This window comes from Crinia signifera, chromosome 9 (genome assembly GCF_055691185.1).
Source record: "Crinia signifera chromosome 9, ASM5569118v1, whole genome shotgun sequence".
Taxonomy (NCBI): domain Eukaryota; kingdom Metazoa; phylum Chordata; class Amphibia; order Anura; family Myobatrachidae; genus Crinia; species Crinia signifera.
The window spans coordinates 115,813,566-115,885,654 of NC_139225.1; the positions used below are offsets into that span (position 1 = coordinate 115,813,566).

Consider the following 72,089-nt stretch of genomic DNA (forward strand, 5'->3'; position numbering starts at 1 on the left):
AATACGGGTTAAATATAATGTTTACAGCTCCTTTAAAGCTGCTGTAGTTTGTCCGTGGTGTGCGCTAACACTTTCCCTACCTCTAGGTCCCGGGGTCTGGTATCGCTGTCAATTGGAGCTCCGTGCGTGACTGTATGTGAGTTGCGCCGCACTTCTCCTCTTGTCAGGATGCTGGAATGCCGTGACAGGTCGGGGCCGGGTGAGGAGGGTATGGAGGTGGATGCGGTGTGCTTGATGGAATAGCCACACGCTTCTTCTCCGTTCCCGTCCGCCCGTGCTTCTCGTTCTCTGCGGTGGCTGATGTAAATGCTGTGCTGGGACCGATCCTCCGTCCTGAGGGAGGGGAGGGCACACTTGGGAATCCACGGAAAGCCTTATTCAACGCGTTTCATGCCCTTGGGCACTTTTTCAAGAATGGCTTGCTGCGATTTTCCTTGCGTTTTTTATTCATAAAAATTAAAAAACTTTATTTTTAAAAACGGAAATGAACACTGAAAATCGGTGGGAACCTCATGTTACTTTATATGCTTGGAGGTTTTGATATAAAATTCAATGAAACTTTGGACAATATGGTCTCGAAATGGGAAGAGGACTGGATATGGCCAGACACCAAACACAGGAAAAACATCATACTGTGGAAAAGATTTATCGATGACGTCATCTTTGTATGGGGAGGAAGTGAAGACGAACTAAAAGACTTCTGTCAGTACCTAAACTCAAATCCACTCAATCTCCAGTTTACCACCGTAACCAGCAAAGAAAAAATTGTGTTTCTAGACCTGGAAATTACAATCAAAAATGGCAAGATCAATACACAGACTTACACTAAACCAGTCGATGGGAACAATATTCTTCCAGTCCAAAGCAACCATCACAGGAACTGGATTAAGAACATACCCATGGGCCAATATAGAAGACTCCGTAGAAACTGTACAGAAGACACCACCTTTCTCGAACAGACCAATGAACTTACACAAAAATTCATACAAAAAGGGTACAAGGCAATCACACTACAAAATCAACTTGAAACTGTGAAAAATATAGATCGCAAAGAAACGATAAAATATCAACCAAAAAAACTCATCAATGACAGAAATCTAACTTTTGTCACCCAATTTAACAGTGAACATCAAATATTTGAAAACATACTGAAGAAAAATTGGCATATATTACAACTGGACGATGACCTCAAACCATTATTAACGGACAAACCAAAAATAATATACAAAAAAGCAAGAAACCTGCGTCAAGAATTGGTATCCAGTTTTATTAAACCAATTACACAGAAGAAAAAACAGACTAAAGGCTTTCATCATTGCCTAAAGTGTAAGGCGTGCAAAAATCTAAACAACACAACAACAAAACCCGTCACAAAGTTTTCGTCAAATATCACTAAAAAAGAATACGACATAAAAGAGCATATTTCATGTGAGACAGAGGGAGTTGTCTATCTTCTCTGCTGCCCATGTAAACTCCAGTACATTGGACAGACAAAAAGACAATTAAAAATAAGACTCTCCGAACATATTTATAACATCAAAAAAGGACTCACAACACATAGCGTATCAAATCATTTCTTGCAAATCCACAACAAAGACCCATCAGGTCTACAGTTCATGGCAATAAAAAAAGTTAATCAACACTGGAGAGGAGGAGATTATATCAAATCCTTAAAACAAACAGAGACAAAGTGGATCTATGAACTTAAAACTCTTTTACCGCAAGGTTTGAACATTGATTTCGAACTTAATGCTTTTCTCTGAATACCACATCATTCGTTATTTCATAAATATTTTTCTTTAAATTACAAATCTTGATTCTCCAAAATTTCTTTTTCTTTTTCCTTCTGATTTTCTAATTTTTAAACACCTGCTTTATATTTTTATTTTTAATATTTTTTTATCCATTTGAGACCATATTGTCCAAAGTTTCATTGAATTTTATATCAAAACCTCCAAGCATATAAAGTAACATGAGGTTCCCACCGATTTTCAGTGTTCATTTCCGTTTTTAAAAATAAAGTTTTTTAATTTTTTATGAATAAAAAACGCAAGGAAAATCGCAGCAAGCCATTCTTGAAAAAGTGCCCAAGGGCATGAAACGCGTTGAATAAGGCTTTCCGTGGATTCCCAAGTGTGCCCTCCCCTCCCTCAGGACGGAGGATCGGTCCCAGCACAGCATTTACATCAGCCACCGCAGAGAACGAGAAGCACGGGCGGACGGGAACAGAGAAGAAGCGTGTGGCTATTCCATCAAGCACACCGCATCCACCTCCATACCCTCCTCACCCGGCCCCGACCTGTCACGGCATTCCAGCATCCTGACAAGAGGAGAAGTGCGGCGCAACTCACATACAGTCACGCATGGAGCTCCAATTGACAGCGATACCAGACCCCGGGACCTAGAGGTAGGGAAAGTGTTAGCGCACACCACGGACAAACTACAGCAGCTTTAAAGGAGCTGTAAACATTATATTTAACCCGTATTTTATTTTTCAGGTGCTTTTCATTCTTTATATCTTTATCTATATCTTTTATCTATCTCTAATTAGCGCTCATTCTCCCCGCATATTTTGAGTGTCAATAAAACCTGAATTATTTTGCTTGCACAGCGATCTGCAGTAACTTTATGCCCCCCACAAGGTAATCGTAGTTACTGTGAGATATTACAGTATGCCACAGCAAAACCATGAGGGCACCGTAACAGCTGATCCAGCGATCTCTGACTAAGGGAAGCTACAGTACATCCTTCAGTAGGCAGAGTACTGTAAAAACTGCTCAGCATATCTACTGTAATGTTACGGAAGTAGACAGATGGGAACAGGGACCTTTGATCCCTTTCAGGGTATCTGATTTTCATGGATCCGATGGCAAAAATCAATACTTATAGTAGTGCTCTTTAAATAATAGTCTGTTTACCTTAATTGTATTAGTTTATGCTTAGAATATTTATTATAATATAGAGTTGTCTTTAGTTGTAGTCCATTGCCAGTCTGTTTGCAGTGCTGTATATGTGTCCACAGCGGAAACATACAGTATAGCGCAGTATAGCTCAGTGGGCAGCATTAACAAGTGACTGTTGAAAAATGCAATCCTATGTAAACATGATACCTCCCACCCCATATGTTGTTAAAGATATACTGTTTCCTAAATGTTATGTAATAACCATGGCAACCACAGTCACGTAGTATAAGAATGAAACTTCCGAAATAAGCTCTTCCCTCCCCAAGCCTTAAGTTTGAGCATATCTTTACCCCTTCCTAGATACGCAGATGTACACTGTCTAGGCAAAATTGTCACAGCTGGTAGCCAAACGCTTTGGAGTACCCCTTTAAAGGGGGGAGAGTGGGGGAGTGTGCAGCTTATACTGCACACTCCCCTACTCTCCTTCTTTCTGTCATGTACATGCCGTGATCTACTCAGAGAACATGTGATAATACATAAAGTATTAAATCTAGCTTCAAAGCAGGAATACAAATGTATTTCAGTGGAAGCCTTATTAACAAGGACATTCTGCAGAGAAGACCCCGTTTATACAGAATGGTATGACATTTCTGGCTTTTACCTGTGATTTGAATAATGAATCCAAGGTTCCAGTCTGACCCAGTACCGGTAATTTGCGTTTGAACAGGGGACTTTTTCTTGTGGAAAGGGTCAACCTGGATCGATATTCCCGGGAATAAAGCAGGGTTGAAACCCCGGGATTGTCAACCCGGGTTTACCCTTTCACACAAAAAATGTTCGCTTTGCAGTGAGAACGGGGTTATGAGTTATAGAAGAACATATATCATCGAGGGAAAATAAATATTAATTTATAATACCTGTGGCAGCACAGTCTATATATAAACAGTACTAACTAGAGACAGGATTATATGCATTTTCATATTTGGCCCATTATCAGCGGTTATTTCATATTTCACCTAAATCTAGTGATGGTGCATATTTTGACTGGTGGACGGAGAGAGGTCGGCGGCTGAGCGTGGCCAGTACAGTATCCTAGCGTTCTCGGTCCTGTCCATTTTTTGCCTTTTGAAAGCATTCCAAATCGCCCTTGTGCCACCCGACCGCTGCTGATAGGCTGACAGCCTCGCTCATCAGAGGTCAGGATTGAGCGGCCTGTCATTGTGGCGGGGGGGGGGGGGGGGATGTGGCTGGAAGAGCTGACATGCTGCTAAACAGTGCAGCGTGTAACAATAAGGTCTTCCAGCTACATCTCGCCCAGTTGTGCTGACAGGCTGACACGTGGCCAATCGAAGTGCGGGTGGTGGATGCCGGGGTCAGTGCTTCTGCCCTCAAGTAGCAACAGAAGAGGCCAGTGGTGAGCATTACTAGTGATACAAACTACAGTATCTGTGTAACTGCTGGGGGGGGGGGGGGGGCATTATCTGAATTTTACTGCTGGGGGCATTATCTGGATTTTACTGCTGGGGGGCATTATATGTATTTTACTCAGGGTTGCCTACCTGACCCTCTCCTTCAGGGTGTAAATGCTCTGCTCCTGGACTCCCTGGTAATGAATGATTGCCATCACCACAAATGCATCCTAAATAGAAAAGTAATCGCAGATCCACTCGCAAAAACTGAACCATCAAACAGTTTTTTCTCCATCTGCACCAGTCTAGTACTTCCACTAATCTGATCAGAAACCAGGCTGGAAGTGGTCATTAGAGACCCACGCGGCCGATGTTTCATGTTTCGGAAACATTGGCACTCATCTATCCAATGCTGCCAATAATGACAGCATTGAAAGGTGTCAGATCCGACCTTTTTTCACGGATTGTTGAATTCACGCCCACTTTCCGACAATCCGTGGCCGTTTCAAACAATTTACAGACGTTCTGACACTCGTTACTTGAAAACCGGCGGAATCAGCCAGGACTCCGACTGTTGGGATGTCCCATCAGTCGTAATCTGGGACTGAATACCCCCATAGCCTAAACAGAGAAACATGTGAGGGTTAAATAAATTCTACAATATAAACCATAAAGCTCCTTGGACCACATAAACATAACCAAAGGCTGAATGTTCTCCCGACCCCTGCACCCAACAGCAAGCTCTCCTCCCTCTATACAAGGTTAGCTTGGGAGTAAATATGGACAATTCTATTGATATTAATCCATAATTGTTCCATAATTGTTCTCAATCAAAACTTTTAAGTATTTCTTTATCAATGATAAATAGAAAATGGTCAACAACAATAAATACTGTATATAATAAATTAAAAATGGGGGGGGGGGAGGGGGGTCCCCCACACCTTTTTCATACATAACTCGTCGCCGGGCGGCCATCAGAATCCTCTTCAGCGGCATCAAGGGACACCGTGGACATCGGGGGACCAACGGGGCACCGCCCGGGGACAAGGTATGTATGAAAAAAAAATATTCCAAAAGCTGCAAAAATGCCTTATACAAAATGCTTGTGGTCCCAAGCATTTCGAATAAGGGATACTCAACCTGTATTAAAAAGTTGCAAAAACCACTTGTATGACCTAGTTTGCAACTAACGGGACATACACACCGAGCATTATGAAATACCGATATAGTCCATATTGGTAGAAGACATAGTACATATTGCACAGTGTGTATACAGCTTGCACGCCCCTGTGAAGTTGGTATCGCAAGAATAAATAGACTCTGCAGGCAGCACAATTTTTACTAGAAACTATACAATCTATAGTACTGGGGACATCTATAACACTAGGATATGATATATATATAACTGGCACAAAATATGTGCAAGAAAATGATTGCTTGGCATTCAAAATCAGTGCCTGAGATAGTACACAAACTTTGTTTCATGTTTTGAAACCTTGTTTTATGCACAAATAAAATATATTTGTGTGTATTTCATGTGTTTGGACAACATAAATGCAAGTTACATCAAGATACATCATTGAAATATAAAAATATTCTGAAATACAGAATAATCTGTTATCCAAAATTCTTCTGGTCCCGAGCATTTTGGTTAAGGGATACTCAACCTGTATAGTCAAAATTCTGTATAGTCAAAATTGCACAGTGTGTATAGTCAATATCAGTAGTTCTGGCCTCTGGGGAGTTCAAGGGAAATCGTACATTGTCAAAATAGGCCATAGCCAAAATAACACCTTTAATGAATCTGGCCCTGTGACAAGTGTTTATCCACTTTCTGTTAAGGGCTTCCTTCAATTGTACTTAAGAAGGATTCCGCAGAAAAAAATTATGATTTCTCATTGCAATTCAGCTCAATGGAACAACATAGTATATCTGTTTATATTGCAAGTTTTGCCTCACACCTACTAGAACACAAGAAAACTTGTGAAGTCAAGTTTACAGTACCTGTCTGATTTATGAATAACTGGTTACCAGGGGTGATGGGAATATATTACTTTACATCAATTTTAAACGCACAGAGAAAGTAGCTCACAATGGGGCAGATGTATTAAGCCTTAACAAGAGATAAATGCAAGGGTGATAAGGAGAGATAAATGTTCAGCCAATCAGCTCCTTACTGACTTTTTTCAAACACAGCCTGTAAAATGTCAGAAAGGAGCTGATTGGCTGGATGTTTATCTCTATTTATCACCCTTGCATTTATCTCTTGTTAAGGCTTAATACATCTGCCCCAATGACAGTTAAACTTTCCATCACATGACCCTTGCACAATGGACATTGTGACATATAGGTTATACTGTACAGGAGAAACATCTCTATGCTCTACACATAAATGCCATTGCTACATTCTACGTCTAATGCTGCTTTCCCACTGCAGACCCGTTTTAGTTTACAGGTAATCTTAAATGGTATTTAGCATTCCCACTGCAGCAGATTACAGTTTCAAATGCCATTTAAGTACCATTCCCATTGCAGGTAAAACGTTTTAGCTCTTCAAAACGTTTAGTGCCTGTGACAATGGGTCAGGCCTGTCTTTCCTTGTTGATATATATATATATATATATATATATATATATATATATATATATAGATCTATATATACATATATATATATATATATATAGATCTATATAGATTTATATATATATCTATATAGATCTATATATATATAGATAGATATATATCTATCAACAAGGATAGACAGATGAAAGTGGTTAATCTTTCAGCCCGGCAGCGTACACACACGGAGATGATTGCTGAAAAAAATCAGCAATCATCTCTACCGTTTAAAGATGCATTCCCATTGCATCTTAAACGGTAGATTACCGTGCAAAACCCTGCTCTGAAAACGGGTTGAAATACCGTTTAACTTTAAACGGTATTTCAACTCTGGCGCTTTCCCACTGCAGCCTTAAACGGTATTTTGCCCTCAAAAATCGGCAAAATACCGTTTTAAGGCTGCAGTGGGAAAGGGGCATAAAGCTAGGTACGCACTACTGTGTACAATATTTGACTGATTTGACAATAATAAACTGATTGTCCTGTTTACTGCACATTGTGTAGGCATGATGGTTTTGACAAAAGAACTGTAAGAAAGAAGCCAGAAATGCTCTCCTTCATCTATCTAACTGTTCAAACTTGCCAGAATATATCGGCAAGTTTAAATAAAGCCCTGATATTGGTCCTGATTCGGGTTGACTCGCTAAACAGTGAAAAATTGCTACTTAGCAAGCCGTTTAACGTGACCCACCAGGAGAGCCTCCAAACTTTCAAGCGTTCCCTGAAAACTCACCTCTTCAGGCAAGCCTATGAAGTTCCACACGCATAACCCTCTGATGCTGCTTTCACACCACAAAACCTGCTTAGACCAGGTATTTAAAAAGTTTTGTTTTAAAAGGGTCAGAGCAAGTTTAACCCCTTTCGCATTGCATGTGAATACCAGGTCTAAAGTAGGTTTGCGGTGTGAAAGCAACACAGCTCCCCCCCCCTCCCCTCTCAGGGCCCCCCACAGCACAGCAGCGGCTTCAGGCACTCCAGACTGACCGGGTTGAGAGGGAGCTCTCCCGTCCCCCAATGGGAGCGCCAGGAGCCAGTATCAGACAGCCTGCGCCGCTTTGCCAGGTAAGGGGGGCAGCTTGCCCATCAGCTCTCTCTCCACAACTAAGCGGTGCCCTGTCTATAGGGGGGGTCCCGAAGCACCCTCTCATCGTGACACTGCTCCGAGCTGCCCACAATTTACAAGCCCGGCACCCCGGTCATAGCGCGCAGGCACAGGGCCCCCCGTTCTTGCCACCCCCCCCCTCCGGGTCCTCCTCACTGCCGGCAGAGTGCACATCCTGCTGGTCCCCCATCCCCGGCACCGTAACCCGCACACAGCAGCATCAATGGCCGCCACCGACTCGCTGTTGTGCTACCAGGTCCGTGCAGCGACCTGTGGTGCCCCAGCTCTGGGTATTAGGGGGCAGGTACACTGGTAACATACACTGCAGGAGGGACCCCCTGCCCCCAGCGCGATCATTCCCTTCCCTGCGCTGCCTGGGGGGGTACCATTTCAGACACCAAAAAAAAGGGTCTGAAACGGGTAGGACCCTGCTTTTTTACTGTTTCCAAAAAAAAGTTTTTTGGGAAATGGTAAAATCATTCTGCACCTTTCAGACCACACATATTACCGTTTTAACGGTTAAAAATCAGCAAAATACAGGTTTTTTTTTAGTGCGGTCTGAAAGGGGCATTAGGCACTTATGTATTATATAACTTGTAACTTGGTGGGACTGCTATGCTATTACTGTTGCCTGTCCTTGTGTTTCCCTCCTATATACCTAATAGATTGTAAGCTTGCAGCAGGGCCCTCTTACCTCCAAGTCTGTCCTTCGCTACCCAGTTTATCACTGTCTACAATTGTAAAGCGCAACGGAATCTGCTGCGCTATACTGTATAAGAAACTGTTAATAAATAAAGGCATCAGCACATTGGCCCTGCTCATATGCGCAGACCGCAGAAATCAGTCTCCGGTACGAATACGCCGGGGACCGAGTGAATAAGAATTAGGCCATTGTGCAGTGTTGGTATTCTCAATAAATTGCCCTTATTTCCTGTTTTATGCTGATTACCATTCTGCATTCTGATTGTAGGCATACATATGCACATTCAATACGGTGTGGCTTAAAAAATAGTTTGCGCTCCATTCGCAGAAAAATCATGGCAATAGTTGGGTTGCCAAAAGAATCACAATGGTGTGTAGGCGGCTGGTTTACACAATTTTTTCTGTTCAACTTGTGAATAGATGATCAGATAGAAGGGATGAGGCAGCACACACCCTGCTGATGGTTACACACATACATACAGTAACTTCCCCTCAGTGACCAGATGGAGATGTGTAAGAACTATGACATGAAAAGGAGACCCCGGGTACAGTCACAGTGCCGGCATCTCCCCAGCACAGCTACAAGCCTCAGCCAGGGTGTGGCCTCCATCATACGGCAACATGGGACACTGGAGGAGGGAGTAGAGCCTGGCAGCAGCAACAAGAGCGCAGGGACCGAGCCCCAGCCCGCAGCTCAGTGCAGCCGCTGCTCCCAGGCAGCCACGGCCGGGGTATAGCTGCACATGGCGGATGTTAGTAACTTCCTGCAGCAGCATCATCGTGTCACCCCCCGGCAGCTGGGGCGAGGCAGGCAACACATGCTGCTGGCTGCTGACCCGGCCATCGCCTCCCGCGCATATACACACAGCCGCCGGCCGCCCTATGATGGGGAGAGTCCCCAGTATCACTCACCAGGATAACGGAGCTCCGGACAGCCTCGGACACGCTCTGCCTCAGCTCCGCGGCTGTACCTGGCTTACTCAGCCGCTTCGTAAACTTCCTCACGTCTGCCATGTCCGCGCCGTCTTCCCGGTGCCCTCCTCGGTCACAGAGTCAGGCGGCTGCAGTGCACTCACTGCGGGGTCTCCTCGCTGCTGTCACTGCTCCTCTCAGTACACTGCTGCTTCTGCTCCTCACTGTCCTATACTAGTGCTGCAGCTGCTCTCTAGTCTCAAGTGCTGTAGTAGCATCACACACACACATAGCGTCCGGAGGCTGCTGCTGATGTCACTGCTTCTCACTGTAGTGCTGCTGCTCCTCACTGTAATACTCATGTAGCATCATAAGACACACAGGCTGCTGCTAGGGACTGCTCTATGCGCTCTCACTCACTGCACTGTGCAGCAGGTGCTGCTGCTCCCTACAGGGGGTATAGATAATTAGGTCGACATGAGTCTAGGTTGACATGGGTTAGGTCGACAGGGCCAGTATGTCGACATGGGGGTATGTTGACAGTCAAAAGTTCGACATGGGGTTTTCACTTTTTTTTTGTCCCGAATGTCGACATGGGCACTGAAGCGTAGCACCGCGTTCCCTCGCATGGCTCGCTGCGTTCACCATGCTTTGGGCACGGTGCCTTGCTACGATCGGCATGCTATTTTATTCTTCCACCACTCCCTAGTAGATGCATACCTCCCAACTGTCACGATTTTAGAGGGACAGTCCCGATTTTCGGGTCCTGTCCCGCTGTCCCACCCGCGGCAGGCATTGTCCCGCTGCGGGGGGGGTGACAGTTGGGAGACCCCCAATCTAGTAGAATAGACGCTGTGCGCATGCGCACAGCGTCTATTCTCGTATGAAAATGAGGTTGCGGCTAATTAGCATAAGCCGCGCCCTCATTTGCATACGCCCTGCCCCCTTTTCGGGCGAGTGTCCCTATTTCTTACGGACAAAAGTTGGGAGGTATGTAGATGGTCGGCACATGTCGGCTCAAAAATATGGGAAAAACCCCATGTCGACCTTTTGACTGTTGACCTAACCCATGGCGACCTTCCTGCATGTCGACCCAATGACTGTCAACCCAATGACCGTATCCCCCTACAGTAACACCTCCTATACTGCTCCCTAGATTAATAAATATATAAATATAAATATATATATATATATATATATACTTGTACACCTTGAAAAAGGGGTATTGTGGCCCGAAACGTCGGTTTCTTTTGACATTAAAACTTTGATTATTCTTCACAAACCCTGAGGAGTGCCGCTGCTTGCTAGGACCAGTCTGCTATATATATATATATATTTTTTTTTTTTTGCTCCCTACACTAACATATACACCATGCTGCTGTTCCCTACACTTATATACAGAGCACCTTGTGATTCTGCTCCCTGCATACATATATGCACAGTGGCAAACGCAGGATTTTTAGAGGGGGGTTTCCAAATGTAATCCAAAATCTCCTACTCTGCAGCACATTGGAGTAAGTTTGGCAGTCTGGGGGAGTGGTAACAGCCCTGAATATTGGTCTTTATATACACAGAATACTGCATGGAATACAGTATTAATATTTAACAGTACAGATGGTCTATAGTATAGGCCTGGGGTAGCCAACTCCAGTCCTCGAGAGCTACCAACAGTGCATGTTTTCCAGATCTCCTCACAGAATCGCAAGTGAAGTAATTAGCTCCACCGATGGATCTTTGAAAATGTGTTAATGAGTAATGAGTGCACCTGTGCAGCAAATAGGTTGTCTGGAAAATGTGACCTGTTGGTAGCTCTCGAGGACTGGAGTTGGCTACCACTGGTATAGGCTGTTTCAAACATTTAAATAAGTGATCAGGAAAAGTTAAACATATAATAACTACACAAACAGAATAGAACCAGTACTGCACTTTCTAAACTCACAATCTCTCACCTCATGGTAAGGCTCCTGTCTCTTCCTCCTGGTAGCTGCTCTCTGGTCCAGTACAATGTTTGAGGGCTCAGATCCACACATACAGTAAATGTGGAAGAAGAAGCTGGCATGTGGTGCAGCTGCGCTCTGTCCCTTACACGGCATAATGTGGCCGCAGTTCTAATAATCATATTATACACCACACCAGTGCTATTGTTGTCATCATTTAAGGTGCCTGCCTAGAGGAGGGGGTTTCCGGGTCCCCCACTCCCCCTGCATTTGCCTATGATGCACCTTGCACTGCTGCTTCCTACACTTATATATATATACACTTATATACACACTGGGCCCAATTCAGACCTGCTGCAAGTGTTCTGAGCCCAGCAAGCAAGTAAGCTCCCTCCCCCACTCCTGTGCATGGCTGCGAATGCATTTGGTCAGCAGCCTGACCATAGGGTTGTGCTAGCTTCCCGCCAGAGGAGCTACCTAGAGACCAGGATATTCCCATCCTCTGTCCATGTCCTCTCCCCTTCTCCATTTGGAGAAGCAGAGGCCGTCACAGACGCTCCCAAAATGGCATCAGATCCTCATTTACTGGCAGTATGATGACTATCTGCATCCGTCGTTGCAGTACCAGTTCGTGCATCTGGGATGCCGGCATCGGTATTCTGACCTCCGGCATCCTCTCTGCCGCTCATCTGTATGTCTCCCGGGGTATCCCCCCCCCATGTAGGATGGAGAAGTGTGCTCAGGGTGCTCAGCAAAAAGCTGATGTGCTGTGCACTCTTGCAGGAATAGCCAGCGGTGGGAGTTTTCACTCCATCCACTTCACCAGGTCAGATGTTAATGCATCTCACTGGTATGGCTTCCTGCTTGGCCTGAGTAAAGAGACAACACTGGAAGTGTTATAATACAGTAGGTATAATAAATTTACCCCTCCATGTGCCACTGTCAGTATTACCACTTTCAGACAGCAGCGGACGAATATTCCGGCCTTTACTTGGCATTTGAAGTGCTGGGTTATTCGATCACCGCGGTCAGACCCCCCTGATCTAAAAGATCCAGAGATTTGCTCTATTACACTAGGTTTTCGCTGGTGTGAAAGGGTCGATCCGGATCTTAAACTCTGGGTTTCCGACCCTGGTCATTTGCAGGGTCAGAGACCCAGAGATTAAGATCCGGATCGACCCTTTCACACAGAAAAAGGACCTGTGCATTTAATGAAATTCCTAGGTGGAACTGCTTCACCCGGGAATTTCATTTTCTGTGTGAATGGGGTATATCGTGTGTACTGCCTCATACCTTATTATATAGATACAGGGAGGATTTAGACCATGCGTCTTCAACCTGTGGCCCTCCAGATGTTGTGAAACTACATGTTCCAACATGCATTGCCACATTTTTCCTATAAGAGCATGCCAAAAAACCTCAGGGCATGCTGGGACATGTAGTTCCACAACATCTGAAGGGCCACAGGTTGAAGACCTGTGATTTAGACTGTACCTAACTGTGGGCTCATTTATCATTGATCGCACATGGAACATGATCTGAGAGAAATTTTAGCACCCAGGACCAGATTCTCTAAGCTTCAAAAGTGATAAAATGGAGAGTGATAAACAGCCAGCCAATCAGCTCCTGCCTGACATTTTTCAAACACAGTCTGTGACATGGCAGGTAGGAGCTGATAGGCTGACTGTTTATCACTCTCCATTTTATCACTTTTGAAGCGTAGAGAATCGGGCCCCCAATGCGTTCATATCGGCCAAATGTACAGTATCACGTGGCACAGGCTGGTGTGGGGCTGGGGTTACTGCACGAGCACGGTTCCACTGACATCACATGCACAGTGGTCATTTTTGAAGATTCCTCCACAAGCTACAGATGCAAAATGATATCAGGTCTACAGTACCTAGGTCAACATGCAAAAAGGTCAACACAATCAAAAAATCGGCATGAAAAAGGTCGACATGAGATTTAAATTGTTTTGCTAATTGTTTGGACTTTTCAAGGAACAGAAAAGTGGGCTGAGCACAGCTGTAGCGTAGCCCAAAACATGGCAAGCCTCACTAATTGGGGATCCATGTAGATAGGTGTCGACATTGACATTTAAAAAAAAAAAAAAAATAATGTCTACCTTTTTCATTCAACCTTTTACTTGTGTCTACCGTTTGTCAATGTCACCAATTTGCATGTTGGCCTATTGTCAGCGTTGACCTTTGGCATATAGACAATTTGTCAATGTCAACCTTTTACGTGTCAACCTATTGATTGTCTACCTAGACACTGTAGACCTTTCCATCCACACCCCTGCAAAATGTAGCCCATAGCATCGCATCCCCATAGAAACCTATAGCGGGAATGGAGGAATCGGAGCAGGTATCTGCTGTGGGGAAGTACAGACGGTGTAATGGTTAGCATTACTGCTAGGGATGGCCATTGACCATTGATGATTCAAAATCATTGATGGTTCATGGCCGATGTTGAATACTTTTGCCATCGATGGGGGGAGAACCAGATGGTTTCCCTCAATCGATGGAACAGCAAAACGATGTTTTTCTTTTTTTTTTTTTAAGTGCCGGGACATGAAGCATAGCTCCACCCCCGACACCCATGTAGCCCCGCCCCGTGTTTTAATTGGCCCACATGCCAATCAATTAAACACAATGGATGACCATCGATATGTAAAAATATCGATGGTCATCCATTGCATAGTTTTGTACAATCGATGGCCAGTTGCAGAATCGTCATCGATGGCAATGGCAACAATGGCCATCCCTAATTACTGCCTCACAGCACTGAGGCTATTGGTTTAATTCCCACCATGGCCATAACTGTGCGGAGTTTGTATATTCTCCTCGTACTTGCGTACGGGGAGAATATCTTCCTCCCACAATCCAAACATATACTGGTAGGCTAATTATTTGGTAGGTCAATTGGCTTCCAACAACATTAACCCTAGAATGTCTGTGTGCGTGTGCATGTGGTAGGGAATGTAGATTGTAAGCTCCACTGGGGCAGGGACTGATGTGAATGTTCAACTATACTCTGTAAAGCGCTGCGGAATATGTGTGCGCTATATAAGAAACTGGTAATAAATAAATCTAAGTACGGTACTCTTTACTTAGAAGGGCGCCCACGATTTTGATCGTGGGCATCGTTAGTAAAAAATCTCGGGCATTGAATGCACTAAAAAATCGGGTGCGATCAACCGACGAGATGCCCGAGATTTCCCATAGGGAACAATGTTAAATGTCTCAATTGACCCAATTTTCCTGTTCAATGCCTCAATTGACCCGATTTTTCCATAGGAAACAATGTTAAATGGGCCACAGAGGCCAAATAGGCACCCTGAAGTGTATAATGGCCACCCGTATTGTTAACGCCACCCCACGATCAACGTCAACCCGATGCGTGGCGAGCGGCGGCGGTACGCGTCCTACGACCTTTTCATACCCCCACTATCCACGTCGGCGTGGAGTTGAGAATAGAAAGTGTGGCGAGCGCAGCGAGCCACCGAGCCCGAAGCGTGGCGAGCGCACGTGGACAGCTGTGAAGCCCGCGAGGGGACGCGGATACCTGTGAAGGTATCCGCGTCCCCTCGCGGGGCTCGCCACGCTTCGGGCTCGGTGGCTCGCTGCGCTCGCCACACTTTCTATTCTCAACTCCACGCCGACGTGGATAGTGGGGGTATGAAAAGGTCGTAGGACGCGTACCGCCGCCCCTCGCGGGCTCGCTGCGCTCGCCACGCATCGGGTTGACGTTGATCGTGGGGTGGCGTTAACAATTCGGGTGGCCATTATACACTTCAGGGTGCCTATTTGGCCTCTGTGGCCCATTTAACATTGTTTCCTATGGAAAAATTGAGACATTTAACATTGTTCCCTATGGGAAATCTCGGGCATCTCGTCTGTCGCATCGCACCTGATTTTTTAGTGCATTCAATGCCCGAGATGGCCGAGATGGGCGCCCTTCTAAGTAAAGAGTACCCTAAGTACATACATTCCACAAATACATTGCGGCTAAACCCCGAACACAGGTGTATTCATGGAAATAGCCGCAAATATTGTAAGGTAAATGTGTGATTTAATTATAGTATATATAATAATAAATATTTGTTAATATTAAAGTATTTGTAAATATGCTTTATATAAATAAATAATATATTGATAAATAATTTCATACCTTTGAATATGACAATATAATACAAAAGTTGAATTACCAAAATAAAATTGCAATTTTTCTAGGCGAACCAACAATCGGCGTGATTTTTCTGGCAGTGGAAATATTTTTAAAGTTGCCGATTTTCTTCCACACCGTACTGAGGGGGTTATTCCAACCTGATCGCTGTTGTGCGAATTCGCAAGACGATCAATTATAGAATGACTACACATGTATCTGGATCGCAGCGCGCATGCGTGACGCTAAACAGCGGCAAAAAAAGAGCGGTTTAATCTATTTGCAATCACCCCATAGTTTGATTGACAAGAAGTTACGCAATTTCTAAACCATCGGAAAGTTTTTGCCATCTGTAAAATTGGGATTAACGCTAGGGCTTCCCTTAAGATGAAGCGGAGACTGGGTAGAAGTGGTCATCACTGAAGTCACAGACCCTCCTCAAAAACGCCTAGGCATGTCTGCGTTTTTTTCCTGACGCTCCCAGAAAACCGCTGGTTACCACCCCCAAACGCCAGCTGCCTGTCAATCAACCTCCATCTGCTTTTTGTTTACAATCCATACTCCTTTTCTATTGCTATTCACCGTTGCACATGCGCAATGCATAAAGAACGCAAGTGCATTCATTTTATAATTGCTCCATTTGCGAATTTGCTGGTCAACTCTTAATAGCCCCACAATGTGGTATGTGCTGCAAGGACATGTATCTTTTATGCAAGCTACAGCAGAGCAGACAAGCTGAAGATACCAAAAGGTGAATCAAATAAAAGATTGGGCTGAGGCAGGGTTGGAAGTTAGATTTAGTCAAAAGAGCAATGTTGATTTACGTTAGAGGGTCTCATGTTGGCCATACACTAGTGCAATTTGACCACTTTTCACCCGATTTTGATGTATCGAGCTCAGAAAACTGGATGAAAAGTGAGCAAATCGCATGTGTTTGATATTAAATCTGATCCGCTGCGTAGTCCCATGCATAATGGATTGGAGTAGGACCTGCTTGCATGTCTGTCCTCTGACTCGGACAGCCTCCCGGCAGCAGGGAGTGGGATCGCATGCAATATATCGCATGCAAAGAACCGCATGAGATAAATCGCATGCAATCCTGCCGATTGGGACCCTCAAGGGGGATCGTCAGCGACTTCTCTCCTTGGAGAAGTCGCAATAATGTATGGGGCCTTTAGGCCTGTGTTGGTTACTATAGCAACATGCTTAGTATCAGTCACAGTAGTGCTCTGTGGTAGTGTGCAGAAAATATAAAACCTTTAACCAAAAGCTGACAAATTATTTGACAATACATCTAAATTTATTAGTATTAGTTATCCTTTACAATGTTTAGGTATATTACATTCAATATGAACGTTTACAGCTTAGAAAGTAGATACAGAATTGAGGTGGATACCAACAATAGGTTGATGACATAAAAAATTACAGCGGAAATAGAATACCTCAATTGTTGTTGTGAATTACAAATCTTCATACATAAGGGGACATTTAGGAAAATCATTTGGTACTTGTGTACTTTCACGGCTCCCACGATGTGCATCGTACAGGGAAAAATCGCATCGCATGCGATCTGATGCGATGCAATGTCGTTTTTCACAGAAATTATGGACATGAGTTAACATCATGTAAAATGTACCCCAAATGTCATTTTTCACACTGTACCACCCCCACTATCAACGCCAACCCGAAGCGTGGCGAGCGCAGCGAGCCCGCGAGGGGCGGCGGTACGCCTCCTACGACCTTTTCATACCCCCACTATCCACGTCGGCGTGGAGTTGAGAATAGAAAGTGTGGCGAGCGGACACGGATACCTGTGAAGCCCGCGAGGGGACACGGATACCTGTGAAGGTATCCGCGTGCGCTCGCCACGCTTCGGGCTCGGTGGCTCGCGGCGCTTGCCACACTTTCTATTCTCAACTCCACGCCGACGTGGATAGTGGGGGTATGAAAAGGTCGTAGGACGCATACCGCCGCTGCTCGCCACGCTTCGGGTTGGCGTTGATAGTGGGGGTGGTACAGTGTGAAAAATGACATTTGGGGTACATTTTACATGATGTCAACTCATGTCCATAATTTCTGTGAAAAATGACATCGCATCAGATCGCATGCGATTTTATCAAAAATGCACAAAAACACGGGAAAATCGCATCGCATCGCATGCCACTACATATGACATGCGATGGGAGCCGTGAAAGTACACAAGTACCACTCATTTATTAATATAAAAGGTGACTGTCTCCATAGCAACCAACCAGATTCCGTCACTTTTCTAGCACACTTTAGAAAATCATACTGAACGGTCTGCTATGGTCATCATCACATTTTCTGCAGTTGCCTATAGAGCGGTTTCCATAAATGTGCCACATAGTGGTGGTGGTCAGGTGGTGGAATCATTGATATCTAACTAGCTTTCTTCAGATGTGAGTAACTCTGAACGGTCTTCTCCACAGCTTTGTCCAGGCTCACCACAGGTTTGTAGCCCATGTCCTTCTTGGCCCGCTCACAGCTGTAATAGTGATAAGTCCCAGCTAGTGCAACTCTCATTGGTGTAAATGTGGACTTGATTTTGACAACAGGACTCAGAATTAAGACCAGAATAGACAAGAAAAGAGCAAGGTAGTAAGCCAACAAGAAGGGAATCTTGTACTTTGGGGCTTCATAATTCAGGCCAATCAGAACACGGGAAAGGAATGTCCAGAATGGGATAGGCTCATCATTCGTTATGTGGTATGCCTAAAAAAAGAACAAAACAAAAAAAGGTATAACTTATATTAGGAAAATAAACTTATTAGAAAATTAACATATCAGAAAAAAGATAAGCAAGTGCTATTTTATTTATAATTAACGGTAATCAAAAACAATTTTTTAAAATTTATTTTTGTAAACCAAAAACACAAATCCTGCACCTTTCCACACAGGGGAGAGTCCTTCTGTAGATACTCCGCGGCTAGTATATGACCATGTACCACATTTTCCACATATGTGAAATCCACCAAATTTTTCCCATTTCTGGAGATAAAAAGGTAATAAATCAACATCACAAACAATTTTGCTAGCAGTATAGTATTATCAGCAAGCATTCTGTGTTATGAGTGAGTGCAACGTGTGTATTTAAATGAACTTTTTATGCTATTGCCACCTGCATTTCAGCGAGCAAGGCACCCGGCTGCTAGTTCTTATCTTAGTTTAAATCAGTAGCTCAAAATGGAGACATGGCATGTCACACGGTGTAGGATTTATAGTGATGGACAATGTAAAAGGCTCTGTGACTGGGTGTCCTGTAGGTGAGGGGATCAGAGTCTAACTGCATTGCACAACTGGGGCATTGTATTACCTCTTACTCCCATTATGTCACACAGTAACATTCATTTGTAGTGTTGCACCATGCAGTAGTACCACTTACATTATACCACAAAGTAGTTGTGCCCCTTATATACATAAATCCACCCAATAGGAGTGCCACCTATATACACATAAGACCACACAATAGTAGTGCCATCTTTGCATATTATGCCACACAGCAATGCCTCTTACTACATTTTAGTATTGCCTTTTATTCCTAGCTGTTCCAACACCGAAGGACCTTGCAAAGCAGAATACAGGGGGCTAATATTGGGGCGTGGTCTGGACAAGGGAGGAATGTCCGGATCGTTTGGAGGGGGAGAGCTGCAACTGGATGATGTCACAAGCAGCCTCTGACGCAAAACATGGTGGCTGTGTGACTGGCTTTGCAGCTGGGCTTACAGTAATGTACAAGCGTTTCACTGTACAGTGAAGCACTTGCATAGTAGTGATGCAATCACGGGGAGGAACCCGGCTTACAGGGCGGCCTTACCCTATGCTGAGCACCCCCCAACATGCTACCATTGTAGGTTGTAGTTTAGCGATTATTCGCAACACTACAATCCGTACTGAATTAGGCCCTAAGTATGCAGCAACACTTACCCAATTATAAATTTCATTTTGCCACTTTTTGCTGTCTCCACCAGTATAGGAACAAGCTGGGGGTCTCGTGGGCCAAATATGCCGTGAGGTCTAATAGCCACAGTCACAAAGTTGTTTGTTGGGTCATTTGCTCCCAAAACCTCCTGCAATAGAGTTATTTGTTCAGTAAACAATGGTTGTCAATAATAAACTGCAAAGTGGTTATAATTAATGGACAAGAGGATTTCTTAATGATCTCTTAGTTTTATTTATATCTTACAGATGACAGAATCAGAATCCTCAGGGCCTGAGGAAGCTGAACTGCGAAGCGCGTGCCGGCTAGCGGTGCACAGGCAGTTCTGTTGCTGTTTTGTTATTTTTCTTATATTGCATTTGGATTTATGTATCCGCAGTGTGGAGATGGAATAGCCCTTATAAGGGCTTGAATCCGCTCATGTGCTCGCAGTAAGGATACCCTACATAGGGTCTCTCCTTTTTCTGCATAGTGGAGTTTGCTCTGGAGGTCCTGGTGCCCCTGTCACACATGCAGGGGAGCACTATACCCCAGAGGCACCACTAAAATAACCTTGCTCATTTAATACCTGTTACTGGCTATCCGGGGTTGAGGTCTCTCTGATATTTGTACAGAGAAGACACCACGAGATCTCCAGGCCTCATATCCTGAATTTGGTGACCGTGATTAGCATAAACACGGCATCCCATATTTAAGCAAGGAATAATCTTTGAGCACATCTTTGACACCTTGCACTAGACTGTTGATTATTAATCCAGTCCATTTGGACACACAGTCTGTCAGTAGAGAGATCTGCTTATATTTATATTGCGATCCACTGCACAGAACTGGTTAGTCCGACACACTGTGCAATCATCACACACTCAATTACTATAAATCCTTCAGCAACACCTGCCTGCCACCTCATTTTAATGTGTGTCAACCCACCCCTGTATGTCGTATGGTTTTAATATTTTCGCAGCCTTTTAGGTGATAACAATAAAGGTTAAATTTTATTAGATTTGTTTATTTCTCAAGGTGCACCCACCCAAAAGGACATTCTTCTCTTTTTTCTTTATAAGCAGTAAAAATAATAATTTTATTTACATAGCACTTTTCTTCCATAGCTGGCACACCCTGCCAGCTTGTTGCTGGCAGGGTGTGCAGCCAGTGATGGTACAGCATACAGGTTTTGCATACAGTGGAGGTGGAAGTACATGGTACAAATCATGATAAAGAAACAGTAAACAAAATAAGTAATACAAAGCTTTCATCAGCTTAGAGGAGTGGTAGCCAACCCTAGCCCTCGAGAGCTACCAACAGTTCACATTTTCCAGATAACCTAGCTGCTGCACAGCCGCACTCATTAATCACTGACACATTTTAAAAGATACACAGATGGAGCTAATTAGCTCACTTGTGATTCTGTGAGGAGACCTGCAAAACATGCACTGTTGGTAGCTTTCGAGGACAAGGGTTGGCTACCCCAGGCTTAGAGGCTGGGAGAGATGGGAATTGGTGAAAAATAAAAACATGATGCAATGTATGGGTGTAAGTCCAAATCCAGTCATTGTGCCTTTTGATAAATAAGCATCAAAACAACATACTAAAGGGGTTAGGCCCTAGAAAAAAGCCAATAGTCACAGTTCTTTATAGTATTATAGTAAAATAGCGCCAACAGTTAAATTATATTACATTGATCACAGTTCCCTTTAAATACATAAAAAATAACCAGTCTTACCTTCTCTTGAAGAATCTTAGTTTCTGTATAATAATCAATGGGTTTCTTAGCATAAGGAAGGTCCTCGGATCCATTCTGAATATCTTTGCCTTCAAAGATAACACTTGCACTGCTGGTCAGAACTAGTTTCTATGAACAAATGAAACCAGGTGTGACTACAACAACATAATTGCTCCTTTATAGGAAAATCGGTACTTGTGTATTTTGGCGGCGCCCCCGATGTCCGTCGTACGACGAACAGATCGCATCGCATGCCATGCACCCGATGGCATGCGATGCGACGCGATTTTGACCCCCTATACGACCAAATATCGTATAAGCACCCTAAAGGGTGCTTTTGAGCACCCAAATGGGTGCTTACAATGTTAAATGCACCCCCACGCCACCCCCCACTATAAACGTGAACCCGAAGCGTGGCGAGCGCAGCGAGCCCGCGAGGGGCGGCGGTACGCGTCCTACGACCTTTTCATACCCCCACTATCCACGTCGGCGTGGAATTGAGAATAGAATAGTGTGGCGAGCGCATCGAGCCACCGAGCCCGAAGCGTGGCGAGCGCAGCGAGCCCCGCGAGGGGACGCGGATACCTTCACAGTTATACGCGTCCCCTCGCGGGCTTCACAGGTGTACGTGGCGACGCGGACACCTGTGAAGCCCGCGAGGGGATGCGTTTACCTGTGAAGGTATCCGCGTCCCCTCGCCACGCTTCGGGCTCGGTGGCTCGCTTCGCTCGCCACACTATTCTATTCTCAACTCCACGCCGACGTGGATAGTGGGGGTATGAAAAGGTCGTAGGACGCGTACCGCCGCCGCTCGCCACGCTTCGGGTTCACGTTTATAGTGGGGGGTGGCGTGGGGTGCATTTAACATTGTAAGCACCCATTTGGGTGCTTAACATTGTATAAGCACCCATTAGGGTGCTTATACAATGTTTAATCGCATCGCATCGTATGGCATCGTATGCCATGTACAATGGCATACAATTTCAAAATTGTATGCCATCGTGCACTATCGTACGATATCGCGTCGCATCGCATACCATCGTATGTGTTATGGTATGCGATGCGATGGGCGCCGCCAAAATACACAAGTACCGGAAAATCATGAACAAAAGTCCAGATTGTATGAGGACATAACTGTAGTGAGAACGGAACATTTAATGCTATTAAGACCGAATGAATGTTGCGCCTCTCTAACCAGATACCATTATAACTACAGTATCTACCACCCCAACTGGGATTTTCATGCTAACGTCAGATAAATCTTGACAGATCTTAATAGATGTGCCCTGGAATAGATATAGAATAGATATTCCAGGGCTAAAACACACATTTTCTTATATTTAAAAATGTATGCAAAGGCTCAAATACATAATGTGTGCTTTAGTTCTGGAAGCCCAAAATAGATCAAGATCAAAAGAATCAAATCGGACATTGATCTTTACTAAATTTAACCTTAATGCGAGCATGCTACTTTTTTAGCAAATAAAATGAACTATACTGTGGACTGAGAAGTAATTGATAATCTAATGACTGCTATATAACATAGGGCCTTATTCTAGCTCACTCTTAGAGGCAAATTCCTTCTCAGATGGACAAAACCATGTGCACCGCAGGGGACAGATGTAACAGGTGCACCCTGCCCGGATTGCATATTTTGATATAAAGCAAAGTATCGCTCATTCATAGTAAAGGCCCAGCAAGCACTGATTTCTGCAAGATCACCTATAGTATTTCAAGTGAGCGTAATCATTGGATTCCAAATCTGATAACTCATACAGCACTTATTACACTATTATGTGTGTTGCTTCTTTTCTTTTTTGGTACTTGTTTCCTAGCACGGCCACAACGATCATAATCGCGGTCATCGGGGGTAAAATCGGGGCCATCGCATGCGCAAAAAAATCGGGTGCGATGGGCCAGACGCGATGCCCGCGATTTCCCCATAGAGAACAATGTTAAATGCCTCAATTTACCCGCGATGACCACGATTTCCCATAGGAAACAATGTGAAATGGCTCAATTTACCCAAATTATCATAGGAACAATGGTAAATGGGCCAAAAACACCCCTGAACATTGAAATGTCCCCCCAAAAGTAGTTTACGTCACCACGTGATCAACGTGAACCCGAAGCGTGGCGAGCGCAGCGAGCCCGCGAGGGGCGGCGGTACGCGTCCTCCGACCTTTTCATACCCCTACTATCCACTAGGGCGTGGAGTTGAGAATAGAATAGTGTGGCGAGCGGAGCGAGCCACCGAGCCCGAAGTGTGGCGAGCCCCGCGAGGGGACGCGGATACCTGTGAAGCCCGCGAAGGGACGCGTTTACCTGTGAAGGTATCCGCGTCCGCTCGCCACGCTTCGGGCTCGGTGGCTCGCTGCGCTCGCCACACTATTCTATTCTCACTCCACGAACTAGTGGATAGTGGGGGTATGAAAAGGTCGGAGGACGCGTACCGCCGCCCCTCGCGGACTCGCTGCGCTCGCCACGCTTCGGGTTCACGTTCATCGCGGGGTGGCGTGAACTACTTTTGGGGGGACATTTCACTGGTCAGGGGGATTTTTTGGGCTTTCTGGCCCATTTACCATTCTTCCCTATGATGATTTGGGTAAATTGACCCATTTAACATTGTTTCCTATGGGAAATCGGGGTCATCGCGGGTAAATTGAGAGAATTTAACATTGTTCCCTATGGGGAAATCGCGGCCATCGCGGGTGGACCATTTAAGCATTTTTAGGCGCACACGACGCGACCGACCCGATTTTTCACTGTTTTCAATGGAAAAATCGGGGGCATCGTGTCGGTCGCGTCGCAGGCCACTAAAATTACCCCCGATGGCCAAGATTTGTGGCCGTGCTAGGAAACAAGTACCTCTTTTTTCTTTTAATTTTGGAATATGCGCCGAGGGAGGATTACGATCAGTTATCTATACCAGAAACCTATACCTTCGCCCCACCTGGCTGCACTCAAGTTAGAAGCAATGAAGACTTCTCCAAAATAAATATTATTCACACTTGCTCTGGGGCCAATCCCACTACATACATTAGCCAGGATACTCATGACAATCCTAATCTAAAGACAATTATGGTGAGCACTCGGTCATTTTGACCACACTGATCTGTCAATTTTGAGCCTGGGCTTAAATAGATCAGCAATTTCCAGCAAAAACAGATCACCATCAAGCAAGTGATGATCTGGTATACAGGAAAATCCTTCAGAAAGGAGGAACTGAGCAGCGCTGTATCTAACGATGTAAAAAATGCTGTAAATAGAATCTAAATGCATTATTTAAAAAAATAAAAATAAAAAAAGGATTATTTAATTGTATTTATTCAAGAAAAATGTATGCAACAAGGAGTTTAAAATTCCAGATGGGCAATTACCATCCGCAAAGGGTGTGGCACTACATATCTCCCCCATTTCATGCTGTTTTACCTGCCCTGGGAGGAGCCAGATAAGGGTACGGAGGATTGACGCATTATATTAAACCACAATACAGACATATTTATATCTGCACTATGAAAAGGGTTTTCTTTATGTTTTGCGGTATCCAAGACCACAGTGACATCTAGTGGGAGAAGTCACTTTTGAACTAGTTGATTGAAGGAGGATGTAGTTGTGTATCTGTTCATTCTCCCCTTCTTTTTATTTCTTTCAGGTTTTTTTTGAATCCATGTGTTTTTCTTCATTACTACTTATGCACCCTACTCCTAGTCTTACATTTCAGTGATTACAGCAATGAACCTGTTACCTAAAGCTGGGTATACACTAACAGATATATCTGTAGATCAAATCGATCTGCAGATACATCTACAGACAGATCGGGTAGTGTGTTCTCCATACATGCTGCCTGATCCCTCGGGACTGACATCACAAATGGGTGAGAGCATGCCCACTGAGCGGTCAATCACTGGCGGCTCCTGGCACGGCTGTATTAGCGGTCGGCAGGTTATCTGTATACACAGCACGATGTGCCGATATATCGGGCATCTGCTGTATTGCACAGCCATCGCAATATATATCTGTGAATGCCGCTGTTCACATATATGTGGCTCGTACATACTGGCCGATGCTGCACCGATATATCGGCTGTTTAATCGAACAGCCAATATATGAGCCAGTGTGTAACAACCTATAGGAAAAGAAGCTTTGTATTCCCAGTAGCCTGAGAAGTACAAGAACACCCCAATGTTCCCCAGCTTCTCCATTGTGCCGCTGTTCACATATATGTGGCTTGTACATCCTGGCCGATGCTGCACTGATATATTGGCTGTTTAATCGAACAGCCAATATATGAGCCAGTGTGTAACAACCTATAGGAAAAGAAGCTGTGTATTCCCAGTAGCCTGAGAAGTACAAGAACACCCCAAAGTTCCCCAGCCTCTCCATTGGATGGTAAACTCTCTGATGCAGGACCTTCTCCTGCTGTCTTGTCTGGTTCCACGTCGTACATTAGTACATACTTATTTACTAAGCTTTATCGATAGATCATTTTAATTCTAGCGCTAGCATATTCTGTTGCAATGTACAATCCAGAGGACAGTAACTAAACAAGACAGTATTGACAGTCACATGGGGAGGAGGGCCCTGCTCACAGGCATTACATGTGCAAAGTCATTGGTCTATTATGGGTCACATTTTGTTTTTCATTTATAGATATTATTGCACTTATGCATCCTGAATGTTCTGCACCTGCTTGCAGGGCCTCTGTTTCATTAGCTAAGCTGTCTCTCTCCATTGTACATCACTGCTATTTTGGTAATGTCATACAAATGCTATGAATAATCATCAAATGGAGTTTGGATTATTATCAGGGGTATTTTTGGGACATATGCTTGAACATTGGGCCAAATACCGCTGAATATAGCCCACTGTATCTGACATGTTTGCAGTGTTATATTGTAAGCTATAGTAACCAGACCTACTCATGGTGTTTGTTTTTTATAATGCATCCTACAGATGTAATCATGGTATTTACAGTCAAGTATAAAACAATAAAAGTACTAGACATTGAGCTTGGGAAGTGTGCAATGCTGCAGAGTAAAGTGCATTTGATCCTCCAATCACCTGAACACCAGCTTCCTTGCAGGCTTCAAGTACGGTCTTTGTTCCAGTATAGTTTACCCTGTAGAAAAGCTCCTTGTTGTCACTGGAAGGGGCTGGCGATGCACAGTGAAAGACGACATTCACACCCTGTAGGGCTGGCAATAAATCCTGGAATTTATGATAAAATATAAAAAATCTCACATTAATAATCTATGTATGAGACTAGGTTTTTTTATTTATTTAAAACAAATATAGTAACGTTAAGTCAAATGGATTTCTCTCCTTGTGCACCTGAATATATCCAATGTAGTAAACTGGAGGGACTTAAGCATCATACACACTGGGTGTTTTGCCCAGGTTGTAGGAGCAATGATGTGAAAATAGCTGGGTGGAAAATTCGCTGAATGAATACACACACTGAGCAATTTTCACCCGTCCCAGTGATTTCCACAGGGGGTGAACCACTTTCCATAGTACAAGACGATGGAAAGTAATTCACTTGGCTGATAAAACAGCCTGGCGGATGGCGAGCAACCAAACAGATTCTATCTATGATCTACTAGGACAGGCCTTTGGTCCTCCAGCTGTCATTGAACTACACATCCCAGCATAACCTGTAACAGTTTTAGTATGGCCAAAAAGCAAAACTGTGGCAGGGCATGCTGGGATACATAAAAAAGAAGTAGAATCTGATTGTTTGCTAGGGGCAACATCCTATCTCCAATATAACTCCCATCTTAATAAATGTACCTCACTGTGGCCCTTATTCTGATTGATGCGGACTTTACCGCGTTCTTACGGATAGCGTCTTTACGGCGTCTGCGCATGCGTGGAGAACGCTACGCGCATGTGCCACGCCTTGACTCGGTACCAGTTCGGACAAAGCCCGTCCAAAACTGGTCCCCGCAATCAGTCGGGAAATAGGGGCGTATTATGGGCGTCATGCGGAATGACACATGGGCGTAGTTTCAAAGTGGGCAAAACGGGGCGGAAACATGGGCGGACACGGGGGAGTACACTTATGTTGGGGGGCGTACATTCGGAAACCACTCCGAATGCACGCGAGCAAAAAGGGCTGAAATGTGCGGTGTCCACAAGTGTACTATTGCTTTGCGGACACCACTCGTTCATGCGGTAGGCGAACGTACGCCTAATGACTACAACCATTAACACCTGAACCCAATACAATCTACTCCTTTACTCATTACTCACTAATAGGACGCTTGTCAGTGCTTTAATTGAAACCATTGCTGCTTCAAGGAAACCTTAGTAATCCCCCACATATGCTGTACTTGTCCCACACTTAAAAACTGCTAACAATTGACATGACAGAATATTAATCTTTTACACAGGGTGTAATACAAAGCATTGCACTTACATTGCTGTAAGGGTTAATGTGTGCAATGCATGTGTTAGGCATGCTTGTAAGGATATATTGGAATCTAATTGATTCCATTTCCAAATAAGCAGTTTTTTATGAGGATAGGTAATTGAATAAGTGGGTCATGTGATGTCTTGCAGAAGATACTTCATAGTGGGTTGTTTGGCGTAAATACTCCGCTTACGTGCGGTAGCACCGCTTGGCTCCCGGTCGGATGCGGTATTCCCGAGCATACTCTGTAATACTCTGTAATACCGTGCCGAATCGGAGTGTTTCTCCCGCACACGCATGGTTTGTATGTCGTCCGTAAACACGCCCTGTTCTTAAAGAGTGAGTCCGTCCGAATGCGGAGGACACGTGGGCGTTTCTACGGACGATGGCCGCACGCGGCAAAACACCGTGGCGTGCGGACCGCTCCGTAAGAATGCGGGAATTTCCGCACAGATCAGAATAAGGCCCTGTGTGCCTACACTGCCAGCTTTGTTAAGTATGAGGAACTACATTTTTAAAATGTCAGAAAGGAAACAAAAAATAATTGTCCTGGGGCATGGTTAAGGAATGGCTACCACATTGCAGACCTAGGGCCATATGTACAAGCTTTAAAAAGGGATACCATAGAAAGTGATAAACAGCCAATCAGCTCCTACCTGACATTTTTTTAAACCTAGCATGTAACATGACAGGTAGGAGCTGATTGGCTGGTTGTTTAAACAGACAGTGTTTATGGCATAATAGTCCTATGGGCCAAATTATAGACCTGGTTTTATTACAAGCGTTTACTTACACTGATTTTTAATAAATAAACTCTTATTGACATTTGTGGAATATGAATGTATTTGTTACCAGCCCAATTGTAGTGTGGGAAGACGAAGTAAAAACAGATAATAGACTGATCAAAGGCAGTTGAAAATTAAACAAAGGTAAACTATAATTAAGGGTCCTGTAGTAGTATGAGTGGAGAACGACCATAAAGTAGTAACATGGAGCACAGCATTTTTTGTTAGATTCATTGAGGAAGTAACCCAAACATGTGGTTATCAGAGCTGCAGCACAGAAACACAACTATTTAACTGATGAGAATGTTACGTCTTTTTACCTTTTTGCTACATAGATCACCAATGAAAAACTGCACCCGCTCGTTCTCAAAACCCTGCCGGATATCAAACACATTAACGGAGTATCCTTTATTGAGCAGGCGCTCCACCATGTGCTGCCCCAGAAATCCGGAACCCCCGATCACTGTGCATTTCTTGCTGGCCTGGGATATAGAAGATGGATAAAATGAATATGTAACATTAGAGTCCTCAGATACAGTATAGCTTTATTTAGCATCAGTAGATTTGTCCATACAGCACCAAATGTTTTACCACAGGTACAACACCGATATTCCAGCACTGTGCCATATCATTCATTTTTCCGGACTATTAATGGACAATGAAAGCGCATAGCGGCTAAACCTGCCCAAACTAATGGGCGCAAAGCAAAAATTTCCTTTTGAGCAATCAAATGGGTGACTTTTTTGCACATTTCATCTCACCACCCCCTGGGGGTAACAAGCTGGATTGATTTTAACGCTCCTGTCAGCAGATACAATTGCATATTGGCCATCGGGGAGGGAACAAATGAATACCACCTAGGGATGGCCATCGACCATCGATGATTAGAAATCATCGATGGTGTATGGCCGATGCCGAAAAGTTATGCCATCGATGGGGGAGAACCAGATGGTTTCCCACCATCGATGTCAAGCTTAAACGAATAGTTTCATTTTTGCTTTTTCACCAAGGTGTTGGGACACGAGCATAGCCCCGCCCCCAGCACCCATGAAGCCCCGCCCCTGCATTTTGATTGGCTTACAGGCCAATCAATCAAAGAAAATGGATGACCATCGATATATAAAAACATCAATGGTCGTCCATTGAATATTTATACATTATCGATGGTCAGTTGCACTTTTGCCATCGATGGCAAAGGCAACGATGGCCATCCCTAATACCACCCATAGACAATATTTTTCTATATCTAAAATGTTGTCCTCCAAAATGCAAATAGGCCTTCCTCATTGAGCACCCTGTACCTAGAGTGACACTACTACACATTCCCACACAGTATAAGAAGGTATAAATTATTAGGCAACATATACAATACATATATACATATACAATACTTACAGGACGTATTCGTGTAGCCATTATTATTACTTCCCTTTGGCTGAAAAAAAAAGATAAGATATTAGAATAATATCGATGTATTACTAAAGAATTACTGTATTTATGTGGACGATAAATGTTATCGCTAGACTTCAGTGATCACTTTCTGCAGAACAGGCCAAATGATACAAGGCAAATGACACAGAACCACATACACAATTCAATAGGGTATAAGGTACATGCATTGTCATCTATAGGAAGCATTCTAACAGTAGGAATTAAAACTACATCTTTCATAGAATTTTTGAACATTTATTATGTTACTAGTAAATTGGACCCAGCACCTGCTTGGTCACCTCAGCACATTATCGCCAGACACGGGGGACCATGTGACAGGCACTGCCGGCGTTATGTGACTGAGCACCTGGCTGCAGGAGCGCTGACCACAGCCATGCTGCAACACCAGCATTGACCCCCTCCCTCCTTCCTTCTCCGACAATGATGATGATGGCAGTGACATTTTTACTGTTCGCACTGGGGCCTAAAAAGTCTAGAAATGGCCCTACTTGCTACTCGCAAGCCAATCAGAGCTTGTGGCCCAGGAGCCAATCAGGAGCCGCTGCTGCCTGATTGACTGCATGAGTGCTGAACTGACTGGCTCATGAGTCGCGTGCCTGTGTGTCATTTGAAATACCTACGCCGCGCATGGACCTGCTTTAAGACAGCCAGGTTTCCCACCGCTCTGCCAGCTGTTTCCTTTACCACACAGTGCAGTGCATACAGTAACTTCCTACTGGCACTGTGCATGTAACCCATGGCACTAAGCAAGAAAATCCTAGTAATGAGCATGTAGGTAAGAGGCACTTATGTGGCATAATGTAATGAGCATTACCATGTGTGGCATTTTTTGTGATGGGCATTATGGAGTGTGGCATAATGTGTAATAGGCATTAGTGTGTGCATAATCCCCTGTCCCTCAAGCCATGCCCTATGGTGCGCACTGTTCCTTTTTTTTTTTTTTAGGTGTTGGGTTGTTTTGAACTGTGGTGCATACATTGAATTAGGGGTGGTATTATGCAGCCTGCTTTATTCTTTTCATGGGTGTGTGGGATAGGCCAAATATGTAGAGCTTAAGGGGTGGGGACACACTAGCACCCACCCTAGCTGTGACATACGGGGCCTTATTCTGGTTTACTCTCATAGGCAAATTTCTTCTCAAATGGACAAAACCATGTGCACTGCAGGTGGGGCAGATATAACTTGTGTAGAGAGAATTCGATTTGGGTGGGGGTTTTCTTCAAAGGGAGATCTATATTGTAGTGTAGAAATAAAGCAGACAGTATTTACCCTGCACAGAAACAAAATAACACCCACATCTAATTCTCTCTGCACTTGTTACATCTGCCCCCCCCCCCCCCCCCCCTGCAGTAACCATGGTTTTGTCCATTTGAAAAGGAATTTGCCTCTGAGAGAGAACCAGAATAAAGCCCATGGTTGGGGTGGGGGTGAGGTTCCACCACCTCACCAGGACCACTTTAAGCACTGACAACCAGTAACAGCGGGTAAGGGTGAAAACCGGACCAGGACAAAACCGCCGTACCGGACATCAAACTCTGCATTTTGGAGCTTGTAGCCTCCGGTCCGGGGGGTGTACTGCCTGGGGGTGTCCTGTCACACCTGTCATCAGGTAGTGGAGGAGGGGGGGAATAAAGCCTCCCTGTATGGTCCGGGCATGTAGCAAAAGCCGGACGGTCCGGACCACACGGGGAGGCTGTAATTTCCCCTTCCCCATGTCCCTGGTGATAGCTATCACAGGGACCCCCCGACAAGACACCCCCCGGACCAGACACTACAAGCTCCGGACTGCAGATTTTGATGTCCTGTCCGGCGGTCCGGAGTTTAGTCCGGTCCGGTTTTTACATAGTCCCAGTAACAGCGGCATGTACACTGTGCTAATACTATTAGGGGAACTATCACTGACGCCAGTGCTGAAGCAGCTGTAGCACCTCTGCCGGCTGTGTCAGCACTGACCCCGTCCTTGACAGCTGACTGTGCCTGTTTTTCTGCTTTTTAAGGCAGTCTATTGTGTTTGCATGTCACCCTTGAGGAAAACCAGCAGTGGCTGGTTGAAACGGCTGTGGGGTCTGCTGGTAACATTTATTTTAAATTATATTTAAATATGTATATATTGTAACATGTTACTCTTGTAATACAACTACATTCTTCATTCTTCATTCAAACACACACACACACCAATCACCAGTGTTACCACTCAGCCACTGACAGGTGAGTGAAAGGAATTGCCTGTGTGGGAGCTATGTTGCGTGGTAGTGGGTATAGCGTAGTGACAGAAGGGCGTGTGGCTCTTACCCGTCCTCTCCCCGGTGATGTGCAGCCTCTGTGTCCCAAGCAGTCACCAGCAGCGTTTCCCAGATAACATTCCAGCGATGGCCTGAGAATCAGCAGAGAACAGGCGCCTTCGTTTGGTTGGTGAAGCCCACAGAGCAGCGACCAATAGGAAAACGAATAAGCATTTCACCTAGTAACCTGCACAACGTCACCGGCTCTAAACCAGTAGAAACGGCTGCGTGTCAAGCCTCCTTCTGGTCTATGACTCACCTTTTGTTATTGGTTAGTAAAGTGACAGTGGACCAATAGGAGTGGCCGCACTGTTATATTGAGCGGTGATTCGCTGTAGCAGCGGCCTTCGCTGGTGCTGGTCACTTGTGTGTGTGGTATATGCCCAGCTTTGCACAGTAACTTCTGCTGCCGGCCATTGCCCACGGCCCAGTATGGTGAGTGAGGGGCTGTGGCATGGTGTGACTGGCAGCCTGGGGGAGAGGTAACTGGTTAGGAGGCAAGTGGTGGATGGCTGCGGGGTATGCTGAAGCTAGATTACCACTGTAAGTCGTTCATACATTATTTATACAATATATGTCTCACATTATTATATTCCTTGACTGGACTCGCTCTTTTTGCCTCTCTGAAAGAACGGTATATCCTGCTAGGCACTCGGTATAATGTATCAGCCCTGGGTATAATGTATCAGACCTGGCTATAACCTGCTGGGCACTGGGTATAATGTATCAGGCCTGGGTATAACATGCTTGGCACTGGGTATAGTTTTTCCGTCCTGGTTATAACCTGCTGGGCACTAAGTATACTGTATCAGGCCATGGTATAACAAGTTAAGTTTGGAATATAAATATAGCAGGCCAAGGTATAATGGGGGTGATTCGACAGTGATCGGATGGGGCGAAATTTGTGCCTGTTCAGATGGTGGGGGTTTTGCATGCGCATATCTGCGCATGTGGAAATCCCCTGTGCGAACACCTTCGGTCAATACCACACTCGCCGAGGTGTTCGCACAGGGAGGGGGCGGATACCAGCCCGGAGCAGGAGAACGCCCAGCATTGTATGGGCATCCCCATGAAAACGCTGGGAGTTCCCCTGGGAACGCAGACGGGCCGATGTCAGTATAGACTGACTTTTATTTCCGAAGGCAGGAGAAATCAGTCGATGGTCGGCGACCATCAAATTATTTCTCCTTCAAGCGAGCGAATGTGTTAGCAGTCATTTGCTGCTTAGCGAGCCAACCTAAATTAGGAATGGTATATGTTACTGCGCTATTTTGTTTCAGCAGCTTCAATAAAATATATATACACAAGATTGGGGGATTTGAAGCGCTTGTATAGATGTAGAAAATTATAAAAGTTGAAATATATAAGTATAAACAATATATGTTTGAACAATATAATGTGCTCTCCTGTAAGAAAAAAAGGGGGGGGGGGACGGTTTATATAGGTTAAAAACTTTCAATGTTTACAGCTCATTTCATTGAATTTGCTGTGTTTGGGTTTTTCAATTTTTGTATTCGTATCGGTGGCTTTGGGGATCACTCAAGCGTGACAAGACCTACACTGTCCCTACAATACCTCCTCCGCTGCAGGGATCTGTGTAGAGTTGTTACTTCTGCGTCTCCGTCTCCCGAGTCCTCCGTCCGGTCACTGAGTGTACGCAGCACACTCCCGGCAGGTTCACCAACGCGTTTCGAGTTTGTTCACTCTTTGTCAAGGATGCTGAACCTTCACTGGGGCTTCCTTTTATTCTAAAAAAGGGTATTTTTGTAAGAACTTACCGTTTGAACCCCTTTCTCTGAGTCCATCCTGGTGACACAGCTAACCTTGGGATGTAGTAGGGTCCGCAGGTCCTCCCTTCTGCATCCCAGAATGCTTCAGTTCAAACTTCAAAAGCCCATTAGGATACACAACTCAGTACAATGCCTGAACATCTTATATGCACAATCAATATGACCATAACATTACAGTACATGAACGGTATACGCTGTGTCACCAGGATGGACTCAGAGAAAGGGGTTTGAACACTAAGGTCTTACAAAAATCCCCTTTTCTCTTCGTCCATCCTGGTGACACCGCTAACCTTTGGACGTTCATGAGCGGGTCCTTTGGGAGGGTACGCTCAGGCTTACAGTTCTCATCACTGCTTGCCCGACGCGAACTCATGAAATCTGTAAAATCTGATAAAGGTATGAATAGAGGACCAAGAGGCAGCCCTGCACAACTGCTCCACTGTAGCCCCATGACGCACAGCCAAGAGGAAGCAACTGACCTGGTGGTATGAGCATTGATCCGTGAAGGAACAGGTCGACCTGCATTGGTGTAAGCATAAGCAATCCCCAATCCGAGAACAACATTTGGGAACCTAACCTTAACGCCATTAAGTCCACTTCTGGGAGACCCCAACGGTCCACAATCTCCTGAAACACTTCTGGATGAAGTACCCACTCTCCCTCCAGCAGGTCGGCCCTGCTGAGGAAATCCGCTTCTACATTCTGGATCCCCGGAATAAACAGAGCCGACAGGGCAGGAACATTTACTTCCGCCCACTGGAAAATCTGCGATACTTCTTGCATTGCCATCTTGCTGCAAGTCCCGCCTTGATGGTTCAAGTAAGCCACAGCCGTGGCATTGTCCGACTGTACCCGCACAGGGGATCCCCTCAGAAGATCCTCTGCTTGCGGAAGAGTGTTCCAAACCGCTCCGAGTTTCAATATGTTGAGATCTGGGGGCCCTACCCTTACTGGCTGGGAATCTTCCTCTTCCTGCCTGTCCTCTGTTAGAAGCTCCTCCCCTAAAGGATGAATGAAAAGACAGCTTAAAAACTCTAAACTTGGAGCCTGAAGGTTTGGATGTAGTGGGGGTCAAGCTGCAGTAAACTAGGCCCAGCATGCGGTATAAACAGTTTCAAGCTTCTGTTACATAGCTTGAAACCTGTTTCATTGACCAAGGATGGACCCAGGTTAGCAGTGTAAAAGAGTAATTACAGTATTAACATTATTTAGAGTTATTAAAATATGCTGTTGTTAGTGTGGGCACAGATGACTGTGGCAATGAGCTGACTCTGATGAGATGACCGGATGTTACTCAGTATTAACGACATTTGATATTGTGTTGAATGACTGTATATGGTCAGTATAATGAATGTATACCTATATTTGTGTGTAAGAAGATTGTTGTACTACTGATAAATGAGCTTAAAGAAGTTACACATTTTGTTTTGCTTTTTTACTCTTTCTTATTCAACAACCTGTAAATCCATTGTTTGTTTTCCATCATTTAGGCAACTAATTACAAAATGCCGACACTAGGAGTGACCACACAGAGGAAAAAGGCCAATCCGAAGACTGAGCTCACCGAGGAGCAGAAGCAGGAGATCCGAGAGGCTTTTGATCTTTTTGATACCGATGGCGCTGGAACCATTGATGTTAAAGAGCTAAAGGTGAAGCTCTTATTATAAATAACTGTCACACAGAGTGGCAGATGTATTCAGCCTGATGAATAGATAAACTGGAGATAATGCACCAGCCAACCAACTTCCAACTGTCATTCTCAAACACAGTTGATTGGTGCGTATCTCCTTTTATTTTATCTCCAGTTTCTTTTCTCCAGGCTTAATACATCTGCCCCATAATTTCTTCTGAACTGGTTTAATGTTATTGGAAGTTGTCTGAAATTATGAATACATTTAGCCTCCGTGCTCCCTGCAGAGCGAGATGTAGGACACCAGGTTATATTCAACTCTGCTCGCATCAGATGTGACACTTGTATATATTGATCAACTTTGTCTGTTTAAGCATATGGAAGCATAGCAGAATTTGACATAGAAAAACTATGGCCGCTGCATCAAAGCACTTTGTATACAGACTCAGAGACTCGGTTGCTTATCAAGATAGTAGCAGCGCAGTCTCTAGGTGTGTCGCATTGCAAGTTTTGCGGGACCTGTTGTGCCGAGTGGGGCTGTTTGGTGCGACTGCTGCAATGATGTATAAGAATACATCTGTATTATCTCATTCACAAGATTATTAATACCTGATGGCTGTGGGGGTTATTCTGGTCTGCTGCGAATACGCAGCCATGCAAGTCCGCCAGACGCCACCCTGCTATTGCCGATACGCACGCCCCCCCCCCCCCCCCCCCCTGCAAATTATGCGAACAATGTTGAAGGCCAACGCGCATCTAAGGTTACTCTGAGGTAACCTTAGATCTGCGTGGACAATCGGAAGTAAGTGGGCTGCCCGCCCCCCCGGTGCCCACGTCACCAGATGATTTCCATGGGAACGCCCAGTGGTTTCATGGGCTAGCCCATGAAACGCTGGGCGTTTCCATGGGTGCGACTATGCGCCACCCCACGCCCCCCACCCGCAATCTTTGGAGCATGCATCCAGCGAACAGTCTGTTTGCCGTGGCCACACGCACCTGGCGTATGCTTATAACATCGGCCCCCATGTGAACGAATGCCAGCTGCGAACGGACACCAGAATAAGTTCCCTAGTGTAGAACCTATTTTTAGTTATTTTTTTAAATAACTTTTACCCGGATTCTTTCTCAGTGAGTGCTGGTCGGCAGTATGTACTGGGAACCAACAAATCCGCCATGGCAGGTTTGCTTGTTAATGATTTACGGCCCCATTTATCATTGTATATTTACAGCTTGAAAACAGCCGTTTTTGGGGGTTAACTGCAAAAATGAATTATTCCCTGAATGCATCACAGATATATTGCAGCGGATACCTGCTGTAAACCCTCCATTCCTGCAGTCAGCTGCATCCCCATAGGTGTCAATGTGGGGTACGTGATGCTGCCAGATTGCAAAGCGTTCCAGAGATTTGACCTCCGAGTTCATGAGCTACACATCTCAGATTTAGTTCCAGATGGTTCCCCCGGCCCTCCCTGCTGGGAAATGTCCCCAACATCAGTTACAGCACATCAGAGCCCTTGTCCTGCAGGTGCATATTTCAGTGTAATCCTTTGTGGTTATATTCCACATAGATCGCATTATTTTTGCAATCATTGATAAATGGGCCCCCTGGGGTGTCATGTACTGGGAGGGAATAATACAATGACTTCCTTACCATTCAATGATAGATGTTAGAACACACAGTGTATACAGAGGGGGAAATTTACTAAAATGTGTAATCTACTTCACATGTGATGTTGTTATGGGAAACCAATCAGATCATGTCTACTATGTTCTAGAGGGTGCTAAACAAATAAGAAGTAGTTTGATTGGTTGCCCATAGCAACATCACATGTGAAGTAAAATACACATCTTAGTAAATTTCCCCCATAGTATCTAAGGTTTGTAGATGTTGGTGGAACACAATCAAACAGATCCTCCTTGGGATTTAGTTTAAAAGCTATTCTGAAAACTTGTTCTACAGTAATTCTTATACACCTGCCACATGCTACCTGGGAATAATGTCTGCTGTATCTGCAGGTGATGGTGATAATGGAACTGCTTACTTATGCTTGCAGGTTGCCATGCGTGCCCTTGGATTTGAACCTAAGAAAGAGGAAATTAAGAAGATGATTGCAGATATTGATAAAGAGGGAACTGGGAAAATCAGCTTCAATGACTTTCTGTCAGCTATGACCCAGAAAATGGTAAGGATCGCTATGTGTTTTATTTTTATTTTTATTCTTTCTTTTGAGAGCTCTCAAGAGTAGACCAGAGCAGTTGCAAAGAGAAAACAAGTGAGCCTTTTTTTTTTTTTTTTTTTAGGTAGAATGGATACAAAAGTACAAAATACCTACAGGTATAATGAAAAATGCAACATAACTATGAGTTTAGGGCAGCGATGGGGAACCTTCGGACCTCTGAACTACACATTCCAGCATGCCTTGCAACATTTTAGCATGGGCAAATAGCAAAACTGTAGCCGGGCATGCTTGGATGTGTAGTTCAACAGCAGTTGGAGGGCCGAAGGTTCCCTATCTCTGGTTAAGGGTAAGTGGTACTGGAACAGGACTGCAATAGAAGGGTAAGAACCATAATGAACTCTAGTTTTTGGGTGGACAAAAAACATCTTAAATGGTGCGCGCATGTGGTAGAAGAAGAAAGACGCATAGGGAATATGAATAATAATGAAAACAAATTCCTGACAAGGAAGAGTAGAAGAAACTAAAGCAGATCGTCCCACCGTGCATAGAGATGCCAAGTGCAGGAAGCAAAGGTGATTTCCAAGATGATTATACCTGAGTGACCATGTGGTCTCTGTCATGGAGATAATCTATAGTAATATATAGTAATGTCGTCTCTGTTCCAAGTCGAAGAATGAAGTGAACTGCATTATGTTGTAGCGGAAACTCCTAGAAGTAACCTGCGCTGTGTTTCATCTTGATTCGCCAAGTTAAAGCTGTGTAATAATAATAAACACCTTTTTTGGCATCATCATAAATGCAAGAGATAGGTGTGGGAAAGTATAAGTGATGGAAAGATTGCTTTACCTCTTGTGGCAGTGCTGCTATTTTGGGAAAGACGGCTCATTCTGTATTTAACCCTTTGAGTGCCGAGTGAATTGGTCAAAATAGGTGTTAAAATTGCCAAGCAAACATTTTTATTCATCATGATGGGGATATGGTCATTAGGTTGGCACCTATTGGGCTGACACGCAGTGGGTCAACCACTAAAGGTAGACACCATGAAATAGATCAACAATGGCAAGGGCAAAAAAAAATTTCATTTTTGTTTGAGCTGACAGGTGGTATTTTATGCCCTACCATCCACCACGGAATAAAATAGTGTGCCCGAAGCATGGCGAGGAAAACGGTACACTTAGATGGTGTCCATGTTGACTATGTGGGTTATACTTATTTTCACGCTTCCCTGCGTGTATGTGCAGGCAAGCGATGTTGAGCATCTGCACTTGTGCATCTGAAAATACACAATATTTTTTGTTTGAATTTATATAACAAATGTGAGCGATGCTGGCATTTTTTTGCACATCTCCCACACAGATTGTGGCGCTCAAAGGGTTAAAATCCCCTTTGATGTAGATTATACTGCGTTACCATTTCTACAAACAGTGACTGGGCTAAAGTTATCTATGAATCCTGTATGGGTACATAAGCTAACAATGGCGAAAGAAAAACCAGTAGAAGATCTTGATCGACTCAAGATCTACGAAACGATATCAGATTAATGGTCGGAGTCACATTTGTTTTCCAAGGAGACCGGAACTGTCAGTGATCACAGGGGTACCAGAGCACATGAAGTGAATGCACGTGTGAGGCATACCTCCCAACAGTCCCGATTTTATCGGGACAGTCCCGATTGTCAGGGCCTGTCCCGCTGTCCCACCCGCGGACGGCAGTGTCCCGCGGTGTGGGGGGGCTGTTGGGAGTCCCCCCTGTCAGCTGCTAAGCAGCGGGGAATAAACGCTGTGCGCATGCGCACAGCGTCTATTCCCGCAGCCAGGGGGCTGGGGGCATGGCTAGAGGCTCACAGAGCCTCTGGGTCATGCCCCCATAGCGCAAAAAAGAGGGGGTGTTTTCAAGTTTTGTGCGCTTAATAAAACAAAAGCTGCTTAGTACACCATACAATGAGTGTCATCCAGTTACACCCAATGAAGCAAGTAGAAAAGGCAAAAAACGTAGTAGGTGTATCCAGCGCTAAAGCAGTTCCCATCCACTAATCACACCTGATGTGAAATGGTAAGTAAAAACAGTCACCATATACCAGTCCAATTTTCAAAGGTCAATCAAAGGCAATGATGTAGGGAGCAGCGTCCTCAATTAATCCAAAGATCATGCAAAAAAACAAGCAGAGGATAGTGCAAATAACGTTTTTACAATGAACACGATTTAATAACAATTTTGCACTTACAATAAAAAGACATCAACAAGCATGAAAGGGATATCCTTAAGGCAAGGCAGCATACACAGTTGGTAATCACAAAGTTCCTTAGTGGCACTAGGTCCGGACCAGTAACCACTCGGTACCTTGTTGGGGAAGCCGTCCTGCCCAGGGGAATCCAGTCCAGGGGTCCACACTTAACGCGTTTCGGTACAAATACCTTCGTCAGAAGTGTGGGGATGCATACAACTGCGGCGTTTAAATAACAGCCGAGTGTCACCAGTGTGACGTTGAATAGCGGTGTCCGGGAGCGCTAGGCCGGAAGCAGTATGGCCGTGCGTTCCAGACGCTCAAAAATGCGTTCCACTACATTAGTGGACAGCGGCGGTTGGTAAATTTACCCAAACAGATTGCCTTAGATGCGTCTGCAGTAATGGGGACATCCGTAATGTGGAGGCATAAATAGATCCTGTTACCAAGTATGATTTTAAACTAGGGTATAATCAGCCATACAAATACGAAAAAAAACAAGATGGCCGTGCGTGTCAATCACAGATACGCCACTGATTTGCGTTCCACTGCGGATTTATAATCATTACGGGTTATTGAGTGTTCCTAATTAATGGAACGGAGGTACCACATTATACAGAATGCATCAAGGGGTAGTAGGAGAATAATAAAAAAATTTACATTTAAAATTCCATAAACTAAACATCTTGACAATAAATACAGAATAAATCTAAAATTTCATATACCTAAGAACATAACAAAAAATGATGATAAAACCAGCAGTAATGTGTTGCTATAAAAAATGCCTAAGTTCGAATTCAACGTTTAACCCATTGGGAACAATGGTTTTCAAACGGTGAACCCAGCGCATCTCTGCTTGCGAGAGACGTTTATCTAAGTCCCTTGTGCGCCAAACTGGGGTTATGAGTTGTATCCCCAAGAAATTAACTAAAAAGCATTCTTTAGAGTTATGGATTTTTTTAAAATGCATGGAGACATTATGAGTTACTAATCCCTTTCGAATATTGTAAATATGTTCTGCTATGCGGACTTTTAATTGACGGGAGGTTTTACCTACATAGAAAAGGCCACATGCACACTCCAATAAATATATGACATTCTTGGAGTGGCATGTGATGAAATTCTCGATCTTATATTGATCTCCTTTGACCTTAAACTTTGTGATCTTCCGGTCCTTTGATTTTACAGTTTTGCACGCCAAGCAGCTCCCACATCTATGAAAACCCTTCGTCCTTTCACTTTGTCTAGGCTGATTATCTAAGGAGCTCTTAACTAGGTGGTCCTTTAATGATCGAGCCTTCCTATATATAAAGGAAGGGTTTGGGGGTAGTAAATTACCCAAAATGGGGTCTTGTTTTAGTATAAACCAGTTCTGCTTGAAAACTTTCTCTATTTTTGTATGTTGATTAGTGAAATTTGAGATAAAGGACCATTGATGTTTGTTAGTAGCTTCGACATTTGGAGTTTTTTCTTTTAAAAGATCCACCCTATCTTTTTGATCTATTCTAACTTTAGCTTTTTTCAGGAGGTCTTCAGGGTAACCCTTAGCAGACAGACGTTCAGATACTTCTTGTATTTGTTGATCGCATACTCCTATGTCTGAACAGTTTCTCTTCATGCGGACAAATTGGCCGTAGGGGATGCCATTTAACCAATTGCGATGGTGTGCACTGGTGATGTCAATAAAGCTGTTGGAGTCAGTTAGTTTTCTATAGGTTTTCGTATTACAAGCTCCATTGTTAATAAAAATTGTCAAATCTAAAAAATGTATTTCTTCATTGCTTTCAGTAAAAGTGAGATTAATGTTAAAATCATTGATATTGAGGTTGGCACAAAAACCTTTTAGATCCTCATCACTTCCCCGCCAAATGAATAAAATGTCATCGATAAAACGATGCCAGGACACCAGACCTACCCCCAGCCTACCCTCTTGCCAAATGGAGAGGTCCTCCCAATAGGCCATGTAGAGGTTGGCATAACTGGGGGCAAATCTGGTGCCCATGGCAGTGCCCACACACTGTAAGTAAAAAGACCCATCATAAAAAAAGTAGTTGTTAGATAATATAAAATCAATGCTTTTTAAAATGAATTGTTGCAGATCAGCTTTATATGAAGAAGATGACAAAAAATAGTAACTGCTTCCAGGCCTTTTTCTTTGTTAATTATAGTATAAAGTGTGCTTACGTCTGCCGTACATAGAATATCATCTTTTTGCCACGCATAGTTAGACAATTTGCGGAGCATATCCCCAGTGTCCTTTAAAAAAGCTTTAGTGGTGACCACTAGGGGTTGTAAGAAATGATCTACCATTGCAGATAAGTTACTGGTTAAACTGTTGCATCCAGAAATTATTGGTCTTCCTGGGGGGGCAATAGGGTCTTTGTGGACTTTGGGTAAAATATAGATGGTGGGTATTGATGGCTCTTTAATATTTATAAAATCAAACTCGTTTTTATTGATAATTTTATCTTGTAGAGCAGTTGTGGTGAAGTCCAAAAGGGATTTTGAAATTCTACTGGTGGGATCCACTTTTAACTTTTTGTAAGTGTTCCCTAATTTTAGTTGTTTATCAATCTCATTTTTATAGTAGTCTTTTGTCATCAAGACAACCCCCCCGCCTTTATCGGCGGGTTTAATAACTATGGTTTGGTCTTCTCGGAGGGTCTTAAGAGTTTGAAAATCTTTTTTACTTAAATTAACTTTCTGGTGGGGATTTCTTACATTTTTGGTGATTTTTTTCTATTTCTTCACTTACTATTTTGTTAAAACATTCTAGGAAACTTCCCCTACAGTGCGTTGGGTAGAATGATGACTGTGGTTTAAATTTGGATATAGGAGTTTCCGTATTGGTATCCTCGTCACTTAGTTTTTCTTTCGTTTCAAAAAATCTTTTAATAGTAAGTTTGCGAATATACTTTTGGATATCGACGAATAAGTCGAATGAATTAGGTTTGCAAGTGGGCGCAAATTTGAGGCCTTTCTGGAGTATCCTTATTTCGGACTCATTTAGATCTCTTCCTGTAAGATTAAATATTTTTCCTTTTGATTGGTCCTCAAGTGTATTAATATTTTTGGCTAATTTTTTGGAAGTTGTTTTTTTCTTTTTCTTTTTTCTATTTTGACCAGCACGGGTACCTCGTTTGGTTTTTTTACTCATTGTCGTCTTGTCGGGGTTCGCTGGTCCCACTCTAAAAAAGACTGGCTTTCTGTTCTAATATTACCATCGTACCTATCTAAATTAGAGAAACGATTTCTGAGTCTAATAGGGTGATTTTCTTGTGATGTATAATCAGGTCTGAATGATCTTTTAGGTGTTTCCCATAGATCATCTCTAGAGTGATCTTCTTTGGGATTTCTCCAGTGGTTCGGTCTCATGGGGCGTCTATATTGTGGTCTATTAGTGAAATTACCTTTTTTAGGGTTTCTATATACTGGTATTTGTGACCGATCTTCTAATCTATTATTGAATTTTTTTCTTAAAGTATGGGGTTTCCTAAAGGGGGGTATATATGTATTTCTTTGTTGAGTTGGTACAGTATTCAATGGGGTTGGTACCGTATTTTCAATTTCCTTAGTGGGATTGGTGTCTCTTAAGAATTTTTTACCCTTTCTTTCCCTCAATTCCCGTGTGTTCTTACTTAGTTTATCTAACAGAGCTTCTTCGTACATAGAGAAATCGTCCAAATCTTTGAATGGACGTACCATATTTTGGAGTGATATGATTTCTTCATTTAGTTCTTTAAGGGTTTTTGCCCTATCTTTTAGAATGAGACTCATAAGGGAATATGAGCAGGTGTCAAGAATTACGTCCCATTCTTGTCTAAATGATTCATCTGATGTGTTGAAGGAGGGTGGTTTGAGAATTTTTAGCCCTTTTGGTATAATCTTAGAAGCCATATAATGTTCAAGGGTCACCATCTCCCACCAGATTTTATTTTCTCTTATCATCACAGATTCCAGTTTGAAAAAGACGGAACCTAGATTCTCATTACTGATATCGATGTTCTCGTCCTGTGATGTGAACGTATTTTTAACCAATTGGTCACGTAAATCTCTAAAGGCGAACATATTAGCAGCACTAACACAGAAAACAAAGGATGTAAAGTACAGAGAGCAAAAAAGAGGGGGTGTTTTCAAGTTTTGTGCGCTTAATAAAACAAAAGCTGCTTAGTACACCATACAATGAGTGTCATCCAGTTACACCCAATGAAGCCAATACGGAAACTCCTATATCCAAATTTAAACCACAGTCATCATTCTACCCAACGCACTGTAGGGGAAGTTTCCTAGAATGTTTTAACAAAATAGTAAGTGAAGAAATAGAAAAAATCACCAAAAATGTAAGAAATCCCCACCAGAAAGTTAATTTAAGTAAAAAAGATTTTCAAACTCTTAAGACCCTCCGAGAAGACCAAACCATAGTTATTAAACCCGCCGATAAAGGCGGGGGGGTTGTCTTGATGACAAAAGACTACTATAAAAATGAGATTGATAAACAACTAAAATTAGGGAACACTTACAAAAAGTTAAAAGTGGATCCCACCAGTAGAATTTCAAAATCCCTTTTGGACTTCACCACAACTGCTCTACAAGATAAAATTATCAATAAAAACGAGTTTGATTTTATAAATATTAAAGAGCCATCAATACCCACCATCTATATTTTACCCAAAGTCCACAAAGACCCTATTGCCCCCCCAGGAAGACCAATAATTTCTGGATGCAACAGTTTAACCAGTAACTTATCTGCAATGGTAGATCATTTCTTACAACCCCTAGTGGTCACCACTAAAGCTTTTTTAAAGGACACTGGGGATATGCTCCGCAAATTGTCTAACTATGCGTGGCAAAAAGATGATATTCTATGTACGGCAGACGTAAGCACACTTTATACTATAATTAACAAAGAAAAAGGCCTGGAAGCAGTTAACTATTTTTTGTCATCTTCTTCATATAAAGCTGATCTGCAACAATTCATTTTAAAAAGCATTGATTTTATATTATCTAACAACTACTTTTTTTATGATGGGTCTTTTTACTTACAGTGTGTGGGCACTGCCATGGGCACCAGATTTGCCCCCAGTTATGCCAACCTCTACATGGCCTATTGGGAGGACCTCTCCATTTGGCAAGAGGGTAGGCTGGGGGTAGGTCTGGTGTCCTGGCATCGTTTTATCGATGACATTTTATTCATTTGGCGGGGAAGTGATGAGGATCTAAAAGGTTTTTGTGCCAACCTCAATATCAATGATTTTAACATTAATCTCACTTTTACTGAAAGCAATGAAGAAATACATTTTTTAGATTTGACAATTTTTATTAACAATGGAGCTTGTAATACGAAAACCTATAGAAAACTAACTGACTCCAACAGCTTTATTGACATCACCAGTGCACACCATCGCAATTGGTTAAATGGCATCCCCTACGGCCAATTTGTCCGCATGAAGAGAAACTGTTCAGACATAGGAGTATGCGATCAACAAATACAAGAAGTATCTGAACGTCTGTCTGCTAAGGGTTACCCTGAAGACCTCCTGAAAAAAGCTAAAGTTAGAATAGATCAAAAAGATAGGGTGGATCTTTTAAAAGAAAAAACTCCAAATGTCGAAGCTACTAACAAACATCAATGGTCCTTTATCTCAAATTTCACTAATCAACATACAAAAATAGAGAAAGTTTTCAAGCAGAACTGGTTTATACTAAAACAAGACCCCATTTTGGGTAATTTACTACCCCCAAACCCTTCCTTTATATATAGGAAGGCTCGATCATTAAAGGACCACCTAGTTAAGAGCTCCTTAGATAATCAGCCTAGACAAAGTGAAAGGACGAAGGGTTTTCATAGATGTGGGAGCTGCTTGGCGTGCAAAACTGTAAAATCAAAGGACCGGAAGATCACAAAGTTTAAGGTCAAAGGAGATCAATATAAGATCGAGAATTTCATCACATGCCACTCCAAGAATGTCATATATTTATTGGAGTGTGCATGTGGCCTTTTCTATGTAGGTAAAACCTCCCGTCAATTAAAAGTCCGCATAGCAGAACATATTTACAATATTCGAAAGGGATTAGTAACTCATAATGTCTCCATGCATTTTAAAAAAATCCATAACTCTAAAGAATGCTTTTTAGTTAATTTCTTGGGGATACAACTCATAACCCCAGTTTGGCGCACAAGGGACTTAGATAAACGTCTCTCGCAAGCAGAGATGCGCTGGGTTCACCGTTTGAAAACCATTGTTCCCAATGGGTTAAACGTTGAATTCGAACTTAGGCATTTTTTATAGCAACACATTACTGCTGGTTTTATCATCATTTTTTGTTATGTTCTTAGGTATATGAAATTTTAGATTTATTCTGTATTTATTGTCAAGATGTTTAGTTTATGGAATTTTAAATGTAAATTTTTTTATTGTTCTCCTACTACCCCTTGATGCATTCTGTATAATGTGGTACCTCCGTTCCATTAATTAGGAACACTCAATAACCCGTAATGATTATAAATCCGCAGTGGAACGCAAATCAGTGGCGTATCTGTGATTGACACGCACGGCCATCTTGGTTTTTTTCGTATTTGTATGGCTGATTATACCCTAGTTTAAAATCATACTTGGTAACAGGATCTATTTATGCCTCCACATTACGGATGTCCCCATTACTGCAGACGCATCTAAGGCAATCTGTTTGGGTAAATTTACCAACCGCCGCTGTCCACTAATGTAGTGGAACGCATTTTTGAGCGTCTGGAACGCACGGCCATACTGCTTCCGGCCTAGCGCTCCCGGACACCGCTATTCAACGTCACACTGGTGACACTCGGCTGTTATTTAAACGCCGCAGTTGTATGCATCCCCACACTTCTGACGAAGGTATTTGTACCGAAACGCGTTAAGTGTGGACCCCTGGACTGGATTCCCCTGGGCAGGACGGCTTCCCCAACAAGGTACCGAGTGGTTACTGGTCCGGACCTAGTGCCACTAAGGAACTTTGTGATTACCAACTGTGTATGCTGCCTTGCCTTAAGGATATCCCTTTCATGCCCCCATAGCGGCAAAATGGGGGCGTGGCCTCGCGGGGAGCCGCGATTATAGTCCACGCCCCCAAATTAGGCCACGCCCCGAAAAATTCGGCGCGCAGCAGTGTCCCGCCTGCTGAGCTGCGGAAGTTGGGAGGTATGGTGTGAGGCCCTCAACTGCTGTATGTGGCAGAACATAAACCTGTCGCAGGATGGTGATGGACGCGACCGTGAATTTTCTGAAATTCTATTAAACATTGGCGAGGAGAAAATACCTGAGGTAAATGGCGTAATATACATTTCAACATCCCTGTGCCAAGTAGTGCCTGCTTTGGAACAACTTATTAAAAAAGTTTATGGACAAGTGAAGACAATTGCTACTCAAGACGATTTATATGCTGCCCATACACTTATGCGATGTGACATTGAAATGTGATGTCCATCGCATTTGATCGCATCTTATGGTGTAAAAAGTGCCCCCCCCCCCCGGTGCTTTACGAGGACAGACAGAAGCTGCAGATTAGTGTAGTGCTGTGATGGAGCACTAGGGGGCGGCTGGGGTCACAGAGTATGTATGGGTGAGGATATCGTGGCACTCTGATGGACCTCTAACGAAAGAAGGCTAGACACACTGCAGGCGAATCCAATGTTTCGGAGTTTAATCTGTTGTCAAGGCTAAAACAAAACACAAATGACAAAAAACATACCTATATGCTTCCAGTCCTTCATAGCACGCTTCGTTCCGTGTGCCGGTGTACCTCCCGCACTTCCTGTCAGGACCATCACGTGCTAGAGACGTCAGTCTCACGCCTCCTGGTTTAGCGTCCGTGGTAACCTAGCAACACAGCTCCTGGCATCTATAGGAACGGAACACAAGCATAATACAAATATTAAGACCACACCAAGTGGCATTCATGTTTCAAACAAATAAAGTGTTCACTGTATTAGATCCGCAAGTCTATCAGCAACTGAAGAATCATCTGATCCACTGGATATTCATCTTAATTCATAGAAATGTAAATGTTAGTTGTTCATTCAGACCTTTCGGACTGACAGTGTCCAGATTATGGATCCAATAGGCTTCAAGTTGCAGGAGTCTTTTGCCTCTATCACCCCTCTAAGATCTTCTGGGATATATATATAATGGGAAACCACCTGCTTCTTCCCAATCGATGGCAACAGTAATCAACATTGGTCATAGACCTTCGATGATTTGTAATGATCGATGCTTAAATGGCCATCCCTAGTGTCCTATCTTGTACAAAGATTAGGGGGATAGACGGGAGATATGATGTTATAAATGAAGCAGGCAAACAATGTAAGAACTGATAGTTGCAATGTAGGTACTCTTGCAGCTGTTTTTCAAGCCTTGCCCCAGCATTTTACTTAGATGTAACGGTGACAATCTGTTTATGGGAAGACTAGTAAAAAGGTTATGGCAATAGTCCATGTGAGAAACCATGAGTGCAGTGTATTGTGTGAGATGTGCAGAGTCTAGAAATATTTCTATACAGTATATGTAAGATGCCTGGGCAGAAGGCTTGAAGCGTAGAGTTTGTAGGTGTGATTGCCTTGTTTTCAGCGAATGTGACAATGTCAGGGGAGTAATATTTTTTCAAAGACCAGGAAGTGGGTGTGGACCTGAAATGTGGTTCTCTCACGAGCAGGTGCACTTGAGCGATAAAAAACAAAATTGTCTGCAACTTTCCTTTTTTTTTATAATGAGGCTTACAGATGCAAAATCTTTTTGAACCTGTTTGTCTGTAGATTTATGTAGACATAATAAGATTTATTTGCTTGTGTTTAGGTATTGGGATTGGTCAATATCCTTAAATGCAGTTTTGCAAATTTAATATATGAAATATTATGGGGTCTACACACTGGGTGATTTCAGGGCATTTTCTAAGCCGTTTCACTAGATCTCTTAGAAACTGCCCCTACATCCCTCCGTGTGTAAGGGCCATAGCGATAGTGATGCGCGGCACAGGGGCCAGTGTTCTCGCCACTGGCTCTGACAGATCGCTCAGCACACAGCGCTGACACATTGCTGTGTGCTAAGCGATCATGCTGAGTGTTCCGGGTGATCTAGAATCACTCAGATTGCTCAGAACATCTCCCCGTGTGTATGCCCCTTTACTTGTTGCAGTATCTGAGGGAAGCTTAGAAATATTTGTGTCTGATTGCTGTTTATAACTCTTACCTTGACAGATTCTTGGGGGTTTATGTAACAAAAGTCAGGTTGTAAAACTTATCATGTGCAGTGTTTCTATTCGCAAGACATGGCTAGTAGCAGCTTTACCCTTTAAATATCGTCCAGAAACGTGACACAAAAGGATGAATTTTACAACTCAACTCCTGATAAATGGACCTATAGGTGTTTGAATAACAAATTGTTATATTTGTAAGGAAATCTGTTTTTATTTGTTTGTTTGTTCTTTGACAGGCCGAAAAAGATTCCAAGGAGGAGATACTGAAAGCATTCCGGTTATTTGATGATGATGAAACTGGAAAGATATCTTTTAAAAATCTTAAACGCGTAGCAAAGGAGCTTGGCGAGAACCTCACGGATGAAGAACTGCAGGTAAGAGACAGTGGGGCAGATTTATTAAGCTTGGAGAAGAGATAAACTGGAGATAAAGTGGAGAAAAGGTAAAAGGAGATAAACCAGCCAATCAGCTGTGTTTGAAAAAGACAGTTGGGAGTTGATTGGCTGTTGCTTTATCTCCTTTTACCTTTTCTCCGCTTTATCTCCAGTTTATCTCTTCTCCAAGCTTAATAAATCTGGCCCAGTTTTCTTGTCTGCATCTTTCACACTTTAAAACAGTGGTTCTCAACCTCTGTCCTCAGGACCCGCCAACAGTTCACCTCACAGATACACAGGTGCACTCATTAGTCACTGACACATTTTTAAAAGATCCGCAGGTGGGGCTAATTATTTCACCTGTGATTCTCTGTATAGACCAGGAAAAAATGCGCTTTTAGGGGGGTCCTGAGGACCGAGGTTGAGATCACTCCAGTTGTGGTTTTAAAAAGTTCAAGAACATATAACCATGCATTCTCTTTTTAAGATATTATGCAGGTATTCAATATTCATTGCCTATTCATTAAAGGCATCAGGTCGTTCTTTGAAAGCCATTTATCATTCTTTTTTTCTTCCTATGCTTTAATATTGTGTTAACATGTAGCTGAAACCTTGGGGGGGATTCAATAAGTTATGATAAATTAACGAGGCTAATTGAGCAGCTAATCTGCTGCAGCCTTATATAGATATAGGGACTATCGAGTTCAAATAGGACAGGTGTTCCTATATAATATAATTACATTTATTTATTTTATTATTGTTTATTTATATGGCACCACAAGGATTGGCATTGAATGATTTCTACAGCGCTCGCAGATCTGAGACACCTCTATGGTATCTCTTAACTGTGAGCGCCCTGTGTTGGAAGCGGGCGGGTAGCTGACGTTAGCTGCTGACCCACATCACCGGGCGATTTGCATGGGAATGCACAGCATTTTCATGGGCGGAGTGAAAAAGTTGAAATTTAGATATTCAAAATCGACTAGTGTGGAAAAATTGGGACTTGACCTGAATAAGAAACGTGCAAAAGTGTTTTGCTCTAAGTCAATATCTTCTGTTCCGGCAAGACACCTAAAGTTTCACTTTTTAGATGAAAATAATGAAACGTATGAAGAAGCTCCGATCTAGTTTAAATTATGTCAGGACGTCAAAGTGGTTCATTAATATACTTTAGCATAGTTAAAAGAGCACAAGCTTGTCCTAGTGCAAAGTTATTGACATTGGCGCGAGAAAAAAAATCCCTGATAACTTACCCGTTTTCATGGTCACAATTGTGAATATTGTGTGTTTTCACCCGAAAGCATTTTATTTTTTTATTTTTTTTGGAGAAGATGCTCTGTAAATTAAGTGACCAAGAAAAAAAACTTGGGACAGAAAATCAGGGTAAATCCCTTTTGTTTGTCCTTCATAAAATAGTTCACCTCTGTGTCTTCCATAGTTGCCAGGAGACTCCCTGAAGTAGCAGCAATCTCCCTCTCTCCCTCGTTAGTCTACCAATCTCCTTCATTTCACCTAGTCCACATTACACCGTTACATTTTTTTTGGGAAAAAGGAATGAGAGATAGATAGATACATTAACATTGAATCATCAGCGCCATTTCCCAGCACTTTAGCAAGTATAGTTTCTCTTACTAACTGCTTTGAGGCTCATGTACATTTGTATATGTCATTTTAAAAGATTCCTCCCAGATGTAGCAGTGCACACCCACGCTTCTAGGTTCCACATTCACAAACTCTTTTCACAATCTCTCCAGATATGGAACTAGACATGTCCTTTGGGTGGAGCATGACACATCCCCTTAATGGGGGCACTGTGCAAAATTCTACTGCCAACTATAATCTCCCTGAAACTAGTTTTCAAAAGTAGGTAAGTATGGTGCATCTAATGTCCAACTCTTTCGTGAATGCTACAGTAAATCCAGTAAACCATGCATTACGCTCTGTTATTTAGGTACAGTATTTTAAACACTTATGTTTATTGTCTTTAAGTGTTGCAGTTTATTTTAAACATACATTTTATTGAAAAAAAAAAAACAGTTTTGCATCCCCTATGCTGGGAGCATGTGCCAGGAAAGCAAGGTGGGCAATTTGGCACTGGGGGAGAGATTCTCATTGGAATGCAAGAGTATTAAAGGTCTACTGATAAACTGCCAATTAGAAAGGCAGGATTGATCAGCAATCCTTTAATTACCTTTTTATTTGCTTACTGACCACATTTAACAGTATACTAATAGTGGACATCAATCAAGTGGTTTGTATAAAACTGAAGTCAAAACACAACACAAAAAAATAATAAGGGTGCATACACACTGTACAATTTTTTTGATGAATCAATGTGCTTGATTTTATTTTCCTAAACATTAGATGTATTTGTTTATTGTAATAAACAAATACATGCAAATCTATGCTGTAGCATAGTGCACTTTAACGTATTTAACTGTTACTATATTGGATAATCTTTTGCATAATGATATGCTCTAATGCAGCCCAATCATGTTCCCAGCACAGGGGATGCAAAACTGTTTTTCAGACCTAGTAATTAACACAGTGATTGGCATATACTGTATGTACTGCTGGACACTACTGATAGAATGAATAACTCTCAATAGCATATCCAGTAGACTTCGTTATTATTTTCAATACACACAATGGGTGAAATGTAACCCCTTCAGTGGTGTTTTTTTTTGGGGGGTGGAGCGCTCCCCACTGGGTGAGTTTTTTTTTATGGAGAACGCTTCCTTTGACAGTTCAGCTGCGTTTTTTTTTAATCAGCCGCTGTCCGGACCTGCACCCCGTCCCTGTCCCTGGCCCCCGGCTTGTCATAAGCCAGCGCCGGGGACTTCAATAGAAAAGCCAGGGGGGAGGAGGAGGTGCGGCAGAAGGGAGGGAGCCGAGCAGCGCTGAAGCTGCCTGAGTTCAGTGATTGAACTTAGCAACGCTGCCCGGCTCTAAACCGTGGCAATCCTGAGAATTTTCCGGGCTTGCCAGATTGGGCACTGAGGCACAGCCCGGAAAATTCTCGGGATTGACACTGAAGGGGTTAATAGGATGAGAGATTTCGTAAGAAATCTCCAGGTTTTTTAAAGTAGCAATCATTTACATTGCAAATTCAAACATATGGGTATGGTATTACTTGTCAACAGTGACCATGTTGACATTTAGTATGTCTTCATGCATATGTCGACATGATGAACTGTCAACAAACCATCCCTGGTTGAATAGTGGTCTCTTACCATTTTTCATTGGCAGCTCCAGCTTTTCAGTAGACCTGTAATACTGTTGCATTCCAATGAGTATCTCTCCCCCAGTGCCAAATTGCCCACCTTGCTCTCCTGGCACATGCTACCAGCATAGGGGATGCAAAACAGTTTTTCAGACCAATTCATGTTTAAAATAAACTGCCAAAATGAACCCCTTGGGTGGTATGCCCAGAAATTTTCCGGGCTCAACTGCGCTGCCGCATATCACTAATATAGAATAGGTGCATGCCAGTGGTGTCCAGGTGTGCACCACCTCTAGAGCCCCCACAATCACCTTTGCTCCGGCGGTCCTACGCCGGAGCTCCCCTGACCCAGCAGCCTCTCATTTAACAGCAGTGACGTCGTCGGCAGGCTCAGGTATGTTCAGCACGGCTCGGGGGGAATTGGGAGCGCTCAGGAATTCAGGCGCCCGAGTCCTCCCGAGCTGCTGCGAACACCTCCGATGGAAGCCGTACAAATGCCGGAGCGGAGGTGAGAGGGGAGCCTTCCTAAGTCCTGAGGTGGGTTTTTTCGGGGCAGGACAAACCTGACCTGGTCAGGTATGGGGGATTTTTTTTCTCGCGCCAAAATCAGCAACTTTGCACTAAGACAAGCTTGTACTCCTTTTTTTTTTTTTTCACTATGCTAAAGTATATTAATGAACCACTCTAAGACATCCTGACATAATTTTAACTAGATCGGATTTTTCATACGTTTCGTTATTTTCATCTAAAAAGTGAAACTTTAGGTGTCTTGCCGGAACAGAAGATATTAACTTAGAGAAAAACGCTTTTGCACTTTTCTTATTCAGGTCAAGTCACAACTTTTCCTTACTAGCCAATTTTGAATATCTAAATTTAAACTTTTTCACTCCGCCCTGCTGTGCCCCCTGCCGCCGTTCCACGTCCCCTGCCCACACTGCTAGCTATGAGCGGGACAGCGAACATGTAGTTCACCGTGCCCGCTCGCACCCTGCATCTGGACATGCTCAGAAACACAGGGGACCGAAGAAATTAGAATAACACCCTTAAGCTGGCCATACACACGCAGATTTATCTTCAGATCTGGCTGGTTGGAACAAAAACATGGTTATGGATAAGAGCAAATGACGGTTGACCATTTGCTTGGAACTGCTGGAAAACTGACACTGTCACTCATCCATAACCATGTTTTTGTTCCAACCAGCCAGATCTGAAGATAAATCTTACTAGTGTATGGGCACCTTAAGTTCATGTGTTGATCAATGCGCATACATCGAGATCAGTTGAAAACTAGACAAATTAGATGTGTTTTGACATCCAATCCGATGTGCGGGGGATATTTACTAAGATGAGAGTTCTATGTCACATGGGATGATGCTATGGGCAACCAATCAGAATCTACGTATTTATTTGGTATCTTCTAGAAGATAATATCTGATTGGTTGCCCATAGCAACATCCCATGTGAAATAGAACCCCCATCCTAGTTTTTTCCCCATGAGAGTCTGTGTGGGGAAGTCTTCCAGCTTTATCCATCTGTACCAGAGGTTCCCAAATACAGGGGTATATGTATGAAGCAGTGATAAAGAAGAAGTGAGCCAGTGTAAAATTGGGCCATGGCAACCAATCAGCTGCTCTATATAATCTTTTATTATGCAAATTATAGATGTTACTTTAGTGCTGATTGGTTGCCATGAGCCTCTTCTTCTCCCTTATCACTGCTTTATAAACAGACCCCAAGCCACCCGGCGGTCCAGGTTTTAAGTATATCCATTCTTGACCATCAGTGACTTAATTCTACCTCTTTCACACCAGAAAATGCAGGGACCCACTCAGGAATACGACCCAGTGATCATGCCAGGGCATTCCTGAGTTGGCCCCTTTCACACCGGAAAAGTCACTGCATTTTCTGTTGTGGGAAGGAGGCGGGATGGCGGCGGAGGCAGTGGACATTACTCGCCCTGGGTTGCCGGTCCTCGGTGCAGGTCGGGGTTCCACACAGGCATCGAGCACAGATGACAGGTCATATGGTGGCCGCAGATGACGTAGCTCTCCAGCTGCAGTGAGGGCGCCGGAGAGCTGCGTCATCTTCATCCGCCGCCTGTCCTGTCATCTGCGCCCGCCACCTGTGTTGATTCCCGGCCTGACCGCATAATAACTCCCCAAACCACCAAGCCCACTACAACTGTGTATGAAGATGCGAGGTTTTAATATCTTCAACAAACTTTTGTCTGTAAAGTTATGTTTGTTGTTGATCAATGGTACCGGATATAGGCAAATTATTTTATGCTGTAAGAATATTGGGCCCAATTCAGATTTGATCGTTAATCTGCAAAGTTCTATATGACTGCGGGTAGTGACGGAAAGAAAAAACGCCCTGTGTACATTTGCGAGTGAGTTGCAAGTGAATCGCTAATCGCCATCCACTCACAAATTCATACACAATTCCGAACCATCAAAAGATTTTTGCAGTCTGCGCAATTGTGAGATGATTTGGCATGTCCTCTGAGACAGGCTGATCGAGGCCAGCACTGACGTCACAGACCCCCCTTAAAATTCTTGGGCAGGTCTGTGGTTTTTTACGAAACTCCCAGAAAACATCCGATTACCATCCTCAAACGCCGCCTTCCTGTCAATCAAATTGCAAAGGATAGCGACATTTGATTTGTGATTTATCTAATTAGCAATCAAATCTGAATCAGGCCATTAGAGCGATGTTATGTGGGTATGTAACTGTAGATATTAATCCTGTTACAGTTATTAGCAATGTTTTCCTGTGTGGGGTCCACTATCTGTTATGTTGGTCCTATTACCTCTTGTACTCTCTGTTCTACAGGAGATGATCGATGAAGCTGACAGGGACGGTGATGGGGAAGTGAATGAACAAGAGTTCCTTAGAATAATGAAGAAGACCAGTCTGTACTGAGCTGACTTTGTCCAATCATCATGCCTCAGTGACCAGATGTTTTACTTTCACATCCAGGAACTGACCTTTATCAGCACAAGCACTGAGACGTGTCTGGAGATACATGTAATAGCACAAATGGGTCATTTTAGCAATTTTGATGTTTCAAGATACATAGGGGGGTATTCAATCTTGGGCCACGGCTGTCGAGCTGGCCCGTCAGGCATGACCCTGTCCCGTTCTCGGTCTGCTCAACAGAGAATTTGCAGGCGGGATGAGAAGGGGGGGTGGCCGCGAGTTGTGGCTGGGAAGAGGCGAGCTGCAGCTGGTAGCTCGTCAATTCCTGGCCGTTCTCAGCAGAACGCCCCCAACTGCTTCTGAAGTCAGGCTCGTTCTGCCGAGATCCCCTGTTCAATGCTGTCGGGGAAGACCGAATTGAATAGGGCCCCGCAGCCATCTCCCCCGTCGGGGGATGGCTGCGGGAGATTGAATACCCCCCCTAGCGTGCCAACCAGCCTATATTAGACCATTTTTATCCCAAAACAGATGTGCCTAGATTAGTGTATAGCCTACTGGCGCTCGGGTGAAGTTAGGATTGCTAAAAGATAAATACCATATTTAGATGCTTGATTTATATGGTGGAAATTACTTGACAGACAAATGAACCAAATAGAATAGAATATGTGTGTTAACACGACCTGTCCATGTTCTTCACACTCTACACACTCTATTAATAGGTTCTTTTAGCTAATTTTGTAACATATAAAGGAGTGATCTTGTTATTGGAGAGTCCTAGCGACACTGCCTCCTGCCACGTATTCTCTATGCTGTAAATTATTTCTGTTTTATGTGGTGATATTGTGACTCCTATAGTGACTTATTGTGAAAAGTTCAACATTGCAGACAACCAAATACTATTGAATGTAAGTTGCGTTTTTATCCATATTATTTTTGTACAAAAAACTCTGTTTTATGAACCATTTTGTTCCGATGTTGTGATATGTTTTATTTTGTGATAGTAAGGTGTCGCGGGGCAGGGGGGATCTATGAAGCACATTCAGAAACTAGCTTTTCTGTATTTCTATTTATGTAATTCTAAAATACCTGTACTATACCTTGTGCTTATATATAAATATATTGTTCTATCTGGCATTTTACTCATGGTTCTTTTCTTTTCTTAGGCTGCAATCTTTTTGTATTTTTACTCTGTTTGTACGTGTGTGTGTGTGTGTGTGTATGCATGTCAAGTCTTATCTGGATACACACTAAAATCTGTTAATGTTAAAGTTTTTTGGTAGTCTGCGCACTGTCCTCTCTTGTGCAGTGCTAGCTGCTTCACTGCCCGGTTGACCGTTCCGGGTCGGTTAATGACTTGCAAAAAAAGGGGGGGGGTTTTAGTGTAGCGCTCCGCTCCTTGGGTGTGGGGTGTGTGGCTGATCCTGGCTCCCTGCACCCCCAGCCCTCCACCTGTCAGCAGATAGGGGGTTATTCTAAAATCTGTTAATGTCTGGGAACAAATTACAATCAACCATTTGCTCACAATAACTGGAAAATGGACAAAAACAATCAAAGGGATTTAACCAATTTTTCCTGACTATTTTTGTCTGTTTTCCATGTTTGGGAGCAAACAGTCAATTGTCATTTGCTCTGAGTAATTTTCATACCAACCAGTCAAATTTTACCAGGAACACACATTAAAAAGTTACATATCTTTTATAGTGAATGTAACCGTATGAACTCAGTCACTTCTGCCTGTTCCATGGAGCAGTATGATGATGTAATCTATATGTGCATTAGCACTGACATCGATGTTTGTACATCCACCAGCGCGTTCAGTAGCTTATCCGCGGGATCAAGTACAGAGCCTCTGTCACAGTCTCCATTTCTGCAATATAAGGGCACACACCCTGTATAAGAAGCAGCAAATCCCGCTCAGTTTAATATCCATGTATATCTGTGTGAATAGGCTCTAGCACAACTAGCGCTTCTTATTGACCTTTGGGCCACTAACCTCCATACTGGCAACGGGATCAGTATGAAATCCCAGAGGTCGGAATCCCGACAGTCGAAATACCGATGCCAGAATCCCGACTGCCGTAATGCCGACAAAGTGGGGGGCCGTGGATCACACCCCCCCCCTGCGGGCCTGCTGCGCTCGCCGCGCAGCAGGCCCGGTGCCTCGCTACGCTTAGGTGTTGAGGACACCCATAGAGGGACAAAGTGCCGGCATTGCGGCGGTTGGGATTCCGGCGTCTGTATTTTGACCATCGGGATTCCGACTGCTGGGATTTTGACCGCATCCCCGGGCAACATTGGACACAATTTCTGATAGAATCTGTCATTGCAACAATGAACTAGTAAAGGCTGGCATGAACAAACCCTTGTATGTTACCATAGTAAAATTAAACAAAGTGAAACTTTGTTTGTGTTCTTCGCAGTGTAATATACCATGGGAGAAGGGGGACTTATTTTCTCATAAAAAGCTATTCAAAGAACATTGATCATTTGGACCAGTAGGGGTAACTTTACTAAGATGGGAGTTCCATTGAAGATAGACATGTGCCGGCAGGTGGTATTTCATGCCCTACCATCCACTAGGTCGTGGTGGGAGAATAAATCAGTGTGTCTAGTGTAGTGAGTGCCCGAAGTGTCCGTGTGGACTTTGTCTACAGTCTGGTATAAAAAAGTGAAACCGCCATGTCGACCTTTTGAATATCGACCTTCCCCCATGTTGACCTAATGCTTGTGTCGACCTAATGACCCCATCGACCTTCAGTCATGTCGACCTTCAGTGGTTGACCTAATGACTGTCGACCTTCCTATTGTATATCCTATGGTCCATACCCATGTTGTTATTGGCATTCCTAAGGTGTCTCACACCGGCCTTCTTGTTCTTCGCCTTAAGAGCTTGACGAATGCATTGCCATGCGCTATTTAAACTGTTGATCAGTCTTGCTGACATACAACTGGATACACACTATAAAATTATCTTTAGAATCTGACTGGTTGGAATGAAAAGCTGTCCTTTCTGGGAGCAAATAACAATTGACCATTGGCTCCCAAACATGTAGAACAAGCAAAACGGGTCAGAAAAGTTGGTTAAATCCTTTTAATTTAACCATTTTATGCAAATTACAGGTTTTTTTTTTGTTTTTTTTTTCCAGTTTTGGGGTGCAAATGGTTGATTGTAACAAAAATTTGGTAATGTCTGGGAACAAATTACAAATAGCCATATTTTAATAATAATAATAATAATAATCTTTTAGTGTGTATCCAACTAATTGATTTTTCTATTCAATTTTGCTTATATACACAAAATCAAATCAAAATCGAATGGACATCGAGCGGTTTTCAGACGTGTTCGATGCCAATTCAATCCTTATGTGCGTCCCCGCGGGATTGAAATAGAATAGAAAAATAAAATATGGGGTGTGTTGATAGAGGGTGGGGTGTGTTGAAATTGAAATCTAAATTGCAATGTAAAAAATAATGCAGCCAGTATTTACCTGACACAGAAACAAAATAACTCACACAAATGTAACTCCCTCTGCACATGTTACATCTGCCCCACCTGCAGTGCACATGGTTTTGCTCATTTTCCAAACAAATTTGTACTGCAAACAGATCTGAATAAGGGCCACTGTGAGTAAACCTTATCAAAATTATAAATAGTGTTTATACCATAACATACATTTCAGTTAAAATTTCTCTTTCACCAATAATTTAGACATTTCATTTAGACATGAGACACCAGCCTTTTGTAAAATTTGGTCAGACTTTTCTGTCTAAATCATCCCAGAGTTTCTCAATGGGTTGAGATCAGGGGCCAATAGTAATAGGGTGAGAGTTTCAGAAAGTGAGAGATTTTGGGAGAGTTTTCCCTTTTTTTTTTTTTTTTTTTTTTTAAAGCGGCAATCATTTACATGGCAAAACCAGGATAACGTTGCAATGTAATTGATTGCTGCTTTAAAAAATTTGGAAAACTCTTCCAAAATCTCTCACTTTCTGAAACTCTCACCCTATTACAGGGGTGAAAGAAGGAGTGAGAAGAGTATCAGGTGCCCTATTAACATACATTAGTTAATATTCCAATCGCATCAGGATTCCTGTTACCCCCCTCACCCACTTCAGAGCAGCGCCAATCTCATTGTTTCATTTCTGAAGTTTTTTCCCTGGGGGATTGGGGATCCCCTTTGGATTGGCAGCGCTCCTGTAAACATTCACAGGGAGCGCAGTGACTCACTCCTTCTTTCGGTCAAAATTCTCCCCATAGTCACTGCTGCACACCAACTATAAACACATATATGGGTCTCCTAGAATTGAGACAGGACAGGGTGGACAGGGCAAAGACAACATTTGATCTATTTGATAGCACTTCAGCAGCACTAGGGAGAGGCCAGGATTTCGCCAAGAATCTAGCATCTTTAGAAAAATTACTAAAACAGGAATCCAAACTATGGTGGGACACATATGCATTACATTGGTATGTGGACCAGCAGACAGTCCCTAAAGGTTTAAAAATCAAAAAAACCCCTACACATTACAATGACAATCCAAGCTTCATGACAAAATGGAACTGTGCACTACATGACTGCTCCATGAGACTTATCCACCTCCTATTAGAACAACATGAAGCCAGTCTCTCCAAATTAGACAAAGACATCACAGACTTACATTCTTCCGTTTTACCATTCACGGATCAGGAGGGATATAAGGAAATAGAGAACATTACTAAAAGTAGGTTAGAGAAGGGGGAGCTCTCCATTATAGAAACCAAAAAACGTAAATTCCTTAGGGATAAATGGGGGGTGAAACAGGGAGAGGACTCTCGACACAAAAACAAAGAACCCCGAAAGATAGACAAACAAAGTGGGAAACATGCACAGACACGGGGTTTGCTGGGACACCCCCCTGCCAAAACATACTTAGCAAAGACCTACAAGAACCCACAAACTGGAGCCACATTGACTTACCAACAATACATGACATTAATACACAAGAGGAACAGAGAAAGAGACTGGCCTTCAGCACCACTCGAGACCCCCGTAGCAGAAATGACGGACACAGAGGAGGAGGACTCGTCCTTCTCAATATACGAGATAGAGGAGGAGGACGACGAACACTCAATCACTGCACGACTGTCTTTAGAAGCAGGTCATATCACTTTCAGACAACCATACGTAGACACCCCAGCTACCATACCAGAGTTAGAAGACGTAAACATGGGAAACCGTTTTTTAGAGGTACCTCTGGATCCGCCAGCGGGTCCGCCTCAACCACTCTCCACTCCATCTCAGAAAAGAAAACACAGGGAAGAAGAAGAGGGTGTAGGGGGGGCCAAAAAAACAAAAGTCATCAAGTCCCTCACACCACCACCCCAGGGGTAGGCATCTTCAACCTTAGTAGCACACCATTGTCAGACACTGAAAAGAAGGTTCTGGACAAGGGCCTCAAGTTTGCACCACGGAATAGACTAAACAAATTCGACACCTATCTTGACATAAGGAGCTTCACAAGAAAACTCACTCTAAAAAAATATTTTGCACAAAACCCCATTGTAATGAACACAAAGACCCCTGATAGGTACAAACATACGGACCTGAGGCCAAAATCCACGTTCAATCCATCTCACTGCCAAGGACACATTATACAGACTTTTGAAAAATTGGTAACCGATGACCTTGACAGAATAAAGGAGAACACAGGCAAAAGGGGTAATCTGACAAAATTAGAAATAGCAGCACTCAACCAGTTGAAAGATAATCGTGACATCTGCATCAAGCCAGCGGACAAAGGGGGTGGTATCGTCATCATGGACACCTCCAAATACATCAAGGAAGCATACAATTTACTTAATGATTCCCACACATATACTCCATTAAACTCAGACCCCACCATGCCCTACAAAAAAGAGTTAGAGAGCATACTGAATGAAGGACTTGCGTTAGGTATACTTAACAAACAGGAACACAGTTTTTTGACCCAAAAAAACCCAGTCATCCCGGTATTTTACCATTTGCCCAAGGTACATAAAGATCCCATAAACCCACCAGGGCGCCCGATAGTATCAGGGATAGGTTCACTCGCTAGCAACTTGTCACAGTACATTGATCATTTTCTGCAACCGATAGTCCAGGGACAACCCGCTTATTTGAGGGACACCACACACACCATACAAGCACTACAAGAGATAGAATGGAATGATCAAATGTGGTTAGTTACGAGTGATGTATCATCACTATATACCATCATAGATCATCAGGTTGGGACCCACAGTACTGATCATTTCCTCTCAAAGGACAACACCTTGTCACCTATACAGCGAAATTTCATAGTCAAATCAATAGAATACATTTTACACCACAATTACTTCTGGTTTGATAACCAGTTTTATGTACAGCGCACAGGGACTGCCATGGGCAGCAAATTCGCCCCAAGGTATGCCCCAAGGTATGCCCAGTGTTTCCTGGGCATACCCATGGAAATGCAGGGTGTGCCTAGTAAAACACCAGCCATCCCCATGTGAATGCAGGCGGGCGGCTGACGTCACAGGACGTCAGCCACCCACCTTGTTCTTGGACACGGATGGCACAAATATAGGTAAGTCAAGACCCCCGTACACACCCACTCAAATGGATATTTATGCAAACCATCTATTTGCAATGCGCTGGGAATTTACGCAGGGGGGCAGGCATTCACTCGCCTGGCGGCAGTGTTAGTTGGCTCGCTAAGCAGCAAAATTACGCTGCTTAGTGAGTCAACCAGAATCAGTCCCATTTTCCAACTGTTCCTAGAACTTCTGTTTACAAAATTTTGTCTGTCCAGATTACACTTTTCAATTGGTCCAGTGTTCAATACTGGGGTTCTTTGGCCCGTAAAAAGCCTTTACTTTATTTAAAGTCCTCAACAATAGTATCCTGCAAGGTATGCAAATATGTAGGTCTTTATTATGCAGATACAGCGGTGGAACTAGACCTTTGTAGACAAAATTCTAAAAGGGCTGATGGTCATTGGCTTTGAGCTAATGATGGTCAGATATACATATCTATCTTTGCAAAAGTTTTAGACAGATGTGGGAAAAATTCTGCACCGGAAGGTTCAGTAGCAGTACTTTCAAAAATAGAAGTTTTAATAGTTTTTTTTATCAATTCTCAAAATGTAAAGTGAATGTAAAGAAGAGAAATCTAAATCAAATAAATATTTGTTGTGTACCATTTGCTTTGTACATGTTAGGTGTATGGGTAATCCATCATTCTAAACAGGTGATATGAGCATAATTTTTTCTGTAGGTTGAAACACAGTCATTAACTGAAACTGAAACAGCTGTGTAGGAGGCTTAAAACTGGTTGAGGAACAGCTACATTTTGCAACAAAGTTGAGGTTATGGAAGTCCGTTTCATGTCACAGATCATACGCCTGGGCAAGACATTAGGTAATTCTGCTGCTTCAGCAAGGTCTATCCTAGGCAAAGATTTCATGTGGGTTTCATGTGGTGATGTTCAAGCTTTTGAAGAAGCACAAAGAAATGGGCAATGCTGATGACCAGAAACGCAGTGGTCATCCAAGGAAGCTTAGTGCATCAAAGACTGCAAATAATTCTCAAACTGTATATATTGCATGTGTGTGTTTGTGTATATACGGGTGTGTTTATAACCGGGTTCAGTTTTACGTGGTTCTTAGCCACAAATTATCGCAATTTTGGATTTTTCCGATTGGCTATCAGTTGTCATGTGTTTGGGCTAGCCAATAATAGCCCGCTTTAGATCTGAGTAAATTCGAACCCGCTCATCTCTAGTGTGTGTGTGTGTGTGTGTGTGTGTGTGTATGTGTTTGTGTGTGTATGTAATTAAGTCTTTGCCCCACCTGCAGTGCAACATTTTTTTTGCACATTAGAGAACAATTTTGATCTGATATCCTTACTGTATAACGCCTATAGATGCAAGCAGAGAGCTTATATAGCGCATGCAAGCCTTCGTGGAGTGTACTTTCTTTGATTAAGACATCCTTATAATGTTCAAAGTAATATTTTAGTTATGTATTACAATTCAGTTTAATAATACAAAACTTTGCATTGTATATTTCTTGAAAAGTCTGTTTTCAGAGTTCCCTACTTTTGGTAATCTAGGGGTTAGTATTGTTTTTCTTGTACATCAGGGCAGTAACTGGGGAATTTTGACAACAGTTGGCAACTTCCCATTACAGGACTCAAAAGGCACATTAATTTCCTAGCACAGCGAGTACCTCGGGAACATGCAATCTCTGGTTCCTCTGGAATTAATTGTCTGTTTTTTCTTCCTGCCTAATTAACATACAAATAAAAAAATTATATTGTTGAATAACATTTTCTAATTTCTCATGTGAATGATCCTCTGGTGCAAATGGTACAGCTCCATTGTGACCAAACTTTCTCATATGGAAGTGATGCATGTACTTTCATAGGTGTTGTTCAATTATATTAGAGTTGGTTTTAAAAGTTTATTTGAATTTACTAATAAACAAACATAGAAAATCAGAAATTCACTGCGCTGATAGCCAGCTCAGTGCTCACTGCTGTCTGAGTCCCATATACCGGTTCAGAGCCGTTCACACTGCATAAAAAATGGCTCTGAACCGTTTAGGACTCTGCTTTTTACCCATTTGCAAGTACCTGTAATTTGTAACCGGTAAATGCAGACTGACGCTTTCACACTGCAGCTCTAACCATTTTAAAAGGCAAAAAAATCTGCAATATACCGGTTAAGAGCTGCAGTGTGAAAGGGGTATTAGCGACATGATATTTTACCAGGTAATAGTAAAAATAGGTGGGACCACCACTTTCCCAAAGATACAGTATGCACAAATCACTGGGAAATAGGTGGGACCACCACTTTCCCAAAGATACAGTATGCACTTGTGCAGTACAGAAATCACCAGTTACCAGGCTCTAGCTGCGCCAATGACACAGGCTGTGTGCTGCGTGAGTCTTCTTCACAGCTCTTTGTGAAATAGAGGAAGCATGCGGCTTCGATCATCAGTGCTGGCTGCTAGACCTCCTATAAGTCCAGCTCTGACGGTGGCTCCTACCAATCTGTAGCTGGACAGTTTTTAAAACCACTGCGAGGCAGTGGGAGTCTGAGCAAGTATGGTAGGGAATGCATTTCAGTACAGTGGAAGGTGCATACACACAGGGCGTTTTTGTCCAGAGAGTATGCAGAGCGATTTTATGAAAATCGCTGGCCAAAAATCGGTCAGTGCATTCACACTGAACAATTTCCACCCAGTAATTTTCACGAGGGGAGGGGGGGGTAAACCACTTTCTACAGTACGAGACTGTGGAAAGAGGTTAATTCGGCTGGTGAACAGCCTGACAGATGGCAGCTGCCAGCGATGATGTTTGAGCGTGCATCAGCGCTCATCGCCCAGCCATATACACTAGCAGATTTTGAGCTGAATGTAGCTCAAAACACCAAAATCACCCAATGTGTATGAGCCTCTATAGGCAGAAATGAATTGAGGTTATAAGGATGTGATATACAGATGTAGCGCCTCTCCGCCAGTTCAGGGAATTGCCAGGTTCCCTGAAGCGGAGACGGGCAGGGTTAGTGCGGGCAGCGGTGGGCTCTGTCAGAATGGGACGCGCAAGCATCTCGTGCGCACACGCCCCCTTCTGGCAGATGGTGAGCAGCGGCATTTGGCTATAGAATCGTCAGGAGCAGCTCTAATGAGAGCTGCTCCATCTGTACTAGTCAGGGGAAGATCTGAAAGAAAGTGAGTCTATTTTGAAGTATGAACTGGTAGCATTGTGTGGACTATGTTATAGAGAAGGATAAGTCATTTTAACTACATTCTGGATGATACAGGCAGACAGCGCAAAGTTTAAGAGGTGTTTGGTGGATGTAGATACTGTTAAAGGCCGTGGTTGTACCACATAGTGCTATTGCCATGCTCATGCAAGAAGGACATTTACCAGAAGTATTATAAAATATATAATTATTTATTCTTCATCATACACAAGAATGTAATTCAATACAATACCACAAAACAAGACATCTTCCCATTCCAGTTCCCTCATCTCTGCTTATCTCCTTGTGTGACACTCACGACCACTATACGACAACCTGAACCTTGGGTGCAGTTGTGGCTAGTTTTATAACTTGATGATTCGGGCTGACACTCCTAGTAATACGTCATAACCATCATTTCCTAAGTCCAAGTATGGTATTCTAACTGCGTATTCTATTGGCACTTATTGTGGCTGGTCTTATGACTTAGTTTCAGTGTGTGTGAAGGGTCCTTTCCAAAGACTATTCTGGAAGGACTATTACATAACATATCCTGTTGTTTTCTACAGAACATCTGGATTTCATTAGATAACTAAAAGATGCAAGTCATCTTGATAAACTGAAGAATGAGCAGAACCAGGAGCATCTGGTCCACCAGAATTCCAGGGCTTGCCTGGATTTCCTGGACCTTCTGTGGAGATACATGATTATAGAATGGCTAGAATCATATACCTTTAAAAATACCAAGAGAAAAAGATATTGTAGAGGCATTTATGATGGTTTTAAGAAGAGAGCGTTGTATGAGCAGGTTGCTGTAATCAAGGTGGGATGTCATCCAAAAATAGATGAGTTGATTGCATCAATGGTAAAGGAAAGAGCATATTCTAGTCATAACTTTAAGATGGAAGAAACATGTCTGGGAGAGAGGCTTTGTTAGTTTGAATCCGTTTGTTTTATGCATCATGAACTGATCTGTCATCACCTGATAATCCTGGTTTACCGCTAAAGTAGCCTCCAATCCTTTTAGTTCACATGTTCTTAAACTCGGTCCTTGGGACCCAACACAGTTCATGTTTTCCAGGTCACCTGGAGGATTTTACACAGTGCTCCTTCCAGTGACCTGGAAAACTTGACCAGTGTGGGGTTCTGAGAACACAATTTGAGAACCACTAATCTAACTCATTAAGGTGCTGTAGCTAGCAAGGCAAAATGATGGAACCTAGCTTACATTTCTAGTAATGCTTAGCAGCCAAATGCGGTCAACGGCAAACATTACCACCACCACAATACTTTCATATTTATGTTTACTATAAGGCAGAATAGCACCTAAGTCTATGGCTGACATTGCAAAGAAGGGAAAAAAGCATTTGCACTGCTTCTTCAAATGCTTTTACTTTCATGTATGGCCTAATTCTTTACCAGTGAAGTTTGTCAAAGAGTGTGGTATTGATAGCTTCATTATTTTGTACAATTAAAAGTCTTATTTAAAAAGTTGCTGTTGTTTAGGGAATTGTGTTTATTCCCACCGCATTGACAAACTCTAGCAAATTATGCAAATGCCAATGGTTCCCTTCAGAGGGTGAAGACAAACTAAGAAACTATTTAAACCTAGGCAAACAGTATCATTCATTCCGTGTTTAGACCATGCACTGCGAGCGTCACAGAAGAACAATGCTTCACTGAGGACAGTCAGCACATGGGCAGGATGTTGCCATTTTATTCAGAAACATGTTATACTCTGACCTGAATATAAAACAAAAAGTTTATTGGAGACCACAGGTACAAATTATTTTTCTCCCCCTCTGAATCTACTTTAATATACTGCATACACCAACTACTGTGATATGCTATATACTGTACAATGACCATAAGAAGCTACTGTAATATACTATATACAACAACCATAATTTATCATAGCGTGAAACCCGACTTAAGTCTTCACAACTGCCAAAATAATTATTTACATATGTGTATTTTTTTTTTCAAAATAGTTTTTTATTTCAAAAAATGAAATATAATACTAAAAGGTATCATTGAGTAACAATGTACAATGCATACATTTTCAATTTTCTTTTTGCGTACAATCAGGAATAAATATGTCTACAACTAAGATACGTATGTGTAATTATTATGGTTTATTAATTGAATAATCCATAACTATTTTGAGAGTAAACTTTTAGATACTGTAAATAACATCCCAAGCCATATGTATCATTAGTTTATAGGTATTTTGCAGCATGATTCGGTGTTTTCAGAAAACTCTGATTCTCCTGTCTTTTTAATTGGGCCGCACAAAGCAAATATAAGATTTTCTGATGATGTGTTGTAGAGGCAGCATCACCGAGTCTATGAGACAGGTTAGGGAGATTTTTAACATATGAAAAATAATGGAAATTAAATTCTGCTCATTTAAAAAAAGAAATTACTTTGAATTATTATTAAATTACTACTAATAATAAATTAAAATGTATGTCCCAAACATTTAAAAATGTCTAAAATTATTACTAAAATATATAAAAATGAAGCACTGAAACTGCATAAGATATGTGATGTATTCTTAGTCCAAGTCCAACTTCTTTGGGATTATTGGTTTTAATGGCAATACTGTCACTGGCATTTATAAAAAAAAAAGTATGATACATAAGGTGTACAACACGCAGCATATGCACACTGTAGCACATGGGGCCTTATTCTAGTTCACTCTTTCTGACAAAATCCTTCTTAGATGGACAAAACCATGTGCACTGCAGGGGGGCAGATGTAAAATGTGCAGAGAGAATTAGATTTGGGTGAGTTATTTTGTTTCTGTGCAGGGTAAATACTGGCTGCTTTATTTTTACACTGCAATATAGATCTCACTTTGAAGTAAAACCCCACCCAAATCTAGTTCTCTCTGCACAAGTAACATCTGCCCCACCTGCAGTTCACATGGTTTTATCCATCTAAGAAGGATTTTGTCAGAAAGAGTGAACTAGAATAAGGCCCATGGTCATATAGTACATTCAATACGACAGGATAAATTGCGATGTTTGAAGTATATTTATTAAATCTATATATGTCACTGGAATCCTAGAATTTAAATAAAGGAGGTATGATCACTGTTATAATAGTACGAGGGAAAATTGGTAGTTTAACAGATAAAAAGAGAATCAACTCCTAATTTAATAATAATTAGCTTGCAGAAATGATCACTTACTTGACTTAAAATTGGCACCTTGACAATGGTGCAGAAGAATGAAACCGCTCCTACAGTATTTCTGCTGTTGGGATTTTCTGCCTTAGATGAATCAGGAGTTTACATTTTTCTTGTCTTATTAACTGTTTATATCGTCACCATCGCCACAAATGTCTTCATTATTATCCTCATTAAAAGTGTGAGACGTCTTCACAAGCCCATGTACTTCTTCATTGGTGGGCTCTCGTTCCTGGAGATCTGGTATACTTCAGCCACTGTTCCCAGACTGCTCCGGGCTCTACTGACAAAGGAAATATCTATTTCTTCTGTTGGCTGCATAATTCAGTTTTATTTCCACTTTTCATTGGGTGCTGTAGAGAATTTTTTCCTAGCTATTATGGCCTACGATCGCTACGTGGCAGTGTGTAACCCGCTTAGATATTTACTAATCATGAGCCCGGAGGTTTGCCTTAAACTGCTACTGGGATCCTGGGTGGTTGGTTTTATTATAATTGTTATCCCTACAGTACAGATTTCCAGGCTTACTTTTTGTGCTGCTGAGATTGATCATTATTACTGTGACTTTGCACCACTGATAAGGTTGTCTTGCTCGGACACAATCGGCATCGAGAAGCAGTTTTTTGCAGAAGCTTGTGTTGTCATATTGGGCTGTTTCCTGATAATTATTATATCTTATATTTGTATTATAAGAACCACAGCTCAGTTTACATCTTCTGTTGGTAGACACAAGACATTTTCTACATGTGCATCTCACCTAATCGTTGTTCTTCTTTTTTATGGGACCTCTATCTTCATGTTTGTCCGACCAAGAGCAGGTGACTTCTTACCCCAATTTAAAATACTTTCTGTCTTTCCATCAATTGTGACTCCTCTTCTGAATCCAATTATATACACCCTGCGAAACCAAGAGGTAACAGAAGCCAGAAAAATTCTAGTCCGCAGGATATGTAGTTGGAGAATGAGGGGTTAATGTTTGACTACTTAATTTTTTTATTTAATGAAACATGGATCCCAAGGAAACAAAGTATATATACCGTACCACCTTGGTGGGGCGGTATATACAGGCGCTTTGAGGTGGGTTGTTTGGCAAGCTGCTCACACCATGGGGAGGTCAGCCCCCAGAAAATGGAATGGAAATACAAACAGACAGGTGGTGGAGCGCTAACACAAAATTATAATTGACCAATTGGGTATCACAAATATTTTATTTACTATAAAAGAATATGTTAAAATGATATATGGTTTTAAAAAGCAATTGCATTTTCCATATTATAAATAAAAGGTGTACAGCCTAGTCTGGGACATATAATATATGCAAGAATACAATTGGAGGTGTCTCACTTGTTCCTAGATACGCTCTCCTGGGATAGATGTAGCAATCTCCCACAATCAATTGAAACTGGTATGGCGGGTGTCCATTAACCTGCTGGAGTTTTCTTGGGACCTGATCCAGATTATGTTGGACCTTGGGGTTAAGTCCTTGTATGATGACTCCAGATGTAGTAGCAGGTGGTGGTTTCCCTTGTAATGTCCAGTGAGTGTCCAAACAGTAAGGAAGGTGGGGAAATGGAGAGCTGGTCCAAGTGAGAGTTCTTTTGTAATCCCAAATCTGTAGGTTGTATATGCTTGGCCTGACGCGTTTCGTTGTCCACAGACAACTTTTTCAAAGGTATACTGGTGTGTCTCTAGTCAGGGTTTATAAAGGGGTATATAAACCCTGACTAGAGACACACCAGTATACCTTTGAAAAAGTTGTCTGTGGACGACGAAACGCGTCAGGCCAAGCATATACAACCTACAGATTTGGGATTACAAAAGAACTCTCACTTGGACCAGCTCTCCATTTCCCCACCTTCCTTACTGTTTGGACACTCACTGGACATTACAAGGGAAACCACCACCTGCTACTACATCTGGAGTCATCATACCAAGGACTTAACCCCAAGGTCCAACATAATCTGGATCAGGTCCCAAGAAAACTCCAGCAGGTTAATGGACACCCGCCATACCAGTTTCAATTGATTGTGGGAGATTGCTACATCTATCCCAGGAGAGCGTATCTAGGAACAAGTGAGACACCTCCAATTGTATTCTTGCATATATTATATGTCCCAGACTAGGCTGTACACCTTTTATTTATAATATGGAAAATGCAATTGCTTTTTAAAACCATATATCATTTTAACATATTCTTTTATAGTAAATAAAATATTTGTGATACCCAATTGATCAATTATAATTTTGTGTTAGCGCTCCACCACCTGTCTGTATGGATTCCAAGGGGCTTGCGTATCAAGGTGTCATTCATAAAATCATGTAGAAACTGAAGCTGTATACTTTTACAGTTTGTGGCTATGTACTATGATATTTCACAGAATGCTCTTGCAGAATGCTAATTAGAACTACAGATCACAGTCCTCATTATTATTAATAGGGACTACGATCTGATTGCTATTTACTAAACCCTGAAAAGCTAAGAAAGCTAAGCTAAGCTTTTCAGGTTCTCTTTACGTAATTTTACACCATCTTTAGATGGTGTAAGCTCATTTAGCCTATTGAGGTATCGTAGCGGGAGACATCTTTCGATCCCTTTTCCCCCGCCTCTCTCCAGCACTGGCACCGATCCCAGAAACAGGCATTATTCACATATGATGTGTCAAATTCCCTGGCACAATTATTCAAAAGTGTGAAAATCTCTTTCAAAATTCAAAGGAAGTAACTTGTGGGACAGCAGTTATTGCTACCGCTGTTCCTGCAGGTTTCCCTACTTACATAGCGGGGATATTTCCATTAAAAATGAAATTATCCACCGTGATACAGTGTATTAATAATCGCAGCAGTTCCACAATTATTAATACACGTGCCCTAAAGTCACTATACATTTATCATAGAACTTTACATATAATTGTAAAAACAGTGGTGAATTCCCCATTATACACGTGAGGCTCACTCCGCTGACGCAGTGCTCGGCACCTTTACCATTCCCGACCCTAGTCCACTTGGATGGTAGGTGGATGAAGTAGGAAAAGGTAAAAAAAAAAATATATATCCCAAAACACTCATGCCAACCTTTTAATGTGTCGACCATAGCCATATCCACTTTTTGCCTGTGTCCAACTTTTGACCCTGTCACCCATATGCATAATGGACATGGGCCCTCATTCTGGTCCGTACGCTATGTTGCGAATATGCAATGGCATCCAATATTGAAGATATGCGCAT

General features: G+C 42.8%; 3 protein-coding genes across 6 annotated transcripts in view; 1 reads left to right on the plus strand and 2 right to left on the minus strand.

Moving 5' to 3' along the window:
* Positions 1 to 9,983, minus strand: part of DOCK11 (dedicator of cytokinesis 11) — a 249,713-nt gene extending 239,730 nt beyond the window's left edge. For all 3 annotated transcript variants that reach the window (XR_014460735.1, XM_083159557.1, XM_083159556.1), the window contains exon 1: positions 9,648 to 9,983. Coding sequence is in view for 2 of the 3 variants with exons in the window: in XM_083159557.1 (XP_083015683.1) it covers positions 9,648 to 9,749 (102 nt within the window). In the remaining variant the exon portion in view is untranslated. The remainder of the gene's footprint in view (positions 1 to 9,647) is intronic.
* Positions 9,984 to 17,793: 7,810 nt separating this feature from the next.
* On the minus strand, positions 17,794 to 32,547 carry NSDHL (NAD(P) dependent 3-beta-hydroxysteroid dehydrogenase NSDHL). The gene is made up of 8 exons (XM_083159558.1): positions 32,374 to 32,547; positions 30,025 to 30,064; positions 28,950 to 29,111; positions 26,494 to 26,640; positions 21,430 to 21,558; positions 19,697 to 19,839; positions 18,658 to 18,760; positions 17,794 to 18,484 (listed from the first exon to the last, which is right to left on the minus strand). The coding sequence occupies exons 2-8, from the start codon at positions 30,043 to 30,045 to the stop codon at positions 18,152 to 18,154; spliced, it is 1,038 nt and encodes a 345-aa protein (XP_083015684.1). The 5' UTR covers positions 30,046 to 30,064; positions 32,374 to 32,547; the 3' UTR covers positions 17,794 to 18,151.
* A 95-nt stretch (positions 32,548 to 32,642) lies between these two features.
* CETN2 (centrin 2) lies at positions 32,643 to 57,060 on the plus strand. 2 transcript variants are annotated; one of them, XM_083159559.1, is made up of 5 exons: positions 32,643 to 32,798; positions 35,644 to 35,802; positions 37,838 to 37,966; positions 49,649 to 49,786; positions 55,842 to 57,060. In XM_083159559.1, the coding sequence occupies exons 1-5, from the start codon at positions 32,796 to 32,798 to the stop codon at positions 55,929 to 55,931; spliced, it is 519 nt and encodes a 172-aa protein (XP_083015685.1). In that variant the 5' UTR covers positions 32,643 to 32,795; the 3' UTR covers positions 55,932 to 57,060. The 2 variants fall into 2 exon arrangements, with proteins under 2 accessions (XP_083015685.1, XP_083015686.1); XM_083159560.1 differs by having other exon boundaries at positions 32,756 to 32,906.
* The last annotated feature ends 15,029 nt before the right edge of the window (positions 57,061 to 72,089 follow it).

What these genes read in the sequence shown, in the direction of transcription:
- NSDHL (XM_083159558.1), bottom strand. Translation starts at nt 30,045, where the DNA reads ATGGCTACACGAATACGTCCT. An exon ending in GCAAGGAAGCTGGTGTTCAG is followed by an intron (nt 21,559 to 26,493) that starts GTGATTGGAGGA and finishes ATTTGTTCATAG; the next exon opens with AAACTAGTTCTGACCAGCAG. An exon ending in AAAATGAAATTTATAATTGG is followed by an intron (nt 18,761 to 19,696) that starts GTAAGTGTTGCT and finishes TTTTATCTCCAG; the next exon opens with AAATGGGAAAAATTTGGTGG.
- CETN2 (XM_083159559.1), top strand. An exon ending in CAGCTATGACCCAGAAAATG is followed by an intron (nt 37,967 to 49,648) that starts GTAAGGATCGCT and finishes GTTCTTTGACAG; the next exon opens with GCCGAAAAAGATTCCAAGGA. An exon ending in TCACGGATGAAGAACTGCAG is followed by an intron (nt 49,787 to 55,841) that starts GTAAGAGACAGT and finishes TCTGTTCTACAG; the next exon opens with GAGATGATCGATGAAGCTGA.